This window comes from Phyllobates terribilis, unplaced genomic scaffold (genome assembly GCF_046119375.1).
Source record: "Phyllobates terribilis strain yellow unplaced genomic scaffold, ASM4611937v1 Scaffold_1__5_contigs__length_1240528914, whole genome shotgun sequence".
In the NCBI taxonomy this organism is placed as follows: domain Eukaryota; kingdom Metazoa; phylum Chordata; class Amphibia; order Anura; family Dendrobatidae; genus Phyllobates; species Phyllobates terribilis.
In genome coordinates, this window is record NW_027362761.1 from 845,090,190 (window position 1) to 845,162,278 (window position 72,089).

The window sequence follows — 72,089 nt, forward strand, 5'->3', positions numbered from 1 at the left end:
TAGCAACGAGGGATTTAATATTGTCCTCATTTGCAATGTGTATTATTAAGGTGCTGTTACAGCAGTATATCTCAGACCAAGCAATTCACAGTCCAACTAAGTTTCTATTCAGCTACAACACTTCCAACTTGACTTGAATATTTGGAATATTATTCACAGAATGAGACTAGCACTCCCATTTTCAATCTGCTTTAGCACTGATTTTGTGAATCACAATCAGAATAGGCCACTTTCTATTCCTAGGTGGAATGAGCTGTGTGCTCTAACCTCCCATCACTACCCTGTACAAGCTTCTTCACAGGTCCTCATCTTTTATGCTGGCTGTGACAGCACCACTTGAGTGGCTTTGCTAGAATATCTGATGTAATAACTGCATGGAATTATGAGAAAGCCCAAGAGATCACATCTGACATCATTAGCTTGCTCTGTGGCCAATCCTTGCAAATCAAGTCACAGAATATTCACATTTGCGTGGATCTGCGGATTTTAGGAAATTCTTCTGTGAATTGAGCAATTCATCTCTATGTAGGACTATAAAAGTGCAGCCATATTATTTCCTTAGGGTAATTCTACAGGTTTACTATGATTTGCTGTTTTATACATAGTACAACAACTATAGTATCAAGGCAGAATCTCACGATGATATAACCCCCAAATTAAAGTTAAGTAACACTACTCCTAAGTTAAAAAGTAAATAATACAGGTAATTAGGACACAGGTCAGGGCTTCATATTAGTGCAATATGATATGATGTAGATTCTTCCATTATTTAATGTTAAAACACTTTGAATCACATTCAGAATTATTTAATGGAACAGCCACACTTTGTAAAGTTGGCCTCGACTTTCATTTGCACTCTCAAGAATATGTTGGAAATCATTTCATATTTTACCAAATTCTGTAGGAAAGAGTGAGAATCATATTCTAGTAACATCATGTCTTTGTTGTATTAGATTTGATTATTAAGAATGCCAAAGTATATACTTGTTGGACTTAAAGTGAGAGATGAGTACATGAAAAAATACTATGCATACATTTTTAAAAACTAATTTAAGTAGTATTTTTACATGTACTTTTACTAGTAGCATTAATTGTCTTGTGACAATTTCTACAAGATTTTATTTTTTCTAAATAGATTGCCCTTGGCCATTTGATTTTGATCTCCTGATATACTGCTTTTGTTTTATACATAAGCTTTTTTAGTTTGCAAGTTTTGTAAGAATAATTAAACTTTGTTTCTTGAGAAACAGGTGTTACACTACTTCAATATTGTAAGCTGACAATTCCATTTTTCTTTGTTTCAGGGGCTGTCTGACCATAAAGAACAAATAGTAACTAGTGTTGAGCCACCCCCGTAGTGTTCGGGTTCGGTTCGGTTCGTCGAACACCGGGATGTTCGAGGAACTGTTCGTCGAACTGTTCGTCGAACACCTTAGAACACCGTCGAACACCGTTAAAACCAATGGCAGGCAAACAAAAACACATAGGAACACATAGAAAACACCTTCAAAGGTGTCCAAAAGCTCACAAACTGCTTAGAAGACGCTTTCTTTAAAAAAGCCGGCCGGCAATTCAGCAGCGGCATACACCGGTACCCGACAATTTAGACATGAAGTAATAGAGCATCACACATAGATTAGATAGATAGAAACATGTCAGTCACATATATATGAAGTACAGTGACAGTGTTGCTTACTGTACTTGTCATTTAGTGTAAAGGATTTATTAAAAAATATAATAGTGTTTTCGTGCACCGTCTCTTTAAAAAAGCCGGCCGGCAATTCAGCAGCGGTACCCGACAATTTATAACAGACAGAATAGAGCTTCACACATAGATTAGATAGATAGAAACATGTCAGTCACATATATATGAAGTACAGTGACAGTGTTGCTTACTGTACTTGTCATTTACTGCAAAGGATTATTAAAAAAAATAATAGTGTTTTCATGCACCGTCTCTTTAAAAAAGCCGGCTGGCAATTCAGCATCTGTACCCGACAATTTAGAATAGAAGGAATAGAGAATCACACATAGATTAGATAGATAGAAACATGTCAGCCACATATATACGAAGTACAGTGACAGTGTTGCTTACTGTAATTGTCATTTAGTGTAAAGGATTTATCAAAAAAAATAATAGTGTTTTCATGCACCGTCTCTTTAAAAAAGCCGGCCGGCAATTCAGCATCTGTACCCGACAATTTATAACAGACAGAATAGAGCTTCACACATAGATTAGATAGATAGAAACATGTCAGTCACATATATAATAAGTACAGTGATCGTGTTGGTTACTGTACTTGTCATTTAGTATTAAAATAAAGGATTTATTATTAAAAAAAATTGGCGTGGGGTTCCCCGTAATTTTAGTCTCTAGCGGAGGTTAAGCAGACAGCTGGGGCAGATGTTTGAAGCCTGGGAAGGGGGTAATACCCACGGAGCTTCCCAGGCTACTAATATCTGCCCCCAGCTGAATACCTAGCCTTTACTAGCTATTAAAATGGAGGACCCGACCCAAAAAAATGATGTGGGGTCCCCCCTAATTTAATAGCTAGCAAAGGCTAGGCAGACAGCTGGGGGCTGATATTAATAGCCCAGGAAGGATGCCATGAATATTGGCCCCCTCCCAGGCTAGAAACACCAGCCGTCAGCCGCCCCAGAAATGGCGCATCCATAGGATGCGCAAATTCTGGCACTTAGCCTCGCTCTTCCACGCTGCCCTGGTGCGGTGGCAGGGGGTAAGAGGGTTGGGGTTGTTGTCAGCTTATAATGCCAGCTGACATCAAGCCCAGGTTAGTAATGGAGAGGCGTCTATAAGACACCCCCATTACTAACCCCATAGTCAAAGTTAAAAAAAAAAACACAAACACCCAGAATAAAGTCCTTTAATTGAAATAAAGACACAATTCTTTATTGTTCTAAATTAAACCATACTTACCATCACGCCCATTCCAGCTGAAGCCAACGATCTCCTGCAATAAAAGAAAAATAATAAAGCAACCTCATCCTTACCTTTCCATGGTTCCCAGGACAGCTTCAGCTCTGCTACATCGAGATGACAGGCTGGACCGCAGCAGAACGCTGCCATCCAGCTTGCCATGCCGCACACACTGAGAAGCGCAGGCATGAAACATGTCAGTCACATATATATGAAGTACAGTGACAGTGTTGCTTACTGTACTTGTCATTTACTGCAAAGGATTATTAAAAAAAATAATAGTGTTTTCATGCACCGTCTCTTTAAAAAAGCCGGCTGGCAATTCAGCATCTGTACCCGACAATTTAGAATAGAAGGAATAGAGAATCACACATAGATTAGATAGATAGAAACATGTCAGCCACATATATACGAAGTACAGTGACAGTGTTGCTTACTGTAATTGTCATTTAGTGTAAAGGATTTATCAAAAAAAATAATAGTGTTTTCATGCACCGTCTCTTTAAAAAAGCCGGCCGGCAATTCAGCATCTGTACCCGACAATTTATAACAGACAGAATAGAGCTTCACACATAGATTAGATAGATAGAAACATGTCAGTCACATATATAATAAGTACAGTGATCGTGTTGGTTACTGTACTTGTCATTTAGTATTAAAATAAAGGATTTATTATTAAAAAAAATTGGCGTGGGGTTCCCCGTAATTTTAGTCTCTAGCGGAGGTTAAGCAGACAGCTGGGGCAGATGTTTGAAGCCTGGGAAGGGGGTAATACCCACGGAGCTTCCCAGGCTACTAATATCTGCCCCCAGCTGAATACCTAGCCTTTACTAGCTATTAAAATGGAGGACCCGACCCAAAAAAATGATGTGGGGTCCCCCCTAATTTAATAGCTAGCAAAGGCTAGGCAGACAGCTGGGGGCTGATATTAATAGCCCAGGAAGGATGCCATGAATATTGGCCCCCTCCCAGGCTAGAAACACCAGCCGTCAGCCGCCCCAGAAATGGCGCATCCATAGGATGCGCAAATTCTGGCACTTAGCCTCGCTCTTCCACGCTGCCCTGGTGCGGTGGCAGGGGGTAAGAGGGTTGGGGTTGTAAGTATGGTTTAATTTAGAACAATAAAGAATTGTGTCTTTATTTCAATTAAAGGACTTTATTCTGGGTGTTTGTGTTTTCTTTTAACTTTGACTATGGGGTTAGTAATGGGGGTGTCTTATAGACGCCTCTCCATTACTAACCTGGGCTTGATGTCAGCTGGCATTATAAGCTGACATCAACCCCAACCCTATTACCCCACTGCCACCGCTACAGGGCAGTGGGAAGAGCGAGGCTAAGTGCCAGAATTGGCGCATCCTAAGGATGCGCCATTTCTGGGGCGGCTGACGGCTGGTGTTTCTAGCCTGGGAGGGGGCCAATATTCATGGAACCCTTCCTGGGCTATTAATATCAGCCCCCAGCTGTCTGCCTAGCCTTTGCTAGCTATTAAAATAGGGGGGACCCCACGTCATTTTTTGTGGGGGTCCCCATTTTAATAGCTAGTAAAGGCTAGGTATTCCGCTGGGGGCTGATATTAGTAGCCTGGGAAGCTCCGTGGGTATTACCCCCTTCCCAGGCTTCAAACATCTGCCCCAGCCGTCTGCTTAACCTCCGCTAGAGACTAAAATTATGGGGATCCCCACGCCAAATTTTTTTTAAATAAATCCTTTATTTTAACACTAAATGACAAGTACAGTAATCAACACTATCACTGTACTTATTATATATGTGACTGACATGTTTCTATCTATCTAATCTATGTGTGATTCTCTATTCTGTCTGTTATAAATTGTCGGGTACAGATGCTGAATTGCCGGCCGGCTTTTTTAAAGAGACGGTGCATGAAAACACTATTATTTTTTTAAATAAATCCTTTACACTAAATGACAAGTACAGTAAGCAACACTGTCACTGTACTTCATATATATGTGACTGACATGTTTCTATCTATCTAATCTATGTGTGATTCTCTATTCCTTCTATTCTAAATTGTCGGGTACAGATGCTGAATTGCCGGCCGGCTTTTTTAAAGAGACAGTGCATGAAAACACTATTATTTTTTTAAATAAATCCTTTACACTAAATGACAAGTACAGTAAGCAACACTGTCACTGTACTTTATATATATGTGACTGACATGTTGCTATCTATCTAATCTATGTGTGATTCTCTATTCCTTCTATTCTAAATTGTCGGGTACAGATGCTGAATTGCCTGCCGGCTTTTTTAAAGAGACGGTGCATGAAAACACTATTATTTTTTTTTAATAAATCCTTTACACTAAATGACAAGTACAGTAAGCAACACTGTCACTGTACTTCATATATATGTGACTGACATGTTTCTATCTATCTAATCTATGTGTGATTCTCTATTCCTTCTATTCTAAATTGTTGGGTACAGATGCTGAATTGCCGGCCGGCTTTTTTAAAGAGACGGTGCATGAAAACACTATTATTTTTTTTGATAAATCCTTTACACTAAATGACAAGTACAGTAAGCAACACTGTCACTGTACTTCATATATATGTGACTGACATGTTTCTATCTATCTAATCTATGTGTGATGCTCTATTCTGTCTGTTATAAATTGTCGGGTACCGCTGCTGAATTGCCGGCCAGCTTTTTTAAAGAGACGGTGCATGAAAACACTATTATTTTTTTTGATAAATCCTTTACACTAAATGACAAGTACAGTAAGCAACACTGTCACTGTGCTTCTTATATGTGTGACTGACATGTTTCTATCTATCTAATCTATGTGTGAAGCTCTATTCTTTCGGTTCTAAATTGTCGGGTACCGCTGATGAATTGCCGGCTTTTCATGTTTCACTGTTGGCACTGTTCCCATCGATTTGGGCAATCACTGTAATGCCACAACCACCATGGCTGTGGCATTACAGTGAGTGGCAGACAATCCCTGCATTATTGGTGCTTTAAATAGTGCCAGACATGCAGGACACGCTTTTGGTGCACGAACAGTTATCGAACATAACCTCGAACAGCCGAATTTTTTGCAAATCGTTCGGGTTCATCGAACAACTCGAACACCGCCCAAAACAGCTCGAATTTGAGATTGGCGAACAGTTCTAGTCGAACACCGCTCATCTCTAATAGTAACTACGTTTCTAAAAACAATCTGTGACTTTAGGATATAGCCTGCTGATATTGCAAAGATTGCATCTTTTTTATCAGATATGCTGGGGACATGATTTTTTGGTACTAATATGTAAGTATTACCAATTCTTTTTTCTTTGGGAAGAGCTTACCACATATTAGCACAGCCTCCTTCAAAGATTGAAAAGCGCTCCTCGTCTAAAAAAAAACCAAATGACATTTTTATACCTTGAGAAGGTGCCGGTATGGCACAGAAACGCGTTGCTATTAATAAAAACCGTTTTGGAATCCCAAGACTCTTCATTCCTGCAACGCAGACTAAACATGCCAGCTTCCATTTTTGCCATATACCTCTGGAAGAACCTTTTCCTTCAGCCACGGGGCAGCAGCAGCAGCTTTTCATGCATTTATACTTTATGCCAGTAAACAACACCTTTAGGTGAGTGCTACCATCAATTATACCTATCCCTAGCCCGATTTTGTGTGCGCCTCTGTCCCTCTCCAGAGCTCCTCGTCTAAAAATGGCAGCTGATAGAGGGACTTGTGACCAGCCCTGTCCATCAGCCTCCTCCAATTGAAAAAAAACTGAACTTGGGAAAGCTGTTTTTTAATTGGAGGAGGCTGATGGATTTGTCTGGTCACATGCTCCTCTGCCAACAGCTATTATATGAACAGGGGAGGAAGTTGTGCAATCTGTGATGAAAGCTCTACTAACAAGTGCTTGACAAGAAACTGTAATACTGATAAACACTCATACATGGATTAATCATGGAACCAATGGAACGGATGATTTTTCCAAAATGTCCAACAAGCCTTTTTTCAACACCAGGGCACATTTTGCTTGTTCTTCTGTGAGCAGTTTAAACATGCCACTATGGGGCTGCAGAATTTCTGGACTTGTCTCCCATCAAGCACATCTAAGATGTCACTGGTCAACAATTGTAAAGGAAGCTGCCAGCAGCAGATGTTGATGATTTGCATATCCAAGTGTATTCAGCGTGGCAAAACATTCCTCAATCATTGATAAACTCATTGATAGAATACAAAACGTGTAAGTGTACGTGTATTTCTCCATGTGGCGCTCATACTCAATGCTGAAAAAATCAAGATGTTTTGAAAATGTTGTTTCCATTTTTTCATCACTTGAAAATTATTACTATGTTTATCAATCATGTGATTTCCATAATCCCATGACTTATCCTTCTTGATGCTGAAATTTCAGTGTTGAAACGTGTATTAGTAAATGCCACTAAATCATGTCCCCAACACATTTGGTAAAATTAAAATGGACAACCTCTTTGAAATCCTAAGCTCAAGTTTTCAGGCTACACCTATTGTAAATTGTTATTATTAAAATTGTTAGTTAATTTTTAACTTCATTTGGTATTTAGAGTTTCGGCCAGTGATACATAGGAAGACAACTTTTTTAAGGAGGCATTAGATATATGCATGTTCTTAATTTTTTCTTGTGAAAATAAAAATATTTTATTTCATTTGGACACCTCAGTGATAAGCATTATTACCTTGTAGCACATCTGACCTGGACTAAATCTATAAAAAAAATCTATATATTCTACTTGTGTTTCTGTGAGTTTTCATTGAGTATTTTGGCTTCCTGCCACACTCCATTAAAACAAAATGTAAAAACCTTTAGAAACAAGCACAACGCTTCTATAGAAGAAATACATTTAAGAGATGTATACTAGTCCTGCAGCATAATTTAAAAACATGGTGAAAAGATTTTTATTTTTTCAGCATACTGTTTCATTGTATTGTGATACGCTGATAATTTACAGAAATGCTTACTTATTACTGAAGTTTACTGAACAACTGCTAAAAACTTCTTATGTCTCACCATCAATTATAAAATCAGTTATCAAGAAACGTTAGACTGGAATTTGTTTTCAAATCCATCTAGAAGACAGAAAAAGATAGAGTCTCGGCAACAACAGATAACGGAGTGATTAATTGAGAAAGCCCAAGATTTTCTATAACTGAATTATATTCGAGTCTCTATGCTGTTTAGTTACAAGAGGACATTTTAACAGTAATTGAAAAAACCATGACTCTACATATCGGCTTTACAACCCAAAATGTCAGATGTGCAATTTTTTTTTTTTTAACAGTTTTTTTTAGCTGAAAGTAGAAATCACAAATTTCTTCACACATATTGTACTCGGCTAAAATAAAAATGTTATCACTTAACCCCAGGATTAAACACAAGGTGCCAAAATTGCAGATTTGTTCTTAGCCACTAAGAAAAAACAACTGCTACTATGTTCTCTCTTGAGTATTATAGTACATGTTTTTGTACTGATGTTGTTTTCCTGGAGAGTTAGCATATGAATAGCACAACCCTATAATGGCTAAAATGGGTGACAATGATAAAATAGCCTTGTGTAATGTTAATGCCATATTTCTAGACAGTTCTCTATGGCTTTTTTTTAGCTGAATGTATAGTACAAAAGTCAAAATTTTGGTCTGCCAATTTCCAATTCTCTTCCTGCAAGAATCAACTGATTTAACCCCTTCCCGACATATGACGTACAGTAATGTCATGTGTCGGGTCCCTGTGAGCCCACATTTTTTCCAGGAGATGATGGTTAAATTGAAAAAAATGGATATAAGACTCTATGGGTCATAGAACTAGAATCATACTTTATGAGGGCCATGGAAGGGGTATCATAGCGGGTGAAATCATCAAGAAGTTTCAATATGGGCAAAATAATTGACTTCTATCTAGTGAAGAGGGCAGGGACAGCATGGGTCTCTGTGATTTGAAATGCCAAGGCTGAATTTTAGTCCCAGTGCACCACTGGTAGAGTCTCTATGGGTGGAGTTAAGGGGAAAGAAAAAAATAATAAAATATTAATAGGGGTTTGCTATAAGTCTTAAAGTATAATTAAAGCAGAAGAAAAAATCCTCCAAAAGCAAATTGATGTGGCAACAAATAGGGGAGAAGTAATTATTATGGGGGACTTCAACTACCCTGAATTAATTTGGGTATAAAAAATGTAAAAAATGGATGTAGCAATCCTAAAAGTTAATATTGACCCTTCAACAAGCCTTGCCACATGCAAGGATAAAAGACAAACAATATACACTATTCCAAGTAAGAGGGCTTTCATCCAGCAAAATGAGACCTCTTGCTTGGCACTGATGAGTGGCAAATGCCATGAAACACATGTCTGCAAATAGAGTGTCTGGTTTTGCTTTTATCCATGTCAAGTGGCAAGGCTAATTCACTCTCATCACTTCGCCATCCAGCAATTAGCAATCCAAAACGACTCTGACACTTTTCACTCTTTCTTCTGGTATGCTTCCTAACAACTTCAAAAAATACTATAATCATAACCCCTTCAATAAAAAAAAAAACATCCCGTGACCAATATTGCTCTGTTAACTACAGAGCTGTCTCTATTCTACCCTCCATCTCTAAACTCCTTGAATGCTTGGTCTACTACTGTCTAACCCTCTGACTTTTAAATTATTCTCTTCTTGACCAATTGCGATCTGGTTACTGCTATTTACACATTACAGAAACTAACATTACTAAAGACTCTCATGATCTACTAATAGATAAATCTAATGGTCTCTTGGATACTTCTGCAGCATTTGACACCGTGGATCAAAAGTTCCTTCTCTCTATGCTCAGCTCTATCATCCCCAAGGGTACTTCTGTCTCTTTGTTCTCTTACTATCTTTGTAACTGTACTTATACAAATTCTGGCTGACTGGTTCATGCAGATTTACTTCAATACACATATTTATTATAAAGATGGCTAATTTACCTTTTCTATCACCCCTATTTCCTTACAAATTGTAAGCTTCTTTGTCAGCAGACCACTCACTTCTGTTATTTAATTGTTGAACTATGTGTTAATGTGTAATTTTTGATATTGCCTGTACAAGTACCCTCAGAATGATAAAATGCTTGGAAATATGTTGGCGCTATGTAAATAAAAATATTATTTAGATTAATATTGCAATTTAAATTAAAATTAACTAGAGGTAAGTGAATATATTCAAGTGGAATTGTTTTGTAGATAAAAAAGGAGAGGTGGCGCTTCGGGTAACTCTCTATACCACAGCAAGAGTGACAACTACCACAGTTGTCTTTAGGTTAATATAAATAAAGGTAATCAGACTTGCGCTGGTATCAGAGGGGGAGAACAGATATAAAGACATAGATCAGATGATGGAGTAAAACTAATTTCATTAGAGGTAGAGGGCCAACAAGTGCTAAGCATCTCTGGGAACTCCTTCAAGATTGTTGGAAGACCATTTCCGGTGACTACCTCTTGAAGCTCATCAAGAGAATGCCAAGAGTGTGCAAAGCAGTCATCAAAGCAAAAGGTGGCTACTTTGAAGATCCTAGAATATAAGACATATTTTCAGTTGTTTCACACTTTTTTGTTAAGTATATACTGTAATTCCACATGTGTTAATTCATAGTTTTGATGCCTTCAGTGTGAATGTACAATTTTCATAGTCATGAAAATACAGAAAAATCTTTAAATGAGAAGGTGTGTCCAAACATTTGGTCTGTACTGTATATATATAGTACAGACCAAATGTTTGGACACACCTTTTCATTTAAAGATTTTTCTGTATTTTCATGACTATGAAAATTGTACATTCACACTGAAGGCATCAAAACTATGAATTAACACATGTGGAATTATATACTTAACAAAAAAGTGTGAAACAACTGAAAATATGACTTATATTCTAGGTTCTTCAAAGTAGTCACCTTTTGCTTTGATAACTGCTTTGCACACTCTTGGCATTCTCTTGATGAGCTTCAAAAGGTAGTCACCGGAAATGGTTTCCACTTTACAGGTGTGCCCTGTCAGGTTTAATAAGTGGGATTTCTTGCCATAAAAATGGGGTTGGGACCATCAGTTGTGTTGTGCAGAAGTCTGGTGGATACACAGCTGATAGTCCTACTGAATACACTGTTAGAATATGAATTATGGCAAGAAATTAGCAGCTAAGTAAAGAAAAATGAGTGGCCATCATTACTTTAAGAAATGAAGGTCAGTCAGTCCAAAAAATTGGGAAAACTTTGAAAGTGTCCCCAAGTGCAGTTGCAAAAACCATCAAGCGCTACAAAGAAACTGGCTCACATGAGGACCGCCCCAGGAAAGGAAGACCAAAAGTCACCTCTGCTTCTCAGGATAAGTTTATCTGAGTCACCAGCCTCAGAAATCGCAGGTTAACAGCAGCTCAGATTAGAGACCAGGTCAATGCCACACAGAGTTCTAGCAGCAGACACATCTCTTCAACAACTGTTAAGAGGAGACTTTGTGCAGCAGGCCTTCATGGTAAAATAGCTGTTAGGAAACCACTGCTAAGGACAGGCAACAAGCAGAAGAGACTTGTTTGGGCTAAATAACACAAGGAATGGACATTAGACAAGATGAAATCTGTGCTTTGGTCAGATGAGTCCAAACTGTGGATTTTTGGTTCCAACCATGGTGTCTTTGTGCGACGCAGAAAAGGTGAACGGATGGACTCTAAATGCTTGGTTCCTACCGAGAAGCATGGAGGAGGAGGTGTGATGGTGTGGGGGTACTTAGCTAGTTACACTGTTGGGGATTTATTCAAAATTGAAGCCATACTGAACCAGCATGGCTACCACAGCATCTTGCAGCAGTATGTTATTCCATCCGCTTTGCGTTTAGTTGGACCATCATTTATTTTTCAACAGGACAATGACCCCAAACACAACTCCAGGCTGTGTAAGGGCTATTTGACCAAGAAGGAGAGTGATGGGGTGCTACGCCAGATGATCTGGCCTCCACAGTCACCAGACCAGAACCCAATCGAGATGGTTTGGGGTGAGCTGGACCCCAGAGTGAAGGCAAAAGGGCCAACAAGTGTTAAGCATCTCTGGGAACTCCTTCAAGATTGTTGGAAGACCATTTCCAGTGACTGTCTCTTGAAGCTCATCAAGAGAATGCCAATAGTGTGCAAAGCAGTCATCAAATCAAAGGGTGGATATTTTGAAGAACCTAGAATATAAGACATATTTTCAGTTGTTTCACATTTTTTTGTTAAGTATATAATTCTACATGTGTTAATTCATAGTTTTGATGCCTTCAGTGTGAATGTACAATTTTCATAGTCATGAAAATACAGAAAAATCTTTAAATGAGAAGGTGTGTCCAAACTTTTGGTCTGTACTGTATATGTATATATATATATATATATATATATATATATATAAAAGAATATAGGTGTATAGGATGGATTACGCAGGGGTCCAAGTTAATCCTGATGAGTAGGAATGTAGTATATCTGCGTAGACCGTAGATTCTAAAAAGTAAGCATGGATAGTTAAAATGAGTGAACTAAAATTGATGTATCTAAAAGGTTCCTGTTAATCTTGATAGTACCGCATACCTTACTGTAAAGTGAGGGTTGGGTGGAGTCCATGACTGAAAATGAAAAAATAATTATGTATGACACCAGGGCGTTAGGGACTGAGGAGGCTGTGAGGTGAGATCTGAGTACTTTATAAAGAAGGATGGTTTCAGAAAATTTTGCAAGGTGTAAGGCGATACACTTTAGAATATCCTGCAAAAAAAGAGGTGAGGTGTTTTATTGTGCGTGTCAAGTTCAATATATCATATATAATATATATATAGGTAGGGAAGGCTCAGGCAGACGAGATTACCTGTGATGCAGCACTGGTCTCAGGAATCGGAGGAGGGGGGTAGGTGGATGAGCCCATGTATGTTAGGAGTCAGCGGAGGGTAGAGATAGGTGTAGTTGTCACCCAGGAGTGGTAGACTTGTACGTTCCTGAAAGTAAATAGCTTAGTAGGAGGGCTTAATGTGGACACCTGTTAGAGATTGGTCTCTTATGGTCGGGTACCCAGTCCTCATTAGATACATTCTTAAATGAGATTGCTAAAAATGATTTCCATTTACTGTTCACCTCTACAACTAGCACCCAACAAATTAACTTCCTGGACATCAACATTTATATACAGTATGTGATAAGAAGATCAACATCCGTACATACACAAAACCAACCGACGCAAACAGCTTTATATCCTTAGATACTTGCCACCTCCCAAGCTGGCTACTAAACATCCCAAAAAGTCAATTCATCTGACTACATAGGAATTGCTCAAATCCCAACCACTTTGAGGAGGAAGCAAAATTAATATCCACCAAATTCCTAAACAAAGGATATGACCCACAGTTCCTCATGAGAACAATAAATACCGTAAAGACCATACCACGGGAAACCATATTGAAAGACTCCAAAAAGGACAGAGAGACACCACACCATGGCATAGCTATACCAAAAATTACTCCATACAACTCTAACACTCGCCAACTTAAGAATATCATAAAAAAACATTGGCGTATATTGAAGGATGATAAAGTTAACGGCGACAAAATCCCAGATAATCTCCGGTTTGTATATAAAAAGGCCTGCAACCTGGGAAATTTGGTGGCGCCTACCATTCAAAATCTACCTCTAAAAAATCCATTTCCCTACCCTTTACTAAGGATATACTTGGCTTTTTCCCATGTCAGAAATGTACAATGTGTAAAAAATTATTCTTAAAAAAGCAGAAAATAATTACAGAAGGAGACGTGATATAAGATTCCTGATTTCATCATGTGCTCAACAGAAGAGGTCATTTATTGCATTAGATGTCCATGTAATAAATTATACGTGGAAGAACAAAAAGCCCTCTATCCACACGTATTAATGAACATATAAGAAACATTACTAACAAATTTGACGGCCACCCATTATCTAAGCATTTCATTGATAAACATGGGGGTTCAGTCATAGGCACACATGTCACAGGCATACAAAAAGTGCTGAAACAATGGCATGGAGGTGACTATCTTAAACAGATGTCACATGTTGAAAGCAAATGGATATTCACTTTGGACACATTGAAACCAAAGGGGTTAAACTCAGAAATAGAGTTGTATGCCTTTAATGATAATTGACAGCTTTCCAACAGTGCGCTAAGCATATGACGCGCCCCCTGGGCCGCGTGGGGAACCCGGAAATGGGCCTTTTTGTAGATGCTTGGGGGTGTAGTCACCTTGGCGGTGACCCGGTCCCGTGGCTCAGGGTGGTCAAACCCGTGGCTGTCTATTTATAGGGTTTTGTGATATTAAATGTCCGACTACGCCACCCATGGATTGCGGTCAGAGTGAACCGCCGTTGCAGGGCAGACCACTGAGGCTGGTGTTGTGGGTGCAGCAGAGGGAAGTATAACTCCCCACGGGAGGAGTATAGCCTCAGGGCAGTAAATAGGGATGTTGGTGGTGATGGTGCGCGGGAGCGGCAATAGCCACACGGAGTCTGTCATGCAATTCAGGGTCTTTACTGTTGGTGGTAATAAGGGACCCGTCCGGAATACAGGTTAACAATGGAGGCCTGGTCAGTCTGAGAGTAGCTGGGAAATCCTGCTGGTCAGGGGGAGTTTGTAGGCCTACCGTGCAGACTTCACTCTTTCTTGGCTATCCCGCTGTAGTGTAGTGGTAGCCCACGTCTCTGAGTGTACCGTGCTGTTCTCACCCGTATGACTGGTGACTCGGGCCTTCCGTACTTCTCACCCCTCCGGGGCAGTAGTGGTCCCTCTCGTGTGGCTGAGCCTCCGGGCTTCCTTGGGCCAGAGAACTTGAAGTCCCCTTCATGGTGGTTTTCTGCTGCTGGGCTTATAACCCTCACAGCCTCGGACTCCAGTGTCTGGCTTACTAAGTCTATAGCCAGGATGAGCTCTTCTAGCTCCCCTCCTGGCCTTGTGTTCCTCCTCTGCCTACAGGGACTCCTCAGCCTGCTGTTGACTAGTCCCTATCTGCAACTTCACTGGAACTTGTCTCACACTGGTCTCTAGCTGGTCTCTCTAACCCCGCCCCAGATCCAGTTTATAAAGGGCAGGTTTCTCCCCTCCCTGGACTGAGGCAGGAGGTGCTGCATGCTAATTGTCCCCAACCAGGGAACCTCCCACCTGCTCTCAGACATGACATTGCTGCTACTGTGGCGACCAGACCTGGGGTGCCACACATACCTATCAACACATGCCAACTCAATCCTATAAAAAGGACCCTGAGATGCTTAGGATTACACTATGAGGAAGGAAACTGCCGTTTCCGAAACGCGTCAGTGTCTTGAACTTCCTAGGCTGCTGTACCGGTACCAAGTCACGTGACTGTTACATCACGCAGGTCCTAGAATTACTCAACTAACCACGAAGGTCCTTCACGGAATATCACCACCAGAGGATGCATTGGAAGCCGTTGGTTTCCGGCCGGAACCCTGCTCCTTCCTCCTCTTCCCAAGCTCGGCTACTTGAATTCAGCAAGGAAAACTAAAAATCAAGAGCGCAAGTACGTCTCACCATCCACATACCGCACCATGCTCCGTGACATAGGAACATTGCGCACCAGGATTGAAACCGCCGCTTGCTCCCTGTATAATGCATCCTCCTCTACACCCTGGGGAACGCTGCGTATCAGGGGTTAGCCGCCGCCGTCTCTCGGTTACCTTCATTCTCCTGCGGATGGAGTACCTAAGGTACTGTAACCACAGGCTGTTTACAATCGCTAGCTACAGGCTGTTTACTACTGCTGGCCATACGATAGCGCAGACACACTCCACTGCCATCCCAGCTGGCGACCCTAACATCTTTATTATAGAAGTTTAATATACATCTCACCAGCAGGGAAGGGGAAATTAGAACCCCCATTAGCTCTTTATAACCATAAGAGACCAATCTCTAACAGGTGTCCACTTTATGCCCTCCTACTAGGCTAATTTCATTCAGGAACGTACAAGTCTACCACTCCTGGGAGACAACTATACCTATCTCTACCCTCCGCTGACTCCTAACATACACGGGGTAATACGCCTACCCCCCTACTCCGATTCCTGAGACCAGTGCTGCATCACAGGTAATCTCCTCCGCCTGAGCCTTCCCTACCTATATATACTGTATATTATATATGATATATTGAGCCTGACACACACAGTAAAACACCTCACCTCTTTTTTTGTAGGATATTCTAAACTGTATCGCCTTACACCTTGCAAAATTTTCTGAAACCATCCTCCCTTATAAGGTACTCAGATCTCACCTCACAGCCTCCTCAGTCCTTAACGCCTTGACGTCATACATTATTATTTTTTCATTTTCAGTCATGGTACCGTGACAAATCTGGACGCCACACAACCCTCACTTTACAGTAAGGTATGCGGTACTATCAAGATTAACAGGAGCCTTTTAGATACATCAATTTTAGTTCACTCATTTTAACTATCCTTGCTTACTTTATAGAATCTACGTTCTACGCAGATATACTACACTCCTACTCATCAGGATTAACTTGGACCCCTACGTAATCCATCCTATACACCTATATTCTTTTATAGATATATATATATATATATATATATATATATATACTCTATATTTTTTTAACTATTCATTTTAACACTGTGAAATCTACCTCTAATAAAATTAGTTTTACTCCATCATCTGATCTATGTCCTTTATATCTGTTCTCCCCTCTGATACCAGAGCAAGTCCTATTACCTTTATTGGAATTGTTTTGTACTCGAATATTCCAAAAATCTGTATTTGCCCAAATTTTCCATGCAGATTCAACAAACCATAAAAGGCCATAAAAAGTATAAAAAATAAAAAAAAATTAATACTCTATTTACCATTCACTTTTCATTCTTCTCTGCTCCTGACGGTCCTCGATGCTTCTGGATATTTGTGACTCTGATAAGACCAATTATGACTCTGGCCTGGCGCGTGCAAGGTGGCGGCACACATCATGATGTCATCATGTCATTCCCTCATGCGTGAATGCACAGAACCCTCCCAGACTACACCTAGTGAGGAGGCATGGAAATTCAGTGCTCTCAACAGTGATATGAAGATGCTGCTAGGATCACACGAGTGACAGAGAGGATCAAGGGAGCCAGAAAAGTGAGTGGTAAGGGAAGTATAAGTATTTTTTTGACTTTTTACATCTTACATTTAGTATGCTCTGGAGTCTCATAAGACCCAATAGTAAAGTATGGGGCATTAAATTTGTAAAAAATAAGATCTCTACAAATCGAATTCCCTGGCAAATTCTGCACAAACTGTCAAATTAAAATTTTGCCTAATCCGCATATCTCTTTTATTAACCCCTTAGTGCAAAATTAGGTACATGTACGTTGGTGCTGTGGTCATCAAGTGTTGGGGCTCAAGAAATCTTAACGACATCATAAAAGCTCGGGTAATCTACAGGATCGCGGAAAGTAAGAAAGTTGTGAGGCTCCCGTCCAGTGAGTCGATCTGACTCTAGTTAATATATACAAATTTTCAGTTTGATGTTTCATTTTTTTCAGTTTAATTAGAATGTAAATGCGACTGATGTAGCATGTTGTAGAGTAACATTACAGCAGAGTTTGGAGCCTGGTCACTTTAGCGAGAATAGCAGCAGTATGACAGCATGCAAAGGTTTTTTTTTACGTATCTAATATTATATTCTGTTTCTATAAGAATGATAGTACAGTAAAATATCAGGGCAGCAACCAAATATAAAGTATCAAAATAACTATGATAACCGTGGTCACCCTTGAGCAGGGAGGAACAGCTCTTATGCTCACCACTGATATAAAAAAATCTCAAAATAAATCAAAGTCGAAAAGCCAACAAAAGTAACATTACCATGGCAACCTCCTATGCATGATCTCAAATTCTCTTGAAAGCATGTTATGAGTCATGAAAACAGTTTCTTAAAGAGAAAAAAAAGTGTGCTGCTGGAAAACAAATCCTTTTCCTCTAGTTTATTTTTCGTGCCACTTGTTTGATATCTACTGTATCTATCTATCTATCTATCTATCTATCTATCTATCTATCTAATCTGTTATATATTTTCTCTTCTCTAATCTATTCTATTTCATCTACTATCTATCCTATCTACAGTGCTGGCCAAAAGTATTGGCACCCCTGCAATTCTGTCAGATAATACTCAGTTTCTTCCTGAAAATGATTGCAATCACAAATTCTTTGGTATTATTTAGAGAGACAGAGAGCAAGTGGGCACCCTAAGCACAGTGCCCGGGGATCTGCACGCTGTACATATACCCCGAGCAGCCTGAGAGAAGGAAGAGGAAGAAGGAGAGGGACACTCCGGCCTGGGGCCACGGCAGTGAGAGAGTCGGCGTCTCTGCCGGGAGATGGAGGCAGAAGGTACCGGCATTACAATTTATAGTGGTCTAAGGTGGTTTGGGGTACATTGATGGTACATTAGTATCCCTGTTATCACTACTTTTTATTTTGTAACATTTTGTCATCTTTTTATTTTTGCACCTCTGTAGGTTTTTTTTTTTAATATTAGACAGGAGAACTACAGTATATTTCCTCATTACGTCTACTATGCTGGTCTGGCGAACCTGCGAATATAGCAAGCAGCAAACAAATATAGAGACAAATGAAACAACATTTTTTGTTCTTTAATTCTATTACTTTTAGTTGTATGAAGTTAGTAAACTATAGCTATATCAAACTATAGCTCTCTGTAAACACGGTCTAGTATTTTGATAAACAATATTCTGATTGTGACTCGTGATTTCTCAGGTAGAAAATAATTGATTAAAATCTTTCATATCGTAATATATTTAAGTGTGTGTCCAATTATACAGAAACATATTAAGTTCAAGACAACGCACAATATCGTTATTCTGAAACTCTTTCACAGGCAATTTAGATTATAAATAGCAGCTTAGATCTGCTGTGGTTTGTGCTGAATGCTAGAATTTTGACTCCAGTGTGGGAGCCAGTGCTGTAGAATAACAATGCAGCGAAAACTTAATCTACAGAACAGATCATGGCCAGCTTTTGCTGCTTTTTAGGGTACAATACACTCCTAAACATTGAAATTGCAACAAGAGAAGGAAAAGTTGTGGAATTATGAAAATTACTGGATCAATAGACATGTTAATAATATGCAAATTATGAAAAATGGAAACAAAATTTTCTAAACATCTTGATTTATCCAGTATCAAGTATGAGAACTACATGCAGAAACACACACACTTACACACCTTTGCATGTTATCAATGAGGTTATTAATGGTTGTCTGAGATATGTGCCACCCTGAATGTACTTGGGCATGCAAAACATCAAGATCGGATGCTGGCATCTCCCTTTGCAAATGCCGACTAATGACGTCCCAAATATGCTTGATTAGAGATAAGTCTAAAGACCCTGCAAGCCATGGTAGCACATTTAGGCCATGCAGAATTATTTACAGTAGTGTGAGAAAAATGTGGCCTGGTGTTGTTTGCTTAAAAAATGACTCCTTCAACACTTTGGAGAAATGGTTATACTACTTTTTCCACAACCAAATCAATATAATGCCAAGTTGTTAGCTTACCTGGAATGAAGACTAGAAAGCAAAGGCTACCATGAATTGTGCCACCTCTGGAATAGAAATGGTTATACTACTTTTTCCACAACCAAATCAAAATAATGCCAAGTTGTTAGCTTACCTGGAATGAAGACTAGAAAGGAAAGGCTACCATGAATTGTGACACCTCTGGAATAGAACTAGTGTGATGTTCCCTCATAGTCACCAGTCTAATCTTTGGCTATCATTGTATCCAAGACAAAAGCAGTACTCATCTTCGAAGACCTCCATTCCAGCCTCGATTGCCATCTTGCGCTGCATCATGTTAACCTTTGAGAATAGTGAGGATAGGTTAATGGAACATCTATAGCAGAAAGTGTGGCTCATAGACGAATACCATGGAAACACCTACTGATAGTTTGTGTAGACACTATTGATGTTTGACTCATTAAGCTTGGCATGTGACATTCAATTTTACATGCAGTACAGAATGGAGCAATTGTAGAAATATTATTATGGATATTTCTACAAAGTGTCCCATGGCAATGGCAGGCCACATGTTGCTTGTGCTACTGTGAGCAGCCTGCATTACCTAACTGTGCTTGTAGCGTCTCCGAACCTGTCTCCCATCAAGCACATCTTGGACATCATTGGTCAGCAACTGCCAATGGAGTTACCAGCAGAAGATTTTGAGGATTTCCATGCTCAAATGCATTCAGTGTGGCAGAAAATTTATTTAACAACTATTAATAACCTACCGATAGCATGCCAACGTGTGTGTGGTGCACGTACTTGATGGTGAAGAAATTGAGATGTTTTGAAAATATTGGTTTCCTTTTTTCATCACTTGCATATCATTAATATGTCAATCAATCATGTGATTTCTATAATTCCGTGACTTTTCATTCTTGGTATTACAATTTCAATGTTAAGGACTACAGTTGTAAAGCTATATGTTGTTTATTGTACAGGTTACCAATTATAATTTATGGAGCTTTTCACATATCTGTGTTTTTTTGCCGACAGTGTGTCCGCAAAAAAATCATCAACATAGATCAAAATTACGCTTACAAGTCTATAGGTCTGTGAAATAATTGACAGCACACAGATGGCATCAGTGTGCAATCCGTGTGCTGACTGTGATAAACATTGCAATGGGTTGATGAAATATAGCATTTTACTAATTTTTTCATACAAGAAAATGAATGACACTGATAAAACAGTGATGGTAAAAACCAGTAACACTGATCAAACACTATTAAAAACCAGGTTAAAAATATTGATGAAAAATAACTACTTTTTGCACAGCAGAAATATCAGTGAAGTCTGAATGAGGCCTCACTGGAAATTAGGAAGCATGAAAATTTCATTCATAGCTATTCTTTCTTTGAGCTTCACTAACTGATTAGACCAAAATTCAAAGAATATACTTCACTCATCTTCAAAGAGTTAACTTTATGGTTGCGATATATGCACTTGAATTATAGTTCTTGTTTTGGGTGTTCTATTCAAAAACATTGCAAAAAAGTAAAATAAAAAAGAATGAAAAAACAAAAGTTTGATTTGATTTTTTGGGCTTTAGAACCAAAATTCCCCCAAAAAATTAAGTTCAGGTCTTCGATCTTGGTGAATTTGGGTATTGTGGTCATATCCTTAGTTTCCTTGTTAAGGTTATTCTATGAAAGAAGGTTTATTAATGATTCACAGAATAATCAATTTTTCTATGAAAACCGAGGGCTCCATTGCTGGGAACTTCTTGCTTATCATTAGAACAAGATCCATAAGCCCTGGTTTCTCCTTATTGTATGCTCACAGTGCTAAGGGATTTAAATATAGTGAGGTTCACGCATGTATATGTTATTCAATTTCATTTCTATGAGCCTAATTGAGAACAAAGTACATCACTTGGCCATTAGTGTCCACCCCGTAGAAATGAATAAAGTAGCACATGTGTGAAAACTAATCCACTCAAACTCCAGTCTACAGTGAAGAGCAAAGAAGGGCTTGTGTCCCCATTTTAGTAATCATGGGCACCGTCTTGTACATAATTTTTTTTCATGAGATATCCCCCAGCTTAATTTTGATTAACTTAAATTTAAAGTGCATTGTGGTATAACAGTTTTGTGCAACCTCACAGCTTTGCTTAGCTGTAAAGTGTCAACTGTAAAACTGCATAAAACCATAAGTTATTATTATTATTTATCATTATAGCGCCATTTATTCCATGGCTCTTTACATTTGAAAAGGGGTATACATAATAAAAACAAGTACAATAATCATGAACAATACAAGTCACCGACTGGTTCAGGAGGAGAGAGGACCCTGCCAGCGAGGGCTCACAATCTACAGTAGATGGGTGAGGATACAGTAGGTGAGGGTAGAGCTGGTTGTGCAGCGGTATGGTGGAGCGATTGTTACTGCAGGTTGTAGGCTTATCAGAAGAGGTGGGTTTTCAGGTTCCTTTTGAAGGTTTCCACGGTAGGCGAGAGTCTGATGTGTTGGGGTAGAGAGTTCGAGTAGGGGGGATGCACGTAAAAAATCTTGTATGTGATTGTGGGAAGAGGAGATAAGAGTAGAGAAGGAGATCTTGTGAGGATCGGAGGTTGTGCATAGGTAAGGTTCCTTCATTGATATGCTGCCAAAATATGGGGCCAAACTAACTTGATGCTAAAAATGATGATACATTGAATACTATATCACAGAGGTAATCACCTCTAGGAGCATTATTTTTAGGGAAGTGTACATTAGAAATATGGTGCAATATGGCAGCAAAGCAGGGAGATGTAGGGTCACTGTTTTACAGTAGTTTCTGTGCTGAAGGTTCTGCTATGTGCATGAGCCGTAATACTTTGTAATTAGACAAACTAAAATACCAAACACTCTTTAACTAATAACTTAAATTAGGGTGTTTATAATTTGACTGACTATATTCACTAAAGCATGAATGTATTATGTAATATATTGTGTAATATGCTATATATAGTACTATAAATAATTGGACATAATGTATACCCTGTGCACCGTGAAACACATGTAGAAATAACAGAATATGTTGTGCCAAATGCAACAATGCTCCATCTGTTTCTCTTTTCCCTTATCTAGATATCAGGGAGTGTCTTCCAAACCCTTTTTGTATTTTTATTTACGCTGTCATTTCTGATTGATGAGGCAATGCATTAGTGCTCATACATAGGCTAAGAGCTCCTGCTGTGTCACTTAATGGGTGATGATATTTATGCTCGGAGTGGCTGTCACGTTCACTTGAGGTGACCAGTTAAAATTTCAGAAGGAATGAAATAATAATCAGCCAACAATCTATATTGTTGTGGTGCATTATATTATGCTATACTATTACAAGGGGCTGTTTAACTTCTTTTTAGTTGTAGATCTTTAGGTGTATTCAATGGTTCCTCCTAAAGACAACAGACTTTTCAGGTGTACACATTTCAAGATTATATTAACCCTTACATTCAGACATCTCTCACTTTAACAGAGCTACATAAATATAAAGAGAGTCATTTAGCACCATGCTTTGAGATATTGATCCAGGGCAATGTTTAACATTGATCCATGTCCGAAACCTCTTCTAGCTAAAGGTTTTAAAAATTAAGTCCTACAATAAAGAAGACATATTTCCTATAAAAATTCAGAACAAATATGAATGTACAAATGCTGTTATACCACGTATAATTGAAATAGTGGTGGTTCTTCACAATTCAGTTTTTCTCAAAGTCAAACCAATGTAATTTACTCACTTTAAACTGTCTTTAGTTCTATAATGGTGTACACTTTGGTTCAGTTAAGCCTTGGAGGGTCCTGAGATAACATAAGAATATGGAGAAATTAAAAAGTGATGCCTGATGAAGGAATAGGTTCAACTCCAAAACGCGTCGCAATAAATTTCAAGGTTTTTTTACTTACCACCTAGACTAACTTTTGTCAGCGTCAGCCCCCAGGATCCACCGCGCTTCTCTCTCCCTTATGTAAGAATATGGACAGTTAAACATAAGTACAATGCATTCACCAAAATGAGGTGATTGATATGTTTAGAGGCCCCCATACAAATTAGATAGCTGTGGGCCAAACAATCATTTGGCTGACAGCTATTTCCCCAGACTTCCCCCAAATGCAGATAAACATTTGCTTTGGCAAGCAGCGGCTCATCTACTGGAGAATAAAAAGGATCACCTGTTGAAGTTTTCTGCTGGATCCTTCTCTCCCAACATCATCGGTCCAGAGAGAATCAGGAGACTGTAGGCTGATCTTGCTAACATCGGCGAGTTCAGCAAACTTTAGTCTATTGTCTGTGGGGCCTTTAGCTTCACTGATCAAACATTAAACCATATTTAAGGAAAACCCAACATTATGTCCATCCTACCACATAGATGTAAATGTATGTAAAACAAGAGATAAGCATACATGTATATGACAGCATCGGCTTATACTTATCTAATGCACCCTCCTAACCTCTCCAGTGCTGCAAAAACTATCATCCCCAGAAATTAGTCGAGACAGTATAAAAACAATATATACCACTCTAGTATTGAGGGTAATCCTACAGTCCTACAGTCCTACAGTGTATTTATACACCTTTAATAGTTGTTGCATGTCCCACCTAAAAAAATACTAAAAAGCTACCTAATATACAAATATACTGTTACACACCTGTATCAGCTAGACCAGGCTTGGCTCCCTTACCCTATGTTTGCTACCCTTTCCCGTGCTTTGCGTCAGGTTTGACAAGATATATATTGTAGAAATTTGGCACTCATAAATATGAACTCGGTGGACACTGTGTTCACTGAAACCAGCATAAACTTTTCTCTCCAAGACTGGGAGCAGGGCCGGACTGGGTCAAGAAAGCAGCCCTGCCACACAAACCCCACCAGCCCACATACTGTAAGGCTATGTGCACACGGTCGGTAATGGCAGCTCTTTGAACCCAGTATACTTTATGCTGCGTCTAAAGCACTGCACGCAGGTGAAGCCGCATGTGTTCATTGAACCATGCGGATTCACCGCATCCTATACATTACAGTGATAGAATTTCTCTTGTCTCTGCAAGAGAAATTGACATGCTGCGGTCTGGAAAGACGCGCCACATATTCGTGTGCGCAGGTGATCCGCAGGAGCACGGAGACGCATAGTGGACATGGGATTTCTACAAATCCCATCCACTATGCTGTAACATAGAGGTGTGGTAATGTGCAGTGTGTATATACAGGGCAGGAGAAGTGGTAGTGTGCAGTCTATATATACAGGGCAGGAGAAGTGGTACTATGCAGTGTGTATATACAGAAAAGGAGAAGTGCTACTGTGCAGTGTAAATTTACAGGACAGGAGGAGTGGTGCTGTGCTGTGTATATATACAGGACAGGAGGAGTGGTACTGTGCAGTGCATATATACAGGACAGGAGGAATGGTACTGTGCAGTGTGTATATACAGGACAGGAGAAGTGGTACTGTGCAGTGTATATATACAGGACCGGAGAAGTGGTACTGTGCAGTGTATATATACAGGACAGGAGAAGTGGTACTGTGCAGTGTATATATACAGGACAGGAGAAGTGGTACTGTGCAGTGTAAATATACAGGACAGGAGAAGTGGTACTGTGCGGTGTATATATACAGGACAGGAGAAGTGGTACTGTGCAGTGTATATATACAGGACAGGAGAAGTGGTATTGTGTAGTGCAGGGGCGGACACAGACTGCAGATGGCCCGTGTGCAATAAATATTTCTGGTCCCCCCACCTTAATAATGCAACAATGTTATGTAAACATATCGATTGTTATATTTATTTAGTTTGGAACACAATTATAAAATCAAAACAATAAATGTAAGCTCGATATTTAAAGGGAATCTGTCACCCCCCTGGGCGATATCAGACCTCTACTATGGGCATACAGGTTATAGAAAAGTAAATCTATACATACCTGTATGGCCCATAGTAGAGGTCTGATTGCAGAGGAAAGTGTTTTTATCCACTCTGTTTTGCACAGGCTTGGCGTCCGGGGCAAGACAAGAAATCCCCGCCTAACTGTTTATTATTCCCTGAAATCCCCGCCTATGTGCTTAATTACCATATTCCCCCTCCCCTGCACATCTCAGGGCCCTGTGATGTGCATTGTGCTCCCTGACTTCCCGGGCATGAGCAAAACACCGCTCACATAGAGCTCGCTTTGCTTCATCCCAGCACCGCAGGGTTCTATTGCGCAGGTGCCGGGGAGTCACTGTCACTTCCCGGTGCCTGAGCAATAGAACCCTGCGGCGCAGTGCACAGAGAGACGGGGCCGGGATGAAGGGAGCACAGTGCACATCACAGGGCCCTGAGATGTGCAGGGAAGGGGGGGAACATGATAACTAAACATATAGTCGGGGATTTCAGGGAATAATAAACAGTTAGGTGGGGATTTCTCAGCGTCTGGGGGACACCAAGCCTGTGAAAAACAGAGTTTATAAAAACACTTTTCTTTGCAATCAAACCTCTGCTATGGGCCATACAGGTATGTATAGATTTACTTTTCTATAACCTGTATGCCCATAGTAGAGGTCTGATATCTCCCAGGTGGTGATAGATTCCCTTTAAGAACTGAATATCACACAGAGTAGTCATTCCATTGATACGTCGTATTTGGATGTGCTTATTGTGGCCTTTAATTATCAAGTGGTCCAGACTCTCACTACTTTACATATTGGAGGAAATAATACTGTAGTTAGGAGAAATTGATTTTTTTCAAAACTCTAAGGGATTATCCGGAATTGTTTCTTTTTTTACTATGGGCCTATGAGCTAACAGTCAGATTGTTGGTAACTTCCTGCCTGTCCTACCCAGTGCTGGCATAGAGGGGTCACAGACGGCTTTGGCCTGTGATTCTGATGCTTCACATAAACAGAGCATCTTTTTTTTTCCTCGGCTGCTCTGTTGATGGGAGATCACTGCCAACATCATGATGATCGACAGGGGGATTCTCCCCACAGAAGCCGCTGAATCGCTGGCAGGAGGCTTCTGTGATCGCTGTCTGCCAGCAGAGATCGGCATTAAAATGAATATAGTTCTTTAAAGTGTACCAGTCATTTTATTTAGTATTATAACATTTTTTTGTTAAATATACAATAGGCACTGCAAATAGCTTGTGATCGGTGGGGGTCTGGGTCCTGAGACCCCCACCAATTGCTCAAAACGTCGCTCTGAAGTACGCTGCTCTTGTAAGCAGCACACGCATAGTACAGTGCATGGGGTGAATAGTAATCCTATGGGTCCACACTCTGTGTACATGCTGCTTACAACAGCAGCGCAAATCACATACAAGCGATCACACGACTGCACACTTGCACTGGGAATCAGGACTGCAATTTTTTTTAAGGGTTGTAACAGGCTCATTTGAACAATTGTTCTGTACATTGGGTCAGTATGATGTCCATGTTCAACAGACAGGAATCTGCCCCCATATTAACCAATGTACCAGGGGACTGGTTCATACAGACTTATGGTCTATGTGGGATTGCAGCTTGTTCTAGCCAAGTACAGACCGCACTAGTTCATGTCTGTGGCAGACGCTGTGCACACCACTTGTGGATATGTGACCGGCTCTTTCCGCAGGTGACCACTGCTGCCAACATGTTCATATATGAATTTTTGATTTCTTTAAAACAATACTATTCCAGAACTTCCACAGGAGAGGCTGCATGTCTTATCATCCTGTCAGTCTGGGCCACGGTCGTCTTCTGCTGAAGCTTCATGGCTGCTCCAAGCTGTGACTCCAGGGCACAGAGGACACAGGGATAGCGTCCCTGTCAGCCAATCACAGATGAGCTTATAAAGCAAAGTCTGTGATTGGCTGACAGGCAATGAGGCACAAACGTCAGTGTGTGCAGTGCCTATAACGTTATAATGGTATATGAAGGAGTGCTCTGCAGACCCCCCTTATAGTGATCACGACATGGTTAATGTCTTGCTTCAGCTATCTCCCTCCCTGCACCTCCCCCCTCTTCTCACACCCTCAGATCAGCAGCAGGGCACAGGCAGGTCAGGTGTCAGCAGCAGAGGGGGAATCATCACAGCATGACTCTCTCCCAGCAGCTTCTGCACATAGATAAGACCTGCAGCAGCATTAACCCTTAACAGGTGAGGACAGAGACCCCTTTTCATCATAATCTTGTGTAGTGTGTAGCAGCCACTCCTGTTAAGTGTTAATACTACTGATGGCTCTGTGATGGATCTCCTGGGCCCCCTCTTGTTGATAACAGTAGCCAGGCAGCCCATTTTATGGCATCTGTCCAATAAGGCAGATTAGCAATCGGGGCCTAACTGGGAGTAATGTTCTTTTGGACACTGAGTCCTTCTATATCTTCCCCCCTCTCACCTGTACAGTTGGAGTACACTGATGAAGGTCCGGTTTGTGACCTAAACGTCTACTTTATTTCTCTACTTGTGTGACTACAATTAAAAAATCTATTAAGCATGTTTATGACTGCCAAGTTTCTACATTATATATCACTGGTTTTGGACCCTACTTGTGCACCTACTCCAGGAGTGCCACAATCCATATTTGCCAGGTTTTACAAAAGGCCTGGTGCATTTAACTGACATCATCTTTCTAGGCCTCTTAAAGGGAATCTATCATGTCCTAGTTTCTATGTACTCTGCCCCCATAGCGTTGTTAGTGATGCAATGTGCATCACTAAAAAGCTGTTTTTATGAAAATCGGTGGTAGTATAATACGGCACGTGCGCACTGAGGCTGTGTGACCACCAGCTTCAGTGCGCATGCGCTGTGATCTGTGGCTCCTGGTGCATGCGCGGTCAATGTATCATGCGGTCACCACTGCAGTGTCACTGTGGTAATCACACAGCCTCAGTGCGCACACGCCGGCCAGCGGCCCAACGTGTGCAAATGCGCATGCTCCCCTCAAACCTCGCGCTTGCAGGGAGCAGTATTCAAATGTCATTCAGTTAGTGCTGGCTCCGCCCCTGACGGAATGTGAGAATCACTCCCCTATGACTGAATACGAACAGGTAAGACAAAGTATATAAAACGTTACAACAACAATATACTACCACCGATTTCATAAAAACAGCTGGTTCGTGATGCACATTGAATCACTAACAACCAAATGGGGGCAGTTTACATAGCTACTAGGACGTGACAGGTTCCCTTTAAGGCGTAGTTAGAGACACACATGTGATTCTAGAGATTAATTGTGGTTTGAACTCTAGAGTTTTATCATCAGTTCACACTGCACAGTCATTTTGCAATGCTCCTGTGACTCCTGCTGGTCAACACTCAACTAGTCACCTTCTGGATTAACCCATCAGTTGCAGTAAGCATAAAGAACAGTTATTGGACTCATAACTGTTCATATTGTGCTTTCATTTTGCAATACTCCTATGATTTCTGCATATCTTCAGTCCTACCAGTTAGCACTATGCTAGCCACGTTCCGGATTAACCCATCAGCTTTACTAAGCATACAGTGCCTACAAGTATTATTCAACCCCCTGCAGATTTAGCTGGTTTGATAAGATGCAAATAAGTTAGAGCCTTCAAACTGCAAACGAGAGTAGGCTTTATGAACAGAAGCATAAATCTTACAAACCAAAAAGTTATGTTGCTCAGTTGAATTTTATTAAATTTTAAACATAAAAGTGTGGGTCAATTATTATACAACCCCTATGTTTAATATTTTGTGGAATAACCCTTGTTTGCAATTACAGCTAATAATCGTCTTTTATAAGACCTGATCAGGCCGGCACAGGTCTGTGGAGTTATCTTGGCCCACTCCTCCATGCAGATCTTCTCCAAGTTATCTAGGTTCTTTGGGTGTCTCATGTGGACTTTATTCTTGAGCTCCTTCCACAAGTTTTCAATTGGGTTAAGGTCAGGAGACTGACTAGGCCACTCCAACACCTTGACTTTTTCCCTATTGAACCAGGCCTTGGTTTTCTTGGCTGTGTGCTTTGGGTCGTTGTCTTGTTGGAAGATGAAATTACGACCCATCTTAAGATCCTTGATGGAGGAGCGGAGGTTCTTGGCCAAAATCTCCAGGTAGGCCGTGCTGTCCATCTTCCCATGGATGCGGACCAGATGGCCAGGCCCCTTGGCAGAGAAACAGCCCCACAGCATGATGCTGCCACCACCATGCTTGACTGTAGGGATGGTATTCTTGGGGTCGTATGCAGTGCCATCCAGTCTCCAAACGTCATGTGTGTGGTTGGCACCAAAGATCTCGATCTTGGTCTCATCAGACCATAGAACCTTGATCCAGTCTGTCTCAGAGTCCTCCAAGTGATCATGAGCAAACTGTAGACGAGCCTTGACATGACGCTTTGAAAGTAAAGGTACCTTACGGGCTCGTCTGGAACGGAGACCATTGCAGTGGAGTACGTTACTTATGGTATTGACTGAAACCAATGTCCCCACTGCCATGAGATCGTCCCGGAGCTCCTTCCTTGTTGTCCTTGGGTTAGCCTTGACTCTTCGGACAAGCCTGGCCTCGGCACGGGAGGACACTTTCAAATGCTGTCCTGGCCGTGGAAGGCTAACAGTAGTTCCATAAGCCTTCCACTTACGGATCATGCTCCCAACAGTGGAGACAGGTAGGCCCAACTCCTTGGAAAGTGTTTTGTACCCCTTTCCAGCCTTGTGACCCTCCACGATCTTGTCTCTGATGGCCTTGGAATGCTCCTTTGTCTTTCCCATGTTGACCATGTCTTAGTGCTGTTCACAAGTTTGGGGAGGGTCTTAAATAGTCAGAAAAGGCTGGCAAAAGAGATCTTTAATCCACACATGTGAAGCTCATTATTCTTGGTGCCTGAACTACTTCTTAATACTTTAGGGGGACCAAACAGAATTCTTGTGGTTTGAGGGGTTGAATAATAAATGACACTCTGAATTAACTTTTAACGTTTTTAAAAAAAAAAAAAAATTGCTGCAGTGCATTTCCCACTTTCAGGCTGATCTACAGTACAAATGTCACAATGCCAAGTTAATTCCGCATGTGTCAACCAGCTAAATCTGCAGGGGGTTGAATACTACTTGTAGGCACTGTAACTGTCATTGGACTCTATTGATATTGTACAGGGTATGTGGAGAGTTGGGCAACAACACTTGAGCATCAGCATGATAATATTTGCCACTAGCCATTGACCCCTGTGGAAGTATTTACCTCAGTATTTGTTAGCCAAAACCAGGAGTGTGTGATAAATACACAAGTGGTGACGTGTTTCTATTATACCTTTTCTCTGATTGCTCCACTCCTGGGTTTGGCTTACAAATACTGATGTAAAATACTGATCAAATACTGAACGTGTGAACATTGGCTTAAAGGAACCTGTCATGTAAAATAATGGTATTAACCTACAGATATGGGGTTAATTTACAGGTTAGTGTTCGACTTCCATTCATAGGGGTGATGCCGGCACGGTTTCAGTCACCGTTCGGTGTATAGAGAGTGACAGCTGTAACCGTGCCCCCGGCACTGACTGACAGCAGCTCAGCATTAGGGCCATCTGTCAGTCAGTGCCGGGGGCACGGTTACAGCTGTCACTCTCTGTACACCGAACGGTGACTTAAACTGTGCCGGCATCACCCCTATGACTGAAAGCTGAACGCTACCGGGGAGAATAAAGCTCCTTTCCTCCCGTCGGTGGAGCTCTAAGTTCAGGCGCCGGGCAGGTTTCTATTAACCTGCAGATTAACCAGATATCTACAGGTTAATAGCATTATCTTACATGACAGGTTCCCTTTAAGTTGAATGCTCTTGGAACAATGATCTTTAAATATGGGGAAGAAGAGTGGTTTTATAGAAGCTAAGGCTCCAGATCGCCATTGTAGCAGCCATGGATTATTTGTAGATTCTTTTTACGTTTATGCAAGCAAATGTTTAGGTTTAGTACTTCTGCAAGGAGATTGTTGGCTAGGTAACAGCAATAACTCCTTTGTAAGACAGAAAGGAAAAACTGTGACTTTTACAGAATTACCTCATTATTCTTTTACAGGCGTGGATGTAATTAAAAGTAAATTGTGAAATAGCATCAAGACGCAAGTACTTTCTTCCCCTCATCTACTAGAAAACAGACCACGCTGTAAAACCTGATACAACTTGGAAACAAAACAGACAATTATTTATATGTACGTTGCACGTATTTTTCAGTCCCTTTTCCCTAAGTAGGTAGTTATATAAAATATACATCTTTAAAATAGCAATATAGAGTCACAGCTAAAACAGAGGGCAAATAGTATCGTAACCTTGATGTGAATCTCCCAGCGGCATTGCGCAGCTTACATATGGCATTTCATGACACCTTGCTGAAGAGGATAATTTATGAGTGTGCTACGCTATGGGCATTAAGAAAAATAAAGCTGTGAACAGTGACTTGATTAAGTGCATGAAAACTCACATTAGCTGAAAAATATCATAACAAAATGTTAGGGCTGCAATAAGCCAAGGTATGTAATCATATAATATTCTGAATAGCAATGATAGATATCTCACAGTCTTTAGTTTTGCAGAGTGCTGTTCTCCATTTGACACATCTCATATTAGCATTGCTGTGTTATCAGTGTTATAGTTTTTTGCTTTTTTTTGGGGGGGGGTTGGCATAAAATTAAGGAGTTAAGTTCTGCTTCATCTTCATGGCAGTTTCACAGCAGCACAAGGAGCCCCAACCTGCAGAGGGATTTTGTTTGCTGCCAATCCATGCTCCATTGGGTGCCATCTGCACGGAGCTATTTTAACCTTCAATAGAAGCAATGCTTCCAGGTAGAATAGTGCTGTGCTTACAACATCTGATCGAGCACGACTTATTCTTTCTTTATATTTATATTCATCAAATGCAAAGATACACTAAATTATTATGCATTTGGATGGATGCTCTATTAATGCTATGTTCAAAACATAGCAGAATGTGCATAATGACGGATTAGAATTATATATGGTATCAATAAGATAAGTACACGACAATGAAAGGAGACAGCCTGTTATTCATCTGTCCTGGCTCCAGCGCCAGACTGCGCATCTCCCTTCATCTCTCTGCTCTTATGCCTGTCGGCTTATTATGGTAGCCCGGCGTGCCCTACTGGTGTCACCTCGCTAGGGAATGTGACATCAGCTTTTTGCTACCCCATGTAAGAGCAGCATGATGTAGGGGCAGAGACCCTGATTCCAATGATGTATCACTTACTGGGATGTTTGTTCCATTTATTATAAAATCACTGTTTTATCTGCTGTTGATCTATTGGTTCTCTGAATGCTGAGCTCTGTATAACCCCGTCCGCACTGAGTGATAGCTTTCTGTGTATACTGTGCATAGGAACAAAGCTGTCAATCAGTTGTTCCGGCGGGGTTATACAGAGCTCCTAATGAATATAAAGGAGTACATGGCAGCAGGTTTACTAGTCCTCTAGTGATAAACCACTGCTTATAAAACAGTGATTTAATCAGAATTGCAGCAAGCAATGAACCAACTAGTGACAATAAATAATTGCCGATTGGTAAAAATTTACTGATTGGTGGTCATTTAATAGCCTGTTTACTCAAGGAGACCACAGTAAACAAGCCGGACAGTATGATCTGTAGGTCATTCAGTGCACATAGGCTGCTGTTCTTGGCATTTTTAAGAACACTTATTCAGGATAATCTTTCAGTGTAAATGCATCTTAAGTGACCCATTGATGGAATCAGAATCTCAGTCTCTACATGATGCTGCTCTTAGATTAGATGGCAAAAACCTGCTGACAGTTTCCCTTTAAGGCAACTCAGATGGGCAGGTCACCACTTGAGTTTTATGAATGCCCACTTCTACGTGTATTTCTTATGCCACCACTATATTCTAGTCAGCTCTGAATATAAGGTGTAAGTTGTGCCACTTGACAAGTTCCTCTCCACACATTGTAAGTGCTGTATGCACATCCAGCTCTGCTAAAACCTGGTGCCTGCCTATAAACTCAGCTATGCTGTTCCTGAGTGCATTACTTATATCCAGTTGTGCTACAACCTAGTAATTAACAACTCAGTTCTGTACAATCTGGTGCTTCGAAGTTGCAGGAGCCATGAAACGCGCGTCAAGGTGTATCACTGCAGGCTGCATGAATATGTCGCGGGGTGAGTGTACCTTACATAGACTGTAACATGGCCTTACACGGCATAGAGACAGTCTAGCTGTAGATCCTTTTGACTCTTTTCCTTACAGCCATATCTTTGAGCACTGAGCTGTTTTGATGTGTTAGATATATTTTCTCTTTTTGACTATATGGGACCATTATACCATTATAGTTATTATATGTTATGGTCATTATTCTTTCTAGTATTTCATCTCATTATAATGATAGCTTTGCATACATTATAGCTACCTCCTTGAGTACTGAGCTTTTTTCTGTTGTATTGGATTCATTTCCTTTTTTCTTATATAGGATTATCTTTTACCTACAGCTATTATACTTCTCGGCATTTATTTCATTATAATTTTGGTTCAATATACCAACTACTGGATCTGAGCAATTTGACTGTACTCACACCGACATTTCTGTAACCTCCTCTGCCGATTCTTTTTTGGGCATGTTTATGCCCGTGTGGTTTTTCACCATTTATACTTTTTTTTGCTATATATTATATTAATTGTTGTAATTAAAAAAAAGTATACATTTTGTATTTTGCTTCTTAGGTTTTCTATATAGGTTGTTTACATAAACTAAGTCTTTAGCAAATGTAACATTTACAGATAAGTGTACCATTTACCAAAATACTATGATATATTCATCTGTGCTGCTCTGTGGTAAAGGTGTCAATTCAAGGTAAACCTACTGATATTTTAGGAATGGACCAGGCGGGCTAGTGTTTGCTCTGAATGCATATTGGTGAGTCTGAAGAGCTTGGTTTTAATCCACTACTCGTTCACAGGTTTTGGTAACGGGTCATGGGTCTACTTTTTGGTAAACTCCAATTACTGCATACCCCACAATACTTAACAATTTGGTGGCTGCTCAAAGCCAGTCATTTAGCCATAACAATTTTACCATTGTCAAAGTCACTCAGATCTTTCCGCTTAGCAATTTTTTCAGCTTCCAAAACATTAACTGATTGTTGACTTGAAGCCTAAACCCCTAAAATCCTTGACAGGTGCCATTGTCCTGTATCAAGTTAATCAATATTAGTCAGTTCCCCTGTGAATGGTCCTATTGAGTGCCCATAGTCACAATGTAGCCTTAGCCATAATGTTATGTCTGATTGATGTATAGTGTACAGAGTTTCTGTGGGGAAGCTGATGTAGCAGATGCCCAGCAATACAACTCGAAACAGTAAGGAGTATCTGGCTTCATATACAGTACAGTAACTAAGAGGAACAATTCATCATACAGTCTTATCTCCGACCAATTAAGGTGGGAATCAAAACTATTTATGTAATCAAAAACACTTAATGTGATATCAAAAGATAGCATTGATGGGATGGGTGAACTGGGACCATCTCAGATACACACAATTATTGTAACTCAGAAACCTTCCATAGCACCGTGTAAGGAGCTATTGATTTATGCTATGCAGTGATGCTTGATTACTTTTCTACATACTGATTTTCCTACCAACTTTTAACCTTTAGGAGCAAACTAGAACATTATTAATGTACCCATACCGGTGATAAAGTTGAAAAAGAAAAACATACTTACAGGAGCATCTTTTCTCTGTATTACTTCCAGTTTCCTCTCTTGGCTTTCTCTTTTGGAGAGTAGTGTCATATCACATTTACAAATTGTGCGGGATTTGCATGTTGGAAGGAGTATAAAGGAGCAGTGTTGGTCCTGAGGGGGAGTTTTTTTATATATTTTATTTTTAGTTCCACCGTGAACTTATTAATACTATGTTTATTAGTATCAGTCAATCCCTTCATGTATAATAAAAGTTCACAGCTTTCCTTAATCCAGATTCTCACTTTTGGAAATCAATAGGAGCACCAACATGGTTTGGCCACTTTACCACCAAGACTACAAATCAGGCCTTAAATGTTATATTCAGATTGTACAGTATTTCAAAAATGTTTTCCATTTACAAAGTGGAAATTTACTTTATCTGAATTCATGGTTTAATATAGATATTTGAAGGCCTGTGAGATTTATAAACTATAACACAGTAATTTTATGTGATCTATCACGCTATTTTAAAAATAAATATAATTTCATATTACCTTGAAAAAGTATTAATGCCCCGTGAACATTTCCACATTTTTTATGTTACACGGAGATGGCAGTGCCCCATCCCCTGATGATACCGCTCTTGCGGTGAAACATGTTGGGGAGACGTGTGCTATAAAAACCATTGTCCTATTCTACCACAAATGGTGGCACCCTGCGGTGTCATCAGAACAATACGAAATAAAATGATTTAGGAAGATTAGGGGAAATATTTTAATACCATCTATGCGATTTTAATGAACATATGAATAAAAGCTAAGTTTTATAGCCTAATAGAGAGGGATATTTATATGGAGTTCTCCCCATCTCTTCTTTTGATTTTGATTTTTGAGGGTCATCCAATTCCAGATAATGTCACTGTTGTGTCAAATGTAAGCCACTTCTCAATGACTGTTTTTTTTGTTCCCTCTCCTGACTAATAACTTTCAAGAATGAGATCCCTTTGCTGTGTTGTAGACTGCTTATGGATCATGGCTTTTGCTGTAAACTGCAGCAAAAAAAAATCAGGAAAATCCTACTTGAACGGCTAAACTTTATATCATTCATGGCAGAATCACTGCTAGGCTATGTTCACACACTCCATTCTTGGAGCTCTTTTATGCAAATTAAAACTTCTTTTTACTTTACTGGCAAAAGCTGTGAGATCTCAGAAATCACATGCACAAACTTGTTTTTATCCTGAATAAATAGAAAAGCTGCTGTGTTTTTAAAATCTGCATCATGTCAATTTTTCAGAGCTCTTGCAGCATTTTCTCACCCATACAAAGCAATGGGACAGTGCGAAAACACAGCAAAAATGCTGCTATCAGTTTTTGGTGAAAAAATGCAGGTACAGCAGGATTTGAAACCCATTTATTTTTGCAATTTTCCCAAGTATAAACCATAATGTCTTGGTATTGTCACATAAGCATGGATGTTAATATTTTTTTCTGGTAATGTAATTTGCACTTAATTTTTTTAAAGCAGTCCTTTTGTTTCTCCCCACTCCAAGCATCATTTATTTTAATTAGTAATAATTAAATTAGTGATATGTGTTAATGCAAGCATTGCCCTACAAATTCAACTCAGCTTTTTTCAGGTTTGCAATTGCGTATTTTTTAATGCACTGATATAACATTAGTTCACGGCTGTGCGTCATGCATGAGTACAATATTTTTGTTCAGGATAGTCACTATTTTTTAGACATTAAAAAACGTTTTTAAAGCTAGTTTCTCCCCACTCCAAGCACAATTTAATTAAATTAGTGATAACTAAATTAGCAATTCCTGACTTTTTGCTGCAGATTTCTTAGAGATCAGCCTTCGGCAGCAGCAAAAGATGCTGCAAAAATGCAAAGTATAAACATAGCCTAAATGTATGTGCACACATACAGGATTTTCAGCAAAAAAAATTCTGATACAAATCTGCTGCAAATACTGAAATGCGGCAGGAAAAAAGCATCATAAAATAGGCACGTTTTGCTGCATTTTTTATGTATTTTTTATTTATTTGTTTGCATACAGTTTTTGATTCGTTCGTCATTAGTATAAGGCCACTTTCACACGTCTGTTTTTTTGGTCCATATGCGGTCCTTTTCTTAAGGACCACAAAGATGGACACACGCACACACATTGTATTCAATGGTGGTGCGCAAATGTTAGGTTGTTCACACGGACTGTGTGTCCGTGTGAAAAACCTGCAGACATAATCTTTTTTTTCTTGGCAGCACAAGGGAAATGCATGCCGCACACGTGAACTCTGATGACACATCGATGACATCCGAGTTACATCTGTGTGACATGTACCCGAATGAAAAGCTCCAGCAGCTGGGAAAAGCAGTACAGTTAGTCCTTTTCACAGGCACTGGGTGCTGACCACAACTGTTATCATCCTTGCCTGGTCTCGCTGATCGCAGGGTGACAAATGTCGTCATCACCCGCCGCCTGGGAATAACGCTAATTACAACTGTCATCATCCTCGCCAGGTTTCTCTGCGATCAGCAAGATCAGGCAATACTGATGACAATTGTAATCAGCACTCACTACCTGGGAATAGCGCACATTAAATAAATAATTAAATACAAAAACAATGTGGGGTCCCCCCTATATTTTAAAACCAGCGCAGATAAAGCAGACAGCTGCGGGCTTCTATTATCAGGCTGGGACAGTCCATGATTATTGGCCCGTCCCGAGCCAAAAAGTAGAAGCTCGCAGCCACCCCAGAATTGGCACATCATATTAGATGCGCCAATTCTGGCTCTTTACCCGGCTTATCCTGATGCCCTGGTGAGGTGACACTCGGGGTAATATACGGGTTTGATGAGAGCTGTGATTTATCAACAATGACACCTGCCATCATGCTCTGGGGTTAGTAATGGAAAGGTGTCAGTCAGACACCCCATTATCAACCCCGCAGTGAAAAGAAATAAACACACACAGAGAAAAGTCCTTTAATTGTAAAAAGCACACTCCGACAATAACCCTCTTTTACCCATTTATTAGCAAAAATAAAAGTAATCCACAATGGTCCACTGTAAATCCTTAATAAGGAGGTCCCACGATGATCCCCGACTCTGCTACATCCAGAGGCTGTGTTGAGCAGTGACATCAGTATTGTGACCGCTCACCACGGCCGCCGGAACACACTGAGAGTAGCGTGTGAACTCGGCTGCAGTGATGAGCGGTGATGTCAATAGTATTATCGGAGGTCACAGCCAGAGGTTCTCACAGTAATCTCTGTATTATCCTCGTGCTGTGAACTGCGGTAACCTTACTTTCATTTCTCATGCTGCGAGCCTTGACGTCAGAAACATCACGGATGGCTCACAGATGGCACACAGAGGGCACAAGGATGATACACACGGACATTTACACATGACACACTTACACACGTACATACGGATGGTGTCCCACTGACATACAGATGGCACATGGAGCAGTGCTGAATAGCACTTATTTTCTCATGCTAAGTCGCAATGAGAAAAAAATCACTGGATGCTGCGATTGGCAGCATTTATCGGATGGCATGCATCCATACAAGTCTATGGGTGCTTGCAAAATATAGGACTGCATTCAGATGTCATCAGATGTCATCCTAGTGTAGTGGGATTAATGAGGACGCTGGCAATGGAGGAGATGGAGAAATCACTTCCTCTATCTCCTCTGCATCAGTGCTGCGATTCTGTAATGTGAGAGGATCGGAGCATAGAGCCCTGACACTCAGCTCCTGGTGGCAGAAGAGTTTGAGCTGAGTGTCAAAGGCATATCGCAACCGACGCTATATGCTAAATGGAGCCCAGCCTAAAGATGATAGGCAAATTCTGAGCACAACCACATCCCCAATTATACGAGGGTGTTTACACGTATGCAACCACATTATTTTTTGTTTTTTATTTTTGTATCTTCAAAATTATTTCTGCTTGTTTCTTAGTGGATTTGTACAGATTAAGAGTGACATTAAAGGTGGTAAAAGTTCTAAAATTCTTCTTCTTGGTATGATTTTCTTTACAAGAACCTGGCATTTAAACATGAGTGTGTTCACGTTTTATATCCACTGCATGTACAGTACAGACCAAAAGTTTGGACACACCTTCTCGTTTAAAGATTTTTCTGTATTTTCATGACTATGAAAATTGTACATTCACACTGAAGGCATCAAAACAATGAACTAACACATGTGGAATTATATACTTAACAAAAAAGTGTGAAACAACTGAAAATATGTCTTATATTCTAGGTTCTTCAAAGTAGCCACCTTTTGCTTTGATGACTGCTTTGCACACTCTTGGCATTCTCTTGGTGTGACCAAGTTGACAAGCACTTTCCAAGTGATGCTAAAATCGCTTGGAAAAGTGCTTGACAACCCGCATGTGGAAATGCAAGTGAATAACGCTTCACATCCGCATGTCCCTGGCAGGAAAACGCATGTACAATCCGCATGTACAATCCACATGTACAATCCGCATGTACAATCCGCATGCGTTTTTTTCTGCCAGGGAGATGCAGAAACGCTCAGGAAAAAATCCTGAGCATTTCTGCATCGTGGGCACATAGCCTTAACATTCCAAGCAACTCAAGCATGCAAGAAAATTTAGGAACTGGGGTGTAGAAAAATAGCAGCAGGTGCTCTAGCAATTTGTTTACTGAAAGGACGGAGAGCAGTACAAGTGATGACATGATATGGCACCCACAGAGCCCTGATCTCAAAATCATCAAACCTGTCTGAGATCACAAGAAGAAACATGATGTGCACACGCTTATAGCTACAGAAGATCTGAGGTTTGTTCTCCAAGATATTTGTATCAATCGTTTGAGATTTTTCAAAACCTGAATACAAGTGTACCTAGAGGAATTAACTCTGTTTTGAAGGCAAAGAGTGGTCACAGGACCCACACCAAATACTGATTTGATTTAGATTTTTCTTTTTTTCATTTACTTTGCATTTTGTCAATTGATTAAAATAAAGTATTAACAGTTCTATTTTTTAAGTCTCATTCTTACTTAGCAACGTTTTCTTTCTTCACTTTCCTAAAACTTTTGCACACTACTGTATATTACAAGAAGAATCTCCAAGAATTGTATAAGTAGCCAGCTTATGTCATAATAATTATATGAATAATCACATATTAATTAATATGGTTTTATACCTTAGGCAATATAAGTATTCCAGTAGGAGCAGCTTGGGCACTCCTGCATTAAACAATCCCACTGATAATCTTAATGAAATACAATAAGTGCATTAATTAGCATTCACAAAATATGAGAGGGAGTCAACATGCAAATGAGATTGGAAAAGATGGGCAGATAAATGGGGGGGAGTAAAATGTGTTAACACTGTGAATAAGGGTGTTGTACTTTACACATACACACAAATATAGAAGATTGATAAATATTTTACAGTTGTTATCATATTACTGAAAAATTGTTGGGAACAAGCATATTTGTAAATAATGTGTGAAATGCAATGATCATCACTGACTTATCGTGTATAAATCTTAACGCAGCACAATGGACACTACGATTAGTGATGGTGATATTGTCAAATAGAAACACAGAATAGGGAATATAGGGAATACAATATTCAATTTTATAGAAGAAATTGACTTTTGATGATGTACAGATTATTGTAATCCATTTTTTAATTTAAAATATACAAATAATATAAAAATAAACTGCATGTCTACTTAGAATGCCAGCATAACTCCCATGACTGAGATCAGCATACATCATGTGACACATTAAAAGATCAGTTACATATAATACAGATATATATATATATTTTTTTTTGTCAGATTCTGCATTATATGCAAAAAAGAAATTGTTCAGTGCTCAGAGACATGGCCAAGGCAAAACCCAACCACCTATAAGCAAGACTGATGACACGAGAGTGACTCTTAATGGACTAGATGGATGGATCTGTGGCTGGATCAGTAATGGGCACAGTCCACTGGAGAGGTCTTTGGTTGGTGCTGCCCAAAAAGATAATCTTCAACAGATTAAAGAACTGACAGACTTTAGGGATGGAAAACCTATTGTTAGAACCTTGCTCTTAGGTTTTTTTTCCTTTGCTGGTCACATGACCTTGTTGGCCTATTTAATCCTGCTCCGCCCTTCTGGCTTTGCTGGACTTCATTGTATAACTACTTTCTAGCTAGCCTGTGCTCTGTATCTAACTCTGTTAGTTTGCTTGGTCTACGGACCTCTATGTTCTATATATTTTGTTTGTTCGTCTGTCTGCTACTATTTCTGTTAGGAGGTGTCCCATATTCCTCCCAGTCCTTAGTACTTGTAGGGATTCCTTCCCCACATCTATAGGTCTCCGTACAGACTAGATTAGGACTTTAGCAGGTCTGATCGCAGGATCAGGTTCCCTGTTACATCGTAGGTATTCAGCTGAGTTCTATCGTAGGGACAGATCTCCTCTCTTTCCTTAGCTCTGGTAGCAGAACATAACAGTAAGTCCAGCCTGCAAATTCTCTAAGGAAAGATTTTTCTGTTCCATCATGGTGTCGGTTCAGGATTTGGCTAAACACCTGCAGGGACTCTCTCTGGAAGTGGCCGAGCTCCGTCAGCACGTGAGTAACTGTCCTGGAGCACATTTCTTGGAGCCTAAGGTATGTTTGCCGGATTTATTTTTTGGTGAACACCGAGAATTTTTTTCATTTAAAAATGCTTGCTTATTGTATTTTCGTTTGAGACCCAAGTCCTCTGGGGATGAATCCCAGCGCATAGGGTTCATAATGTCACTTTTGCGCAAAGAGCCTCAGGAGTGGGCCTTTTCTTTGCAACCTAGTGATACATGCTTCAGATCAGTGGATAGTTTTTTTTCTGCTTTGGGACTATTATATGATGATCCTGACCGTGTCGCATCAGCTGAGACTGAGTTGAGACGTTTGAAACAGGGATCAGGTAATGTGGAAAAATATTGTACTCATTTCCGTCGTTGGTCTACTCAAACAGGGTGGAACGATTCTGCTCTGAAAAGTCTATTTCTTGCTGGGCTCAATGAAAGGGTTAAAGACCTGCTAATTGCTTATCCTACACCTGAAGATTTGCAACAGGCTATGCAATTAGCTATACGGGTGGATAGGAGACTGCGTGCAAGGGTTAATGAGAGCAAATCCTCTGCTATGTCAGTTTCTGGTTATGAGAATGTGTGTACTAACAGTGGTGAACCGATGGAGATTGGATCGGTGGCACCTCGCTCTCAAGAAAAAGATCGTAGATTTTCTGAAGGCTTGTGTTTCTATTGCGGAAAATCTGGTCATTTGATTAAAGACTGTGAGCTTCGTATGAAGAAAGAAAAAAAAATGGTCAGTCATGCCCGTATTGCCTGTTTAAATTCCAAGGGTGTATTTTTAGCTGCTTCCACGATTGCTCAGGAAAAATTAATGGAATTTCGGGTGTTTGTTGATTGTGGGTCTACTCTGAATGTTATTGATGGGGGATTCTTGGAAAGACTCAATTTAAAACCCGAACCTTTATCATCCCCCATTGCTGTGGTTTCTGTGGATGGTTCCCCTTTGAAGAATATTACTCTCAAGGTCTGTGAATTTCCTCTCACTATTAATGGTGTTCACCATGAGAAATTGGATTTGGTAGTTTTGAATAACTTGCCTTCTCCAGTAATATTGGGATTGCCCTGGTTAAAATTTCACAATCCTGTACTGGATTGGCCTACCAGTGAAATTAAATCCTGGAGCCATAAATGTTATGACAAGTGTTGTAACGGGCGTATTGCAGCTTTGGATAGGGGAGAATTGCCTGTTCCTATTCAGGATTTTTGGAGAGTTTTTTCTGAGAAGGAATCGCAGGTTTTGCCTCCCCATAGAGACTATGATTGTTCTATTGAATTTGTCCCTGGAGCGACTCTTCCTAAAAGTCGTTTATTTAACCTTACTATTCCTGAGAGGAAGGCTCTGGAGGAATACATACAGACAAGTTTGGCCGCCGGTCACATTAGGCCCTCTAAGTCTCCTGTGGCGGTTGGATTTTTTTTTGTAAAAAAAAAGGACGGCGGTTTACGTCCTTGACTGGATTTTCGTGAGATTAACAAAATTACTGTACGCAATCCTTACCCACTGCCATTGATTCCTGATCTGTTTAACCAGTTAATGGGGGCCAAGTGGTTCTCTAAAATTGACCTTAAGGGGGCATACAATCTGTTGCGCATGAAGGAGGGTGACGAATGGAAGACTGCTTTTAACACTCCTGTGGGTCATTTTGAGAATCTGGTTATGCCTTTTGGTCTTACTAATGCTCCTGCATTTTTTCAGAATCTTATTAATGACATCCTTAGACCTTTGATCGGCAAAAATGTGGTTGTGTATTTGCATGACATTTTGATTTATTCGCCGGATCTGGAGTCTCATTGGCGGAGCGTACGTGAGGTATTACAGTTATTAATGGAAAATTCGCTTTTTGCTAAACTGGAGAAATGTGAGTTCGCTGTACAGAGAATTAGTTTTTTGGGTTACATTATCTCCAGCGAAGGTTTTGAGATGGACCCGGTTAAAGTTCAAGCTGTACAGGAATGGCCTAGGCCTATTGGTTTGAAATCGATACAGAGGTTTTTAGGTTTCGCCAATTATTACAGAAAATTCATAAAAAAATTTTCTAGTATTGTCAAACCTCTGACCGATCTCACCAGGAAAGGTGCTGATGCGGTTCAGTGGTCTTCTGAGGCCATTGAAGCTTTTGAGTATCTCAAGGAGAGGTTCACCTCTGCTCCCATCCTTATGCAGCCTGATGTGACTAAGCCGTTTTTGGTTGAGGTTGATGCTTCCTCTGTGGGGGTTGGCGCAGTATTGTCTCAGGATAACGGGGATGGATTACATCCCTGTGCCTTTTTTTCAAAAAAATTTTCGGAGACTGAACTGAATTACGATATTGGTAATCGGGAATTATTGGCTATTAAACTCGCATTTGAACACTGGCGCCACTTCTTGGAAGGTGCGGAATTTCCCGTTCAGGTTCTTACGGATCATAAAAATCTGATATATCTTGATGCTGCCAAGCGCCTGAATGCCCGTCAGGCTAGGTGGGCACTGTTTTTCTCGTGGTTTAATTTCTCCGTTACTTACATCCCTGGTACTAAGAATGTTAAGGCGGATGCCTTGTCTCGCAGTTTTTCTCCCATAGTCGGTGCTGAGAAAGAGGAGAACATTTTACAAGAAGGTGTTGTGATAGCTGCTTTGGACTCCGTTTTGGAAGATGAGATTCTTAAAGCACAGGAGAATGCCCCATCTAACACTCCTCATGGGAGGTTGTTTGTGCCTGGGACCTTTAGGAGAGATTTGTTTGTTGAGTGTCACGAATCTCGGTTGGCAGGTCATCCCGGAATCTCTGAGACCAAGAGACTGGTGGGTCGCAGTTTTTGGTGGCCTGGATGGCAGAAGGAAGTCATTAAGTGGGTGCGTCAATGTACTATATGTGCTAGATCTAAGTCCTCACATACTCCTGCTGCGGGGTTGCTTTGTCCTTTGGAGGTTCCCAGTGCTCCTTGGACACATTTGGCTATGGACTTTATAACTGACCTTCCCCCCTCTGAGGGTTTTACTTTCATCTGGGTGGTCGTGGACCGTTTTAGCAAGATGTGTCACTTGGTTCCCTTCATCAAACTGCCCTGCGCTAAAACTCTCGCTAAGGCCTTTGTCAAGGAAATTGTCAGACTTCATGGCGTTCCTACTGACATTGTTTCTGATAGGGGTCCTCAGTTCGTGGCTCGTTTTTGGCGTGCCTTTTGTGACAGGTTGGGAGTTCATTTGTCGTTCTCGTCCGGATATCATCCTGAATCTAATGGCCAGACAGAAAGGAAAAACCAGGATGTTGAGCAGTTCTTGCGTTGTTTTGTGGCAGACAATCAAGAGGGGTGGTCTGAGTTTCTGCCACTTGCTGAATTTGCTCTGAACAATCATACATCTTCTTTTGCTGGTTGTTCGCCTTTTTTTTGTTGTTCTGGGAGACATCCGTCGTTTGGGTCGTTCTCCAAGTTGGGATCTGCCGTGCCTGAGGAGGAGAATTTTTCCGGTGATTTGGAGAGAGTTTGGACGGATGTGCGTGGTAATCTTCAGGAGGCCAACAGAAAATCTAAAGACTACTTTGATAGGAAACGACAGGAGGTTTTGTTCGCTGTTGGTGACATGGTTTGGTTGTCCTCTAGGAATCTGCGGTTGAGGATTCCTTCTAAGAAATTGGGTCCCAAGTTTGTAGGGCCCTTTAAGGTGCTTCAGGTTGTCAACCAATCTGCTGTTAGGTTGGAGGTTCCTACCTCCTGGAGAATTAATCCGGTATTTCATGTCTCTCTGTTGAAAAAAGCTGTTGTATCGGATTGTGACGCCTCTGCCTCTGTTCCTCCGGTGGTGGAGGACGGGGAATATGAAATTTCTCGCATCCTTAACTCTAGACGGTATAGAGGTAGTTTGCAGTATCTTGTGGCCTGGAAAGGTTTCGGACCCGAGGATAACTCTTGGGTGAGGTCGGATGATGTTTCCGCGTCCAGACTTATCAGAGCGTTTCACAGGAGATTTCCTGATAAGCCTGGTCCTAGGGGATCTGGAGGATCCTCTTAGAAGGGGGGGTACTGTTAGAACCTTGCTCTTAGGTTTTTTTTCCTTTGCTGGTCACATGACCTTGTTGGCCTATTTAATCCTGCTCCGCCCTTCTGGCTTTGCTGGACTTCATTGTATAACTACTTTCTAGCTAGCCTGTGCTCTGTATCTAACTCTGTTAGTTTGCTTGGTCTACGGACCTCTATGTTCTATATATTTTGTTTGTTCGTCTGTCTGCTACTATTTCTGTTAGGAGGTGTCCCATATTCCTCCCAGTCCTTAGTACTTGTAGGGATTCCTTCCCCACATCTATAGGTCTCCGTACAGACTAGCTTAGGACTTTAGCAGGTCTGATCGCAGGATCAGGTTCCCTGTTACATCGTAGGTATTCAGCTGAGTTCTATCGTAGGGACAGATCTCCTCTCTTTCCTTAGCTCTGGTAGCAGAACATAACACCTATGACTGTTATTGAAAAGAAGGGGGGCTATATTGGTCACTGATATTTTTGTTAAATGTCACAAATGTATTTTTGTAGATTTTGAGTTGTTTGGTTATTCTTCTAACTTTAATAGATAAAAATAATAGAGATTGGAAAAATTACGTTTTTCATTTAGTTGCATAATAATTCTGCACACTAACAGTTGCCCAATTATTAAGCACAAAATGATATTCTCCTAAGAAAAAAAAACACACCACTTTTACCTAAATAATTAAGTTTCAGGTCTATTAACCTTTTGGATTGACTGACAGCACTGTAGTTGTTCAATAATAAAATTAATCAGCAAAAATTGCTTAAAATTTGGTTTAAGGACATCATATTAAGCATAGTTACTTTTAATATATTTTGTCCTAAGTAATGTAAGTCTGCATGTAATGGGATTATCCTGACTCTTCCCTTACAGGAAACATCAGGTGAAAAAAGGATTGGCCATTTTGGATGTTCTCTTTCCCTGATGATGTCCACCACAACTCATTACACAGACCAGCAAGTATGTGTATGGGAAGGTTGGAAAGAATAGCTGTCTGCTGAAAAGGGTTCTGTTGAAAACTGCTGTATGAAGGACAATTTCATGGGAAGCTAGTCAACACATCATTATTTTTATGAAGTATAGAAGGAAACCCATAAAAATGGGGAAAAATATCATTTAGTCATTACGCTTAGGTCAGAAATGAACTTTGGGCCTTAGTGCTACAAGGAACAGAGCTAAGCACTGAGCCTTCATGCTGCTGATTCAGTTTCAGCTTTAGCAGTATGTTGCCTAACAAAAGATCCAGTATAGTCCAAAATGTGTTGTTTTCACACATAATAAATTGTATAAACTACAGCTAAAGCATTTTTGAATTTATTTAAAAGTCATCTTTTCATCAAACAATGACTACAGCAGCGCAGCAATAACGTGCTACTATAGGGTGTTGTTCCCTTACAAGCACTAGGTGAATTTACCCAACATGTATTATTAGCTTTTTTCATAGTGTAAGAGCTCACTCAGACGTCTGATTTTCATGTACGAGTGCTATTCATGTTTTTCACAGACAGCACTGGAAAGTGTGATAGTTTATGGAACCACTCACATGTCGGTAATTTTTTCGCAGTTCAAGTGGTCAACTGGTCAGCAAAAATCGTGATGACATGTCCGATTTTGATCCGAGGGTCAGATCAAAATTGGCAATACAAGTCAATGGGTCTATGAAAAAATCGGACCGCACAGATGACATCTGGGTGCAGTCTGATTATCACTGACTGTCAGGATGGACAAGGTGGAAAAACTTTTTTGTTTTATTTCTCCATATAAAAGAAAAAGGGATTATTCTCGGACGACACTGTTCAAACTCTGATCAGAATAATCAGTCAATCCCGTAAATGGAAAAATTGGACTCGTGAATGAGCCCTTAGACTTATGAAGTTCGGTTTGCTTTGATCTTTTATTTTACCTATAAAACTAATACATGGGAACCTATAACGTAAGCGAGACAGAAAATTTTTATACTCCCCAACGTTGAAACTACAACACCAAGAAGGAAAAGTGGAACTGTGGAGCTCCCAGGTTTGGTAGGCATATTAATGATATGCAAATAATGAAAAAACAGAAGCAAAACTTTCAAAACATTGCAATCTATTCAGTATCGAGTATGAGCACCATGCACAGATATACACACACTTACATGCTTTGATATGCTATCAGATTATTAATCGTTGTCAGGAATGTTGTGCCACAATGAACACACTTGGGCATGCAAATCATTAAGATCCACAGCTTATAGTTCCTTTTACAATTGCCAATCAATGATATCAGGCCATGGTAGCAGATTTTGATCACCCAGGCTGCTCATCGTAGCACAAACAACATGCGGCCTGGCAATGTCGTGTTGAAAAACTGCTCCTGGAAACTTTGAAGAAATGGCCTACCGCTGGTTCTATGAGCAAATTAATGTAACACTGATCTGTTAATGTACCTGAAATGAAGATTAGTCGAGTCCGTCTATTGTAAATTATGACACACCACACCACCATCCCTGCTGTGTGCCCAGTGTGACGTTCCCTAGTTAAGGCATCTTTACGGCATTGCCAATGTGCTCTCCAGACCAATCTCGAGAAATAGGGCCTCCCTTTCGTTAAGCTGGGCATTATGTTTATATATCTTCCCACTGCTTGGTGTAGTAGTCCTATACGTTGCATGTACACCAACCTATACTCCAGTTAATTTCTTTTGGTTTTGCTTTAGGTTTTTGCACTCCGTGTACACAAGGGTGTGACCTCCCTTTCTTTGAGCTGGGCATTATGATGATAAAGCTTACCATTGCTGGGTATTCATAGTTGGGCCCTGGTCCTGCTCGGCCCTTATTCAGATTGAGGTCATTTTTGACACATGGTAAGGTTTTAATACTAGAAGTTAAGACCATCCCGACTGGGTACACCTTGACACTGGTGGGATGGCTTTTAAACTTTTTTTTGATCAAAAACAGTGTTTGTTAAGTAACCAATGTTATTCATATGCAGTATAACTTTTTACTTATTTATAGCACGGTATATGTTTATTTTGTTTCCATCTTAGGTTTAATCTCCAGCTATAATTGCACCCCTGACAAAAGCGTATTTTTGTAGAGGATGAACCTCTATTCTAACCTCCATTCATTTGGTCTCTATCTAAATGGCTGTATAACCCATCTGATAGTCTGAGTCTAGAAAGACAATGGAAAAGCTTGTGTGATCAATTGTCTTCGTGAGAAAAACACAATCTCCATTCACTAAGGGGCTAGGAACTGTCAATCAGGCTAGGTGGGCAGAGATTGACTTTAACCCCTTTACGTCCAAGGTTGCATCCCTGCACCCCATGTGGGCTCCGGGTATGAGCCCTCATGTTTTCGGGCACATGACAGCTGATCTGAACAGCTGTCATGTGCCCCTAACAGCCGCAGGTGGAATCTAGATACACCTGCGGCTGTTAACATGTTAAATGCCGCTGTTAATTGTCATTTAACATGACCACGGTAGAAAGACATCACTAGTCCTGCCCATCGATGCCCATGTCACATGACCGCAGATAGCTGATGGGAGACCCCTGCGGTCGTCATTGCCGGGATGCTATGAGTGCTGTCCAGCGGTTGGCGCTCATAGCAAGTGAGCACTGCTGTGTGTAGCACAGGTGATAGGATGATCGCAGGCAGCTTCTAGTCTCCCATGGAGACTACTGAAAAAAGTGGAAAGTAGAAAAATTTTTTTTTAAAAATATAAAAAAAATTTAAAAAATACAAAAGTTAAAATCACCCCATTCAAAATAAAACAATATATAAAAAATCAAATATACCATGTGTACTCGAGTATAAGCCAAGCCGAATTTAAGCTGAGGCACCTAATTTTACCACAAAAAACTGAGAAAATTATTGACTTGAGAATAAGCTGAGAGTAGGAAATGCAGCAGCTACCAGTAAATTTCCCCATCCTGGTAAGCATTGCCCACTCATCCCCAATCTTGGTGTGCATGGCCCCCTCATCCCCAATCCTGGTATGCATGGCCCCCTCATCTCCCATTCTGGTATGCATGGCACCCCTCATCCCCAATCCTGGTATGCATGGCACCCCTCATCCCAATCCTGGTATGCATGGCAAACTTCGTCCCCATCCTGGCATGCATGGCACCCCTCATCCCCTATCCTGGTAAGCATGGCCCCCTCATCAACAATCCTGGAATGCATGGCACCCCTAATCCCAATCCTGGTATGCACGGCACCCCTCATCCCAATCCTGATATACATGGCACTCCTCATCCCCATCCTGGTATGTATGGCACCCTTCATCCCCATCCTGGTATGCATGGCACTCCTCATCCCAATCATGGTATGCATGACACCCCTCATCCCAAATTCTGGTATGCATGGCACCCCTCATCCCCATCATGGTAAGCATGGCCATACTATCCTGGTATGCATGGCACCCCTCATCCCAATCATGGTATGAATGGCCCCACTATCCTAGCATGCATGCCCTCCAACACTGCACACATGAAAAAAAATAAACACTTCTACTCACCTTCCTCCCCTCTACTCCAGCGCTGCATCCTGTCTGACAGCATCTCGCCTCCACATTTGAGCAGAGGATGACGTCACTGCCATGTGCCCTCAGATGCAGAGGTGAGCTGCGGGGATATTCACTCCTCTCCAAGCCGGGACTATGCACATGGAGATGAGTGAATAGTCAGTCATTCTCCTTAATAGCGCAGTGTGAGTAGCAGATGCCGCTTCCTGCAGCTGCTCTGCGATCACATGTGCCCGGTACTAAAGAGAATGAATATTCACTCTACTGCACGCCCATGGGCATGGAAAAGAATGAATATTCATTCTCTCTAATAGCGGGCACAGAGGATCGCTGAGCAGCTGCAGGAAGTCGCAGCTGCAACTCACACTGCACTACTAAGGAGAATGAATATTCACCCCTCTCCACTCCCATGGAGAAGGGTGAATATTTATTTTCTTTAGCAGCGGGCACATGTGGTAGCTGCAACAGCGGCTACTGCCTGTGCCCACTCCTCCGCCGCCACAACCCCCCCCCACCGGTATATACTCTATATAGAACTATATATAAGTATATACCCGAGTATAAGCCGAGAGGGGCTTTTTCAGAATAAAAAAATGTGCTGAAAAAGTCGGCTTATGCTCAAGTATATACGGTACACAAAGTTGGTATTGTGGTCACTGCATTCTGAGTCTTCTATCCTTTGGATTACGAGCTCGGAGAGACTGAGACACAGGACAGGATGTGTGTCAAACAAGCTCTAAACTTTATTACAAAGCATGGGTTTTATATCCACCCTGAAGGCAGGAAACGGATTTACCATATATGGTTTGATTATACAATTTTAGCACACAAAGACTGATTTCTATTCTCATGCTTGTGTTGAAACATTCAATCGGACACATTTGATTAGACACATTTAATCAGATACATTCTGATGACTAGCAAGGACGCATTATTGATTCAAGAAGGAACATACACTGCTGGTGTTATATTGACCTAAAGTAACTTTCAGACTTATATAGCATAGATGGGGTCATTGAATTTGAGGTGCCTCATCTTCTGCTATAACATTCCATCCTTTTGTTCCTTCATTTACCAATATGTTTCTCTATATTTTCTTTTAGTACACTGCTGAATACACATTAGAAAAGAACTTAAAAACCAAATAAACCGCAAGACACATTAGCAAAAACCTGTAAAATAGCTTGCACTATACCAGCCAACCACCCACCGATACCTTTAAACCAATTAGCAGGATTTAGAAAGGAAAAGGTGTTTGCCCACCTGGAATCCTGATTCTTGAGGTTGGCCTCATCATAAAGCTTCCTTAGTTTTACAACGTCCTCTAACTTATGTTTCAGCGTCAATACGCTAGAATTGTCTATATAATGACAACATGCGGGCCCTATTATCTGGCACATCCCTCCTTGTGCTGCTGTTAAATAATCTAGTACAAGGGTATGTTGGTTCGTGACAATAATCAATTGATTCTGTACTGCAAGAGATCCGTTAACTACTTCTAAAATATCCCAAATCTGATCATCAAGATAGTCCGTAGCTTCTACTAATTTATCCCACATTTGTGTCAACATAGGGTATATAAACAATGCACTGAAAAATTTGTTTACCCCTCCCATTTGAACTATATGGGGTCTCCCACTTGGTCTTTCTTTATTGTCTGCTGATCGCTTATGCAGTGTATGTTTTGGGATAAACAAAGGATCTAGCTGGTCTGGAGTAACAATATAAGTTGCGGGTGTCAATCTGGCTAAAGTACAAGTTCCTGTTACTCCTACTGGGAGCCACTTAAAAGCCTTGTCTCCACATACCCAATACATGGATAAGGGGAGATTCCATAATGCTGAATATTGCAGTATTAGACGGTGAACTAAATCAACAAACTTAGAAACATTTGACATCATACACAACCCAGGCACTTGACCTATAGGGGAACAATAGCCAGCATCAGGATTGCCACATGTAGGTGCACCTTTCTGTTAACTTGAGCTTTCATTACACTGTAGATTGCCAGGTATTTTGGCACAGGTATCACTTGTCCCATTTTTAAAATAAACATTATTCACCCAATTAGAAGTGTGTAGATATCTTTCCAACAGGGAAGGTTTAAAGGCATCACTGCTTCCTGAAGTGGCATTAAAACTTATTTTCAATCCTTGTTCAGGTATTTTCCCTAGATCAGTAAATTTTGTTTTGTTACGAGGTACCTAGTCCCCTCCTTTAAATGCTATATACAACCTGGGAATTATTTGACCCGTCAGGTTCCCTTGCCACCAGGGAAATTTTGTCCATCCTACTACGGGAATCCCAACGGTGGTATTCCACAGTCTCTGTGTGGCATTATTGGCCAAAGTATCTGAGCAGTTCACCCAAAAGTTTATCTCTTCCCATGAGACTGGGACAGCGAGAAAGGGTATGCTAGTGGATGTCACAGGGGCCATCTACAAAAAATTCAAAATCTGCATTTTCTTATTTATGTTCAAATACAGTAGGTAAACCTGCCGTTTCTTGTGCCATTATTTGTACACAGTCATGAGGAACTTCCTCTCTTGAATCTTCCTTATAAAGCACAGTACCTGACCCCTCCTTTAGATCCGCGAGAGGTAACAAAGTTGCTGGATTCAAAGTAGTACACCTCTGTAAAGAAACATTGGGAGGCATTAACAGTGCACATTGTAACCTAAGATGACGTGCTGCTGAGAGGTGAGCGGGTTGCACTTGGTTCAATATAGTGTAGACATCATGAGGTGTTAGAACGGTGAGCGGGTGGTCAAGAACAATGTCTGCGGATTTATGGAGTAATAGTCGAACAGCATGCAGAGTACGTGCACAGGATGGTGCACCTCTGGCTACCGCGTCTAATCTGCCACTAAAATAGGCAACAGGTCTCTGATTATCACTGTGTGTTTGAGTTAAAACTCCTGCTGCATGTCCGGCTTGTTCATGAAGGTACAGAGTAAATGGGAGCTCATAATTAGGGGTACCCAAAGCTGGAGCAGCCAAAATACGGTTTTTGAGAGAATAAAAACAGTCTATTGCCTCTGGTGTTAGTGCAAAAGGTGTGGAAGTAAGACAGTCACAGAGGGGCTGCATTAAAACAGAGACGGCATGAATCCACTGTCTGCAATAGGAAACAAGTCCAAGAAAAGTTCTAAGGGCTGCAACATTAATGGGGACGGTGAATGCCTGTACTGCTTGTTTGCGTGCATTTGTTAAATGACGAGCTCCTGGTGTAATGCAATGTCCCAAAAAGGTGACTGAAGATTTACAAAACTGAAGCTTATCTTTCGATGCCTTGCAGCCAGCGTGATAGAGAAACAACTTAAGCGATATAGTTGCACTATGACATTGTTTCCTGGAGGGGGCACAAATGAGCAGGTCATCGACATATTGCAAAGCAACGATATGTGGTTCAGACCATCCCTCCAGTATTTCCTGCAGACTTGCAGTGTACATTGTGGGTGAATTCTGGGCACCCTGTGGCAACACTGTCCATGTATATTGACTACCCTGGAATGTGAAAGCAAACAAGTACTGGCAGTCAGGATGTAATGGTACACTGAAAAATGCATTTGCCAAATCGACCACTGAAAAACAAAGAGAGTTAGAAGGTATCTGTGACAGAAGAGTATGCGGGTTGGGCACAACTGGTGTTAGAAGTTCTGTGGCTTTGTTAAACAACCGGAGGTCATGGACCATTCTATATGCGGCTGGTTGTCCTGGCAAGCTCTTTTTCTTTACTGGGAACAGGGGAGTGTTGCAAGGGGACTGGGTTTTGACTAGGACTCCTCTGTGTAGTAATTTTTGGACTTGTTGGGCTATGGCATTCTCCTGAGCCGAGCTAAGGGGATACTGCCTCTGGTGAGGTAAGATTGCTCCTGGTTTTAATTTTACCATTACTGGTTGAACTCTTAACCTACCAACATCTGTTTTGTCTGAGGCCCAAAAATCATGTGGCACTGCATGCTCCAATATCGGGGGAAACTCATTTGTCTCTTCTATGCTGGCAATATCTAGAGACATAATTTTGTAAAGGGTACTTGGTTTTAAACCTGGGGTCATGGTGACAGTGCCATCGGGATGATACTCAGTATGTGCTTGTAATTGGGACAACACATCATTTCCCAATAGATTACATTGGCCTCGGGGCGATACCATGAGCTGGCTATGTACAGTAGCTCCATGAATTTGCAGGAGAATTCTCTTACTGACAGGGAGCAGGACAGATGGAGAATTGAAGGGGGTGGCAATGACATGATGTGAAAAATCAGTGTCAGTGTATGGCCAATCACCTTGCGTAATTACTGAATTGTCGGCCCCCGTATCTACTTGGAAATCGATTTCATGTCCCCCTGGTAGGTTCACCTGCACTATACAACTGGGAGTTGGGGGTAAGGAGATGAGGGGGTTCATGTGCAAGCTACCCTCATCCTATGGGGGCGTTGTTTGGTTGGCTGGAGGACCCGTACACTGAGCATTTGGATACTTGTTGGTCCTACAGTCCTTTCTAAAATGTCCTGGCTTTTTACATCCGTAACACAGTTTCTGTCCTCCTCCTTCAGTCTGTCCTCTGCCTCTGTTGTTTCTGGGGGTCGTCTCTACTATGTGTATTTTGGCAGCTCTTTTAGCCTGCGCTATGTCATGCTGTGCCCCCTGAGCTATTCTAGCTAAATCTTCTGCCTTCACTGATCTCCAGTCCGGTCTACTTGCTTTTACCTTCTCTGCAATCTCCTTCTTTAGTCCATTCATGAAAGCACTCGCTAATACACTCTCACTAGTCGTATTTCCGGGGTTGAACCCCATTTCTGACCAGGTTTTCTTTAATGCATAGAAATAATCCTTAGGATCTTCCTCCTTCCCCTGCACTCTATATTCTAGTGTAACTTGCTTTTCTGCTTGCCTGTCTTTACATGCTTTTACCAACGCTTTTACATACAGAACCCCGGCTGCTGCATCAGGGCCCATTCTACTGTCATATTGTTTCTAAGTTTCGTCCATAAGTCTGTCATACCGAGCTTCATCTGCCAATTTCCCCTTAATTACCCCTTGCATATCTATTCTAGTGGCATGGTATGTATCCTGTATGGTGGTGATCATTCTAGCGAAACCCATAGGGGACTGGGATGGGTCTGGCAGCTGGGAGATCAACGCCAACTGCTCTGAAGGACTCCATGGTCTATACATTAACATTGTGCGAGCTTCCTGACCTGGAACAACTGCGTCCCCCCCGCTGCTGCTGCTGCTGCTGCTGCTCCCGGTGCTCCTGGCACAACTACCGTCCTCATTGGGAATAGACTAGCTGGGTGGGATCTCGGTCCTCCACATGCCACACAGATGTCTACTGTCAAGGGGTTCTGCTGTCCGCACCTGGGGCAAACCCAACAATTGGTTTCCTGAGAATTCTGGTACTGGGGTGTGGGTGAGCTGGGTGACGTCGGGAGCGGACAGAGAGAAAAATCTGTCATTCTTGTTTTTGTCAGTCTGTAACGTCCGTCTCCTAATTCTTCAATTTTCCCTTTAAAATGAGCACATGCATTCATCCATACATCCACTGTCTTCAACAGACCCTTATCTTTCAGCCATCCATGATAGCAGTTAAAGAAGGATTTCCATTTCTCTCCATTCATCACTCCATTCTCATTCATTCCCGCTTTACACAATATTTTGTCAATTCCAATCAGTGCCTGTTTCCCTTCTCTGCGTACCACTAAGTCTTTGGCTATAATGCCTTCCTTAGCATTTTGGTTCCACATTTTTTCGGTTCTTCTCACTTAGAGTAGACTCCTCAGTCACTTAGACAATGGTCATTTAGACAATGGGCCACAAAGGTTTCTGAACCATTCCACTACTAGCCTTCCAGGGCTTATACGCCAACCAGAAAAACAGACCAAAAACACCAATTCCAAGACACACCCACAACACAATCATCGGATCCATACTTTCATTATTAAGTTTTTCCAAAGGATAGAAGGCAGGACTGACAATTTATCTGAGGGAATTCTACTGGTTCAAAGGGACCTGAGCCAGACATCAATCTGTGAATTACCTAGGGAGCCGACCGCTCGGGGGTGAGGGAGTCTCTTCTATGCAGTGATATAATTAGGTAGAATATAACAGTTATTCTTACCTCAGCGCTGTATATATCACCAACAGAGAGCTTCACTCGTCCCACGTCTCGGACCGGTCGAGCACCCCTGGGTAGATTAACTCAAGGTCCCTGTTCGAGGCGCCAGCTGTGGTCACTGCATTCTGAGTCTTCTATCCTTTGGATTACGAGCTCGGAGAGACTGAGACACAGGACAGGATGTGTGTCAAACAAGCTCTAAACTTTATTACAAAGCATGGGTTTTATATCCACCCTGAAGGCAGGAAACGGATTTACCATATATGGTTTGATTATAAAATTTTAGCACACAAAGACTGATTTCTATTCTCGTGCTTGTGTTGAAACATTCAATCGGACACATTTGATTAGACACATTTAATCAGATACATTCTGATGACTAGCAAGGACGCATTATTGATTCAAGAAGGAACATTCACTGCTGGTGTTATTTTGACCTAAAGTAACTTTCAGACTTATATAGCATAGATGGGGTCTTTGAATTTGAGGGGCCTCATCTTCTGCTATAACAGTATCATCACGTTCAGAATCACCCGATGTATCAAAATAAAAAAATATACACTGCTCAAAAAAATAAAGGGAACACTCAAATAACACATCCTAGATCTGAATGAATTAAATATTCTCATTGAACACTTTGTTCTGTATAAAGCTGAATGTGCTGACAACAAAATCACACAAAAATCATCAATGGAAATCAAATTTATTAGCCAATGGAGGCCTGGATTTGGAGTCACCCCCAAAATTAAAGTGGAAAAACACACTACAGGCTGATCCAACTTTGATGTAATGTCCTTAAAACAAGTCAAAATGAGGCTCAGTATTGTGTGTGGCCTCCACGTGCCTGTATGACTTCCCTACAATGCCTGGGCATGCTCCTGATGAGATTGCGGATGGTTTCCTGTGGGATCTCCTCCCAGACCTGCACTAAAGTATCCGCCAAGTCCTCGATAGTCTATGATGCAATTTGACGTTGGTGGATGGAGCGAGACATGATGTCCCAGATATGCTCAATCGGATTCAGGTCTGGGGAACGGGCGGGCCAGTCTATAGCTTCAATGCCTTCATCTTGCAGGAACTGCTGACACACTCCAGCTACATGAAGTCTGGCATTGTCCTGGATTACGAGGAACCCAGGACAAACCGCACCAGCATATGGTCTCACAAGGGGTCTAAGGATCTCATCTTGGAACCTAATGGCAGTCAAGCTACCTCTGGCGAACACATGGAGGGCTGTGCAGCCCTCCAAAGAAATGCCACCCCACACCATTACTGACCCACTGCCAAACCGGTCATGCTGAAGGATGTTGTAGGCAGCAGATCGCTCTCCACGGCGTCTCCAGACTCTGTCACATCTGTCACATGTGCTCAGTGAGAACCTGCTTTCATCTGTGAAGAGCACAGCGTGCCAGTGGTGACTTTGCCAATCCTGGTGTTCTGTGGAAAGTGCCAAACGTCCTGCACGGTGTTGGGCTGTGAGCACAACCCCCATCTGTGGATGTTGGGCCCTCATACCACCCTCATGGAGTCGTTTCTAACCGTTTGTGCAGACACATGCATATTTGTGGCCTGCTGTAGGTCATTTTGCAGGGCTCTGGCAGTGCTCCTCCTGTTCCTCCTTGCACAAAGGCGGAGGTAGCGGTCCTGCTGCTGGGTTGTTGCCCTCCTATGGCCACCTCCACGTCTCGTGGTGTACTGGCCTGTCTCCTGGTAGCGCCTCCAGCCTCTGGACACTACACTGACAGACACAACCTTCTTGCGACAGCTCGCATTGATGTGCCATCCTGGATGAGCTGCACTACCTGAGCAACTTCTGTGGGTTGTAGAGTCCGTCTCATGCTACCACGAGTGTGAAAGCACAACCAACATTCAAAAGTGACCAAAACATCAGCCAGAAAGCATTGGTACTGCGATGTGGTCTATGGTCCCCTTCTGCAGAAACACTCCTTTATTGAGGGTGTCTTGATAATTGCCAATAATTTCCATCTATTGTCTATTCCATTTGCACAACAGCATGTGAAATTGATTGTCAATCAGTATTGCTTCCTAAGTGGACAGTTTGATTTCACAGAAGTTTGATTTACTTGGAGTTATATTCTGTTGTTTAAGTGTTCCCTTTATTTTTTTGAACAGTGTATAATCCGATCGGTAAACGGCGTAACAAGAAAAAAAATCAAAATGCCACAATTATGTTTTTTAGTGGCCGCAACACTGCAATAAATTGCAATAACGGGGGATCAAAACATCGAATCTACCCCAAAATGGTATCTATGAAAATGTCAGCTTGGCATGCAAAAAATAAGCTCTCACCCAGCCCAAGATCCTGAAAAATGGAGACGCTACGGGTCTCGCAAAATGGCAACTTTTTTTTTGCAAACTTTAAATAAAAAAGAACCTATACATGTTTGGTATCTACAAACTCCTAATGACCTGAATCATAATTGTCCATCCGTTTTAACATTTTGTGAACATGTTAAAAAAAAAATCCAAAAAACATTTTCCAGTACATTTTTTTCCCATTTTCCAGTACATGATATGGTAAAACCAATGGTGTTGTTCAAAAGTACAACTTGTCCTGCAAAAAACAAGCCCTCACATGGCCATATTGATAAAAAAAAAAAGTTATGACTCTGGGAAGAAAGGGAGCAAAAAACAAAAAAGCAAAAAAGGAAAAAAACAAGGTTGAGAAGGGGTTAACTAATGAAAACATGTGTGCTCCAGTATTTTGGAGCTGGACATTCAAAACACACAATACAGCCATTTTGACATGATGTAAGGAAACGGTTACAAACAGCAGCGTATTTCTGTATGTAGCTAATGTAATTAAACGAAAAAAAGTTAAGGAATTCTAAGCTATGTTACATTTTACATACAATTTAAGTTCGTACATGATTTTTCAGATTAGAAAATGTGTCTCTTATGGAAAATTATGGAATACAAGTGTTATGAGATTGTGTGCCAATGATTATTATTTACATTATTAACATAATGACATAAAAATGTGCATAAATTATGATATATTAACTAAACCCTCTGAGAAAATTCTGTACTTGTATTTCTTAGCTGGTTATTTAAAGTAATCCTTCATGTAAACTCTATTTAATATGTGAGTTGTAGCTATGCCCCTTGAGTGCAACCTTTTATTAGAACACATTGGCACAAAATTTGTCAACAGATTGTGTCCAGGAAAGTATCTGTTTGGATTTCCTCAATGCTGTCACCTACCTATTGTGACAGAAAGTGATGGAATTTTCAGTGTTGTGCTCTTGGACTCCTGTGGTTTCTAAGCACCTGTGCCTTAGGGCAACGATACAACCAACCTGCAGATTGGGCAGCGTGCCATTTTAACAGATTGCTACAAATGCCAGCACAGTCCGTCAAGTATAGAATGTTTTTATACAGAGCACACAATGGTGGTGAGATGTATGCTACCAGTATAAAGATGCAAATGAGAGACTTCATGTTTAATGAATATAATTAGTAGTTAAATAGTATATTGCTGTATTCGCAAGGCAGATTTCACTCAGAAAGCTTGCATATTGATTGACATAAGCATGTGACTTGGTGATGATCTTCATTTTTCATTAATATATACTACCTGAAATGGAGACCACTATTTATTGATTTTAACGGCTAATAGGTTTCCCTCAAAGTCTAATGACTGAAAAGTCAATAATGCCTATTTACTAACATCACTCAAACATCTGCACTAATCTCACCAGCATCAGGTGCTTGGTCACATAGTCTGCTGGCCAAAAAGAAGGCAAATGCTTTGTGGTTACTATGTGATACCACCCATATAAATATTATGTGCCATTATTATCTTTCTTCCAAGTTTACTGTAAAGACGGAGATTGCAAAATAAAATAGATACAAATAGATACAACTATGAAATAAGACACTGGATCAGATCAGATCAGATCAAATACTGGTACATTTCAAAGTATTTCCTATGAATATACACTTTGTAGACAAAAATATTAAGACACTTACACATTACAAGAATTGAAGCTTTTATGATGTCCCATTCTAAATAAATGCCTACATTACACCAAAAATGGCTTCCACTCTTGTGGGAAAGCTTTCTATAGGATTTTGGAATGTGTCTGTGGTCATTTTGGTTATTCATTCTGAAGGACATTTTTGAAGTCAGTCACTGATGTTGGACGAGAAAGCATGGCTCGCAATCCTTGTTCTAGTTCATCCTAAAGGTGTTTGGTGTGGTTGAGGTTAAAGCTCTGTGCGATCTAGTCACGTTTTTTTTAACACCAGACTCACCCAGCTATGTCTTTATGAACTTTTCTTTGTCCACCGGTGCACATTCATGCTTGAACTGAAAAAGGACTTCCATAACCTGGTCTCACAAAGTTGCAAGCATACAATTGTTCAAAATGTCTTGGTATGCTGAAGTATAAACATTTGCCCTCATTGGAACTAGGGAGCCCCAAGCCAATTATGGACAGACAATCCCATAGCATTATCTGACACAATGCAGTCAGGTAGGTGACGTTCTCAATGGCATTCACCAAACCTAGACTCATACATCAAATTGCTGTGATTCATTGCTCTACAGAACTTGTTTCCATTGCTACTGAGTCCAATATCAAGGAGCTGTTCACCACTTAATACAGCACTTTACATTGTGCATGGTGAATGCGGATTGCATAGCTATCAGTATAGGGAAACCCATGCTATGAAGCTGCTAGAGCACAGGTTATGTGCTGCTGTGAATATTAGAGGAGGTTTGGACCTATGCAGCTCCGTGACTTTACGTGGCCTGAGTCTTGATAACTGTTGCTATGTTCCTTACCACTTCCACCTTTAAACAATACCACTCACAGCCATTCGGGAAATATTTCAGAGATACGGTATGGTTCAGTACCACTCTCCAATTCATTGAGTTCCTTAGACTGACTCATTAGTTCATAAATGTTTGTAAAGACAGATTGCATGACTAGGGGCTGGATTTTATACACCTTATATGCCTTTTTATATACCTTTTTATACACCTGCGGTAATGGGACTGAATGAAAGATCTGAATTCCCAGACTATAAGATGTGTCCCAATACTTTGTCCATATAATGTACATCAAAGCTCCTAAGCCATGAGCAAGGACTGATACAGTCTGAAACATGAATGACTACACACATCGGCTTCATACGGGGATTTTAACTCAGTTTGAATAAAGCAGAATGTTTTATGAAGAACTCCCTGGATGCTGGATTATCTGTTTCACTGGTGAATGTTGCACTGAATCTAGGCTTCCTTGTGCAGGAAGAATTCCAACATCATGAATGGTGCGCTAACAACTTTTATTTTGTTTTGTTTGTTCAACATCAATTACATATCCCTGCTCCCCAGAGATTTTTTCTTTTGTATTCAGTGTCAAAATCAACATGAAATTCGCCTTTAAACTGTCTTTCACAATTACATGGGCAAATCAATGTCACTGTACAGATTTTTTTCTCCACATATTTGAAATCAGCATCAATAAAAAAAAGTCACTTGAACCATATGCAACGTAAAATCCTCATGGGACTAGTGACATGAATTTGCAGCATATGAATTTGTGGCAAAATTTGAGGGCTAAACTTTGGAAACATTTCTGCTCTATATTGTCTTGCAGCTCAGCATCATATTTTTCCCATGAAAATACAGAGTTACCCTTTCAAGAATTTTCCACGTAAAACTAGTATGTTATGTTCACTATGGGAGCAGTGCATGATTTCTCTGATGTTCTTTGAAAACCCGTTTTACAGCATGCAATGGTGTAGGCAGAATAACTTAACACAATGGAGAGCTATGATGGTTGCAGCATGAGCTTTGTAGCATTTCTTGGTAGAACAGTGTGAAATTCCTTATAGTGCCATAGTACCCCAATGACCTAGCATTTGATACAAGCCTGAGGCTAGATTGAATGTTCTTGGTCTTCGTCTCATTCCAGCAGTCCACAGTGCTTAAAAAGTGTATCTTTGCTACTTTGATTTACATACTGTAACATGGAGGGTTAGATCCAGAAAGGAGGATGTAGCAGCTTAACATAACACATACCGTAGTGGTCAAAAGTTTGGAAACACTTGTTCATGCACTGGTTTTTCTTGTTCTTATTGGAATTTTCACATTGTAGATTCAGATTGTAGACAGCAAAACCACGAAGTAAAACATTTGGAAACAAGGAGTATAAAAACAGGTGTGAGGCAATCCAGAATATTTGTTAAGCAGTAGAGACAGAAAAATTCCAGCAACCGCAATGTATAGTTGATGTAGTAAAAACATTACTTTTATTGCGAAATTAAAACAATGGACAATAAGAAGGCATATATCACAAAAAAGGGTGGGGGAGGGTGGAGGCGGGGGATGAAACCAGGAACACAAGTCTATGTGTTTCGAACGTGTATGTTCTTAGTCCTGAGACTACACACGCGAAACGTGAAAACCTATGTTCCCGGTTTTCTGGCCCCTTTGCCTCCACCATATACCAGGATGGGGCCCAGGACATATATGCCAAGATGGGTGATATATATACCAGGATGGAGAACATACATACCAAGATGAGGGATATACTGTATATACCAGGATGGGGCACAGGATAAGAGACAGATATACTAGGATGGGGGACATATATACCAGGATGGAGGGCATATATATATGCAGAATGGGGCCAGTATGAGGGACATATATACCAGGAAAGAGGGCATATATACATATATATATATATATATATATATATATATATATATATACCAGGATTGGTTTAGGATGAGGGACATATATATATATACCAGGATGAGAGGGGCCCGGTCCAAATCTTGCATCGGGGCCCATCAGACTCTGGTTATGCCACTGGGAACTGCATAACTTCATTGCCTCTGCAAAACACAACTGATGGTCACAAACACTTTCTGAAAGCTTCTTCAAATTAACTCCTTTGAAGATTGGGATATATACAGTATATACCAGGATGAGGCTCAGGATAAGGGACATATATTCCAAGATGGGGGATATACTGTATATATACCAGGATGGAGGATATATATATCAGGATGGGGCTCAGAATAAGGGACATATATACCAGGATGGGGGATATATACAGTATACCAGGATGGGGGGCAGGATGAGGGACATCTATATACCAGGATGGGGGCCCGATCCAAGTCTTACACCGGGGCCCATCGGACTCCAGTTACGCCACTGGGAACTGCATAACATCATTGCCTCTGCAAAACACAACTGATGGTCATTAACACTTTCTGAAGGCTTCTCCAAATTAACTCTTAAAGAGGCATATTTGTTTATCGGAAGCCATTCCAGGTAACTTCCTAATGAAGCTGGTTGACAGCATGCCAAGGATGTGTAAAGCTGTCATCAGAGTAAAAGGGAGGTACTTTGAGGAATCTAAGGTTGGGTGATTTCAAACCTTCTAGAAGAGTTGGAAAATAGGAGTCAATATTTTTTGGGCTTGTAGTACACTAATCCAACATGTGTGAACTTATTCGTAGATGCCATAACATCATTGTATCATCTTCATATAATCATGATTTGATAAGAAGCTGGTTAAACTATGGGCCACAAAGTTTGGGGTCCCAATAGTGATTGCTACCTCTGCTTTTCAACAGCTACTGAACTGATGCTAGCTGTATATTTTGACCAATAATGCCACTTTTTTTGTATTTGTGAATGATAGACTGAGCTATATCTTCAGTCATGGTAATGTACAAGCAGCTGGACATGGCGAGTTATTTATTAAGTTTCAGTTTCTGACTATTAAGTAATCCATTAAAATGCATTGTTTATCATGCATTGCTATAAACACGCTGACATTTTTCAAAAGTGATTACAGGAAACGTTTACTGCTTGAATCAGCACACAAGCAATCAAATGGGAAGGAATAATTTTACATCTTAAAAAAGTAAAAGTCTCATGTATTCTCCAGTACATCAAGCACGGGAAGTGCTGTCATGTGGCCTTTTCCATTCATTTTACCGATTGTAATTGGATATTCTAAAATATTTTTCTATGTAAACTGATAATCATTGTAGCTTGTAGGCCAGAGGGCCTGAGTGTTCTCAATCACTCAGCTTTTTAACGCTTAAAGAGCATACCAATCACTCTCACTTTCCATAAAACATGTAGTGCTTGTTATTTCCTGCTTACAGGAAATGGAGCATCACGTGACTCTAGGCAATACTCTGCCCATATGCACAGTACACGAGGACATTTATAAAAAAAAAAAAAAAAAACTGCTGGGAAAACTAAGGTTACGGAAATTGATTATGAGATCATAGTAATGGCATTTTGTGTAATTTGATAACATTTTTAAAGGGAATCTGTCAGCAGGTTTTTGCTATGTAAACTGAAAACAGCATGAGGTAGCAGCTGAGACACTGTATTCAATGTTGTGTCACTTATTAGGCTGTGTGCTGTTGTTTGCTTACAATGAAGGTTTTATTACCTGGGTATAATCACTGTAGGAATAGGTGCCCGCATGCTACATGGTCTGACTCCACACCCTCCTGTGATGTGCAGCATCTCACTGTCAATGGACTATGTACATAGAGAGTCTGGTGTGTGCAATGTTAGCTTTCTGAGCTCTGCTACATGCTGCACTTAAAAACTGATTGTATCACAACTGCTCCACCCAGTAAACTAAGTGACATATCACTGGAATCAGGATTAGTGATGAGCAAATTTGTTCGAAATCCAAACTTACAACTTAAATTCGACACGAATATGGCACATTCAGATTCGTGATCGGAAATACGTGCAAAATTTCTTAAATTCAGGAAAAATCGGCAACGGTCGGCGAATAAATGCGGGAACGTGATTGCGGGGTAACTATAGAGTTTTTAACAGTTTTGCTAGCAAAGTGCTTGTGTATGATGAGAGGGGGATGTGGTAGATGAGTGTGGGGGGGCTGGTGATAGCTCAGAAGAGGTCAGATCAGTGGCGCGATTGTAATTTTTTTTCTTCCTGTAGGCGGTAACTTTAAGTCAGGAAAGCGCAGCTAGCCAATCAGAGAGCAGGAAGCATCCATAGTGTCCCAGACACAAGGGATTCTGCAATTGGCTGCTGAAATCACATGTCCTCTCTATATAAAAAGCGGCTATGTTCACTCAGCGCCATTTTATGCATGTCACTGAAGGAGATAGACGCTGCTGAGTGTGCTCTGTCCTGTGTAATGAGAGATATTAGCTAGATGGACGCTTGTATGGAAGTTAGATAGTGTAGATAAGTCCTGTCCTGAGTATCTGTTCAATCAACCTTGCAGCACATATTTTTTTCTTGTGCAATTAGGCTATGTGCCCACGATGCATAATTGAAGCAGAAAATTTCCGCAGCATTTCTATATGTCCTTGGCAGTAAACACGCTAACAGATTTTTTCACGCGTTTTTGAAGCGTTTTTACATGCGGATTTGACTTGCATTTTTCAATTGCATTGTGACCTCAAATCAAATAATGGACATGCTGCGGATTTTTCCGCAAGGAAAAGGGCACGTATTACCAAGCGTTTTTAAAGCGTTTCCGCTGTGGAAATTCCGCATCAAAAACACTTGAAAAATGCATAGTGGGCACGCAGCCTTACTGAGATTCGGACAGAAAGAACAGGGTCCATGCCATAGAACAGTGTTGTGCACCGGTTGTATTGTGCTCCATGCAAAAGTAGACCTTCAATCTATTTTTGCACTTGCTAATGTGATAAAGCAAGCAAGCCCTTGTAGGCCACTTTTTGATTTTGTGGGGTTGAAATTCAGCTATCTGCAGAGCTTCTGAGTGCAGAGCACAAAAAAACTTTTTTTTCATTTGCTAATGTGATAGTGCAAGCTGTGTTAGCCCAGTGTGAAATTTTTTTGGTGGGTGAACTTCAGCTGTTTTCAGAGGAAAACAAATATATTTTTTCTGTTGGCAGGGTCTACAAAAGATTTTTTTGTGTCACAAACGTGATACACTCTGCTAAAAACCACCTACTATCTTTGTGGCAGTGAACTTCAGCTGTTTTCAGAGTAAAAAGTAAAAAATTTATTTTTTTGTCTTGCTTGGCAGAGTCCACAAAAGATTTTTTTGCGTCACAAACGTTATAGACTTTGCTAAAAGCCACCTACTATTTTAGTGGCGCTGAAATTCTGCTGTATGCAGAGCATATGTAGAGTAAAAAAAATCTATTTTTTTACTGTGACTATCGTGATATAGTAGGCTAGATCTGAGTTTGAAATATCTTGGAGCATTTATTCTATGTTATACAGGCCTCATCCACAGTCAAAAAATACTTTTTTTGATTCCTAACGTTATACAGCAGGTGATATCTCTGTTTGAATTAGTTTGGAGAATATCTCGTATGTTACCCAGGCCTCATCCACAAATATTTATTTTCCACCAAAATTTGAAAAAAATTTCTTTCCAAATCAGACAATGTGATTTTCAGAATTTGTTTTCTCATTTTGTCTGTCATATTTGAGGTCTACCTATGATGTCAATTACAGGCCTCTCTCATCTTTTTAAGTAGGAGAACTTGCGCAACTGGTGGCTGACTAAATACTTTTTTTCCCCACTGTATATATATATATATATATATATATATATATATATATATTTATATACATATGTATAAGATATACATATATGAGGCAGTCATATCTCAGGGACAGATAAAAATGCCATTTTTCAGCAGAAAAGAAGCATTTAAACCAGGTATATATTTATGGCAAGTGACAGGTCCTTTTAAAGGGGTATGTCAATCAGAAACATTTATCATCTATCCACTAGATATTTGATAATTACTAGACTGGTCAGGGTCCGACTGCTTGGACCCCCACTGTTTGCAGTGATGATTGACAGTAAAGCATGTACACTGCAGCTTCATTCAAAGTCTATGCCAATGATCTCTTTTATTTTTATAGTTCCAACATATTTCAGAAGGCTTTAGAGTGAGTACACTCATACCATCATTATTACAACATTGGTTAAAGGGAATTTGAGAGCAGCATAATGTAGGAAAAGAGACCCAGATTACAACGATATATCACTTAGTTTACTGGGTGCAGCAGTTATGACACAGAGTTTTTAGATGTAGCAGAGCTCAGAAAGCTAACCACGTCCACACCACAGCTTTATGTGTACATTGTCTATGAACAGTGAGCTGCTTATCAGAGAAGGGATCATGGTTGGACAACTACTCATGTGAGCATCAATCCTGGCAGTGTTTATCTCCTAGTGATAAAACTTTCATTGTATTTAAACAACTAATAAGTGACACATCCCTGAAATTTGGGTTTCAGCTGCTACATTGTGCTGTCCTTAGATTACATAGCAAATGCCTGCTGACAGGCTCCCTTTAAAAGAAGCCTAGCTATAAAATGAAAAAGTCCAGATATGTTGCCAATTGAACAAACATTGGATGTTTGGTTTTCAAGCCTGGAAGTGAAAAGAGAAGTAATTTATTTTCATCACCATTATTCATGCTCATATTGGTAATCTATACTTCAATGGAATGTGATCAGAACCATATAGATCCGATCAAGCAGAGCTCTACTCACTGAAAGTAAAGGAAGCAGAACGTATACAATGTAAGCATTGGCACAAGGTATCTCCTGTACATATCCAACCTTTGCAGAGACTAATATATTTTTAATGCTCTTTTTCATCTATGCAGATCACGACTGGTTCCTTCGTGAATTACACCTTTAAAGGAAATCTGTCACCAGGAAAAGATAGTTAACCCTTTCTCTCCTTTTGTCACATGCAAATGATACCTGAAGTATAAAGGTGAAAAAAACACTTATGCTGCTATTAGCACTCTACACATTAAAGAGTAATGTTTTGTAAGAAAAGTATGATCTAAGCATAACTTGAGAAACCAATACCTACATAATTCATAAATTACACTTTTTTCACTACAGGTACATGTCCTCACAACATGAAAAGTGAACATATAAGAAAAAGCTCCATGATCCAGATTCCTGTAAACATTTACGGTCCACAAAGTGCGCCAAAAAATTAAGACTTTGGGGTTTTCACGCTAGTCCTGGCAAGATCCGCCAAAATGGTTGCAGGTGGGGTGGGACGGGATTTGGTTAGGTCTGCCTGTCTAATTCATGAAAATTTACCCCACTTTAGTGGCGTACATTTTGCCAGAAATGTATGCCAGCCCCTGACTCCTTTACATCTCTGGCAGAAGCACACAGCACTTGTAAGATGCACGTAATTCATTAAGTGGCATGTCAATTTATTAATAAATTAGGTGCATTTTACTAATTTAATAAATTAGGTGCATCTTACTCCTCAACCCAAAGGTTTCATATTTACATTTTGGAGGAACCCAACCTTATATGTATTCTTACAATACTCCATTACACCAAAGGAGTGGATTGTCTAAGCCCTGAAACTTTTAAGCTACGTTCCCACTATAACATCCCCAGTGTGGACCTCTCAATATTCGTAGGGACAATTGACAAAGTAGATATTGATCTGAATAAAGAGCTAGAGTTGTACATTTCACCCAATTGAATGCAAATGATGGAATTTGCACCTACATCTGTAACATAAATGGACGCGATATGGATCTCAAACCCACACCTCATGTCAATTTATGCTCCACATATATTTCCCAGCATATATATGAGATTTTTTACTATCCCATACACTAAGCTGGCACTTTAAAACCCAGCGTATTTTCTGTGATTGAATGCACAGTGGAAAATCGCACCATGTCAACTTAGGGAACACTCCAGTTTCCGAGACTGTCCCAGCAAAATGATAACTGTTGACAACAATAGACAATTAAGATTTTCGCAATATAAAAAAAAAAAATTACAGCAACAATAAAATGCATCAATAAAAGAGACCTAGTGGATATATTCACAAAGGTGTTAACATTTAAGGCTTTTCTTTTAACTCCATTCTATTTAATGTGCCCTATATTTTCTGCTAACTCCACATTTTTCTTTCATAATGTCTTTGCACCTTATTGACAAATTTTTCTTCTAATATTGGACTATGAGTTGACGTCTTTACTTTGCATTCCTGCAACACACATCCTAATATATAGGTTACTTATTATTTGTTAGTGCCAGTCTTCTTCATGACAGTTAAAGACTCAGTGATTGGCAATACCTAGATCAGTCTGAACTTTGAAGATCCAGATTTTTCATCAAATTGTTAGTCCTCAAAGTCTGTATTGCAATACAGAGAGGTCATAATGACCTTTATGTCCTATGTAAAAGGCATTCTACTGTATGAATAATAGGTAGAGTAGGGACTCTGTGTGCCACTATAGCAGTCCTAGCACAAAATACAGCCATATTATACTCACTTATTTCAGCATTACTAAATGGTTAATTGGTGATATAAAAAATAGGCTTCATTCAGCTGAAAAAAGCCTACAAACTTTGACACAGTGACTATGCAGAGATTTTGCTCCAGGACAGAAATACACATTCACATTGCAAATTCAGGCTAAATGACTTGTTCCTATGGCAGTTGAGAAGAACTGATATCTACCCACACCATTCTGCTAAACATATAAATTTAGAGACTTGTCAACTCTGAGTACTAACTGTAGACTCAATGGCAATTTCTGTAGATGCTGCTTCTGAAACATCCTATATTACCCCTAACACCCCAAGCAAGTGATCATAAGCATTTATCAAAAATGCCATGGCTTGATATAGAATAATACAAGTATTTAAGGAAATGTGCCAACAGGACCATTACTAATGGGAATTAATGCATACATACTGCTTAGACTCATATATCCTTACCAAAACTCATGCAGCCTTTTAGTATTTATCAAATGTTTATCAATATAATTCTCCATAATTTTTATTTATCACTTGAGGTAAGCAGATCTTTTTAAATTTGAATTTGCTGGGTTCACTAAATTTTCCCACAAAAAATCGATTACCGGCGAATAATATTTTACTACAAATCGCCATACTGAAAAGCCACTAATTGCCCGGGATGAGAGTAAGAGAGAGGGAGCTTGAGAGAGAGAGAAAGGGGGGGGGAGGGGAGAGAGAGAGAGGGGGAGAGACAGAGGAAGAGAGCGAGAGAAAGGGACAGTAAGAGGGAGAGAGTGGGACAGGGAGAGGAAGGGAGAGAGAGGGGGGATAGAGAGAGGAAGAGACCAAATTAGCACTGAGGGGCCTATTATTGCAGTGCGTGAAGTATTAAAAGAGCCTTTGATTGAGGTGCTGTTGCTGAAGTATACCTCAGTAGAAGTAGCAATAATATGATTTGCATTCATATATATATCATACCCAGTCATCAATAGAATACAGCAAGGGCATTTCAGACTCTAAAATATAACTTTTAATAGATAAGTTTAAAATATGAAGTATAAGATAATTATGACGGAGACAAAATACACATACTCCCCAGGTCGTGGTAACAACTATAATAAGAGAGCAGAACACGTCACCTAAATGGCGTACAGGACCCAGGATCAAACAAAAACCCTAAGGACACAGGGTCCCTATGAAACGTCCAAAGAGTGAGTGGACTAGATTAGACGTTTCTCGAGTGAAATCAAATAATGTCAAATGATGATCCTATCATTAACACAGGACAAACGTCTTAGGATGAATGAAATAAAACGTTTCTCATATACATTCAAGATAGATGAGGTAAAGTTATGGTAATGACTAGTGTTGAGCGAGCACTAAATTGCTCGGGTGCTCGAAGCTCGGGCTGAGCTCACCGTGATACTCGGGAGTAGAGATGAGCGGTGTTCGACTAGAACTGTTCGCCAATCTCAAATTCGAGCTGTTTTGGGCGGTGTTCGAGTCGTTCGAGGAACGCGAACGATTTGCAAAAAATTCGGCTGTTCGAGGTTATGTTCGATAACTGTTCATGCACCAAAAGCGTGTCCTGCATGTCTGGTGCTATTTAGAGCACCAATCATGCAGGGATTGTCTGCCACTCACTGTAATGCCACAGCCATGGTGGTTGTGGCATTACAGTGGTTGCCCAAATCGATGGGAACAGTGCTCACAGTGAAACATGAAAAGCCAGCAATTCAGTAGCGGCATACACCGGTACCCGACAATTTAGAACCGAAAGAATAGAGTATCACACATAGATTAGATAGATAGAAACATGTCAGTCACATATATAAGAAGTACAGTGACAGTGTTGGTTACTGTACTTTTCATTTAGTGTTAAAGGATTTATTAAAAAAAATATTAGTGTTTTCATGCACAGTCGCTTAAAAAAAGCCGGCCGGCAATTCAGCATCGGTACCCGACAATTTATAACAGAAAGAATAGAACATCACACATAGATTAGATAGATAGAAACATGCCAGTCACATATATAAGAAGTACAGTGATAGTGTTGATTACTGTACTTGTCATTTAGTGTTAAAATAAAGGATTTAGTAAAAAAAAATTGGAGTGGGGTTTCCCATAATTTTAGTCTCTAGCGGAGGTTAAGCAGACAGCTGGGGCAGATGTTTGAAACCTGGGAAGGGGGTAATACTCACGGAGCTTCCCAGGCTACTAATATCAGCCCCCAGCTGAATACCTAGCCTTTACTAGCTATTAAAATGGGGGACCCCAAAAAAAATGACGTGGGGTCCCCCCTATTTTAATAGCTAGCAAAGGCTAGACAGACAGCTGGGGGCTGATATTAATAGCCCAGGAAGGGTGCCATGAATATTGGCCCCCTCCCAGGCTAGAAACACCAGCCGTCAGCCGCCCCAGAAATGACGCATCCATAGGATGCGCCAATTCTGGCACT